This window comes from Dermacentor silvarum, chromosome 5 (genome assembly GCF_013339745.2).
Source record: "Dermacentor silvarum isolate Dsil-2018 chromosome 5, BIME_Dsil_1.4, whole genome shotgun sequence".
Taxonomy (NCBI): Eukaryota; Metazoa; Arthropoda; class Arachnida; order Ixodida; family Ixodidae; genus Dermacentor; species Dermacentor silvarum.
The window spans coordinates 28,385,036-28,449,566 of record NC_051158.1 but is presented as its reverse complement, the minus strand read 5'-3'; the positions used below and the strand labels follow the sequence as shown (position 1 = coordinate 28,449,566).

The 64,531-nt window shown below is 47.3% G+C and overlaps 3 protein-coding genes across 3 annotated transcripts in view; 2 read left to right on the top strand and 1 right to left on the bottom strand.

The window, feature by feature from the left end:
* The first annotated feature begins 4,073 nt into the window (after window positions 1–4,073).
* Window positions 4,074–26,596, top strand: LOC119453189 (DNA polymerase delta subunit 2). The gene is made up of 10 exons (XM_037715207.2): window positions 4,074–4,381; window positions 4,741–4,865; window positions 6,338–6,461; window positions 7,791–7,905; window positions 12,115–12,307; window positions 16,128–16,208; window positions 17,501–17,658; window positions 22,176–22,303; window positions 23,303–23,404; window positions 26,382–26,596. Exons 1-10 carry the CDS (start codon window positions 4,195–4,197, stop codon window positions 26,501–26,503), a joined length of 1,335 nt encoding a protein of 444 aa, XP_037571135.1. The 5' UTR covers window positions 4,074–4,194; the 3' UTR covers window positions 26,504–26,596.
* A 1,695-nt stretch (window positions 26,597–28,291) lies between these two features.
* On the top strand, window positions 28,292–49,795 carry LOC119453190 (casein kinase I). Its single transcript, XM_037715209.2, has 4 exons — window positions 28,292–28,715; window positions 33,597–34,405; window positions 36,790–37,092; window positions 47,063–49,795. The coding sequence occupies exons 1-4, from the start codon at window positions 28,640–28,642 to the stop codon at window positions 47,090–47,092; spliced, it is 1,218 nt and encodes a 405-aa protein (XP_037571137.1). The 5' UTR covers window positions 28,292–28,639; the 3' UTR covers window positions 47,093–49,795.
* Window positions 49,796–58,412: 8,617 nt separating this feature from the next.
* Window positions 58,413–64,531, bottom strand: part of LOC119453191 (uncharacterized) — a 9,136-nt gene continuing 3,017 nt past the window's right edge. Inside the window, exons 3-5 of the mRNA XM_037715210.2 lie at window positions 63,814–64,119; window positions 61,474–61,725; window positions 58,413–58,975 (exon numbers count right to left, since the gene is read on the bottom strand). Of these exons, the coding sequence (XP_037571138.1) occupies window positions 58,520–58,975; window positions 61,474–61,725; window positions 63,814–64,119 (1,014 nt within the window). The 3' untranslated portion in view covers window positions 58,413–58,519. The remainder of the gene's footprint in view (window positions 58,976–61,473; window positions 61,726–63,813; window positions 64,120–64,531) is intronic.

Below are 64,531 nucleotides of genomic sequence, written 5' to 3'. Positions count from 1 at the left end.
AAGCGAATTAAGGGGGATGTGTACGTCATGTGTCCCGTCTTTAATGCGTCGGGCTTTCGCCTTCAAGCCGTCTTAGGGGTAACATAATAGCACCTGTGAATTTTTTTTTCGAAATATATATAGAAAATCAACAGACGCTATTCTGTGAAGTCTGCATGCTGCCCACGTAAGTCCACAGGCCGTCTGCAGACACGAGAAGTCCGCAGACTCTCTCTCCAGGGAGCCTGTGGACCTATGGACATGTGCTTTTTGTGCACTAAAGTGCGGATTAATATGGACTCTTGGGGTTCTAAAATTATATCGTGTACGTAAATACAAGTTTACGAACGTTCTTGCCCAGCAGAATTTCTTGCTTGGAAACCAGCGAAACAGACGCGTCCACAAGGGAAGACGTTGACGGGAAAAGCGCTGGACTAAGCGAACTTCGCCCGCAATCGAACCCTCGACCTCGTGCTCGGCGGTCCGCTCGTAGCTGCACACCGTGGGAAAAGATGGCCTCTGAGATTGGCGCGCGCCGGCAGGTTTTTCTAAATCAACCGGCGCGCGCAAATCTCGGAGGCTACGGGAAACAGACGCGTTGACGACTTTCGTCTACAGACGGCCTAGGGGCTTTATATATACAGCCAGAAGGACAATTCTAACTGGGACCGCAAAGCAGTCTACAAGGAGTCTACAGACGACCCGTATATAAACCGTCTAAATTCATTTTTCTTTACAAGCGCGGGCGATGGTCCTCCTCTCGCGTCTCCTCGCCACCACAGCTCGACGCCGAAGGAGCCTCGCACGTCCTCGTCAGCGCCGGGCGGACGTCCTCGGACTGCCCAGTATCACGGCCGCGCACACGAGCGCGCCCAGGGCCAGCGTCAGTGTGACCGCGGGCAGAGCATCCTCGACGGCCTCGAACGACAAGTCGGGCACCCAGCCTCGGCTCAGCAGGAAGCTCCGCCACGTGCGATACTCCGTCGGCGACCCGATGGGCGACCTGGACCCCGGGCTCGTGCTGATCTTGCCCTCGTCGTCGTCGACGCCCATGGCGGGCAGGTCGCGAACCGAGTGCGTGTGGGCCTGCTTGTGTGGGACCCTGCCCGTAGAGGCGCCACTGCCGGCCACTGCAGTACCCGCGGCGGGACGGTTGTGGCCCGCGGTGACGGCACCGCCTCCGACCCAGTCTTCGGATGGCGTCACGCGGATGACCCGACGGCTGGGGGGCTCGGGGGAGCGGCTGCGACTCCTGGAGGGGCTCCGGTGTTCCATGTGCAAGTTCATCATCACACGACCGGTGCTCGGCGGCCGTTGCTCGGCGGTGCACTCGAACGATAGCGCGCGCACCCGAAAAAAATGTGTACGATGATGATAGTGAAAAGTATGGCGCATACCCACTGATGGGTATCGGCTAGAAATCGGCTGGTATATGGGGCGGTTGGACAGTATGGAGGAGCTAGGCAGCAGCGTCACGTGATTGTGTTGAAGCCTGTAGTCGTAAGAAATGTATAGAAAATTCTCGTGGCATATAGGCCCTCACAGAGTGTAATTTCTAGCAGCCTAGCACGCGGAAATGAGGTATAGTATAGCGGAACGCTGGTGGCGAGGGTAAATCCTGGCGAGGGCGTTACTAAGAGCTGTACTACGAACGAAACAATGCCTTCAAAAGTGCTGGCAAACATGTAGGGCCTATTTCCCAAGAGTCAACGCGCAGGTAGGCGCCGCAAGAAAGCAGGCGTGGCCTCAGAGGAGCTGTTGCCTTGCTGAGGCTAGCTGCAGGATGATGTGCTCGTCCCGTCTCTTTACTTCCTCCATGGGTGACAAGTACACCTGTCGTCATTAGTAACAATGGCACATAGCCACTCCGGGGGATCGGCCAAGAATCGGGCAGCGTACGCAGATATTTCAAAGGTTCTATAACATAATGAAAAAAAAATGTACAGCAAAAAATTCGCCGACGCATACGATGCTCCCTAATGCGAAATTTGAGTGCAACTCTATACACGTGTTTTCATTTCGCGATATATTGGCTGGCGCGGACAATCTGTCTCGTGCGGCACGTTGCAAACGAAGCGAAGTGTGGCGCGACTGCCTCGCTATAACCGGGAGATCGCGAGAGGCAGTGCGTGGGTGACGCGTGGTAGCACACCAGGTGTAGCACGCACGAGCACGCACCACCATAACGAGACCGCCATTGTGCCTCGACGACATGGCCGCTACAGCCAAAGATGTCACGTGACTTCCTCCACACTTTTCTCGTAGCCTGCGGGGTGGGTAGGGGGACCTCCCAATTTTTTTCCTTCCTCCGTGGGAGCCCGGCTGTCGCATGACGCGTTTGTCTGCGATCGCGCGCAACGGCGCGCCAGGCATTTCGGAGGCCACGCGCAGGCTTCGCGGTGGCGGCGCCAGATGGCGCCGAGTGTTCTTAGGGAAGTTCGAAAGAGTAACCCTGCTTTAGAGCACGCCTCATACGTAACTCGTTTCGACGGTGGCAACACGTTGTGTCGCTATATTCATTCAATGCTAAAGGCATCACCGTCGACGGTCATCGGGAGATGAGTTACGCCGCTTTTTTTTCGAGGGGTCTGACTTTGAGGTGGTGATTGGTGATACCATGAGCTTTTTTACGTGCTGGCAGGTTCTCTTCAATAATCATTAACCCTTTCTCGTCTATCCAGAGCAAAAGAGCAGTAACAGCTGGGAAGAAGGACTTCGTGAGTTTGTCACGTGCCGTATGCTGGCTGTTGCGCACAGCAAATTTTATAAGGGGGCGGGGAAGGGGGGGGGGGGGAGTCGTAACTTCCGGACATCCCCCCTGGATCCGCAAACGAGATCGGCCAAGAATCGCGCTGGTATTTAATTATCGTTATCGTGAAATAAACTTCCTGTTAGTGTATGTAGAAAATATACAGGTATCACATCTTTTTGCACATTTCACGTATTGTACAGCAGTTTTGATGAGCACGCAGGATATTTGTACTGCTACAAATAAAGCAACCTTTAGATAGGAGCCGCATGCGCGGCGATACTCCTTCGTAAAAAGTGTCGTGTGCTAGCGGTCGAAAAAATAATAAATTCGAGGAGCCCTAGAGGCCATTTTTACCCAACGTCGACATGTATTATTGTGGACGTTGAGAAGTCCGCGCAATGTGCACGCTCCTTTCGGATTGCCCGTGGGCTATGTCCAGAATATCATGTTTAAAAATACTGATGTACGGTGAAGTATTAGGGGGTCGACCGCCTTCCCTTTCCTTACCCTAGAGCCAACCCTGCTTTGCAGTTGTACATAATCTTTTCTTCCTGCCGTGTGTCGTGTGCTTTCAACACACGTTCTATGACCATGCCCATGAGTCCCTGGAAGAGCCAGGGACAACAACACCCAACAGGCCAGTGTCATTTGGGATTTTAGATCACTTGGTGTGGTATTTGTGACGATTCTTTTCATTTATCATTTTCTTTCGGATTTCATCATTGGCTGGCATGAACTTCGTTATTGCTGATATGCGCCGCTCGCCGCGACGGGTGATACACGATTAATGGAATCGAATGAAGAGAATACTTATATAATGAGCCCTCTGGCATTGTCATGCCTTCTGAGAAATGCGGTTCTGGTATCATTTTGTCGATACCGTCGCAAAAAGCGGGATTTTTTTTTTTTTTTTTTTTTTTGTAGAACCCTGCAGTAAAACGTACGTATGGCGTCCATCTCAGGAAGGCTATCGACAGATGCTGTATCGAGTCACTATCAAAATCGGTACCATGATGTCATGATCTCGGTTGAGGGCACGTAGTTATGGTAGGGTGGCTCTAACTAAGGTGGCCATAAGTAGGGTGGCTTCTAGCCACCCTAGTTATGGTTGAGGGTGTCTGAATGTGATTGGCTGAATGTGACTGACCGCTGTTTGAATGCCGCGCGATTTGTATGCAAAGTGAGATGCAGAGAGAGAGGGGGGCAGAAAGACGACAAATTCTATGGGATTTGAATATAGTGTCAAAATTGATTTGTTTGTCATTTATTTGGCAATTATTTTTTGTTTTGTTGCGATTTAGCATATGGCTTTAGCTTTAGTGTTTGTGAACTGATCCAAGCCAAGCCAAGTAACGAGAGCATGGCGCGCGTAAATGGTTATTGTGCGCGCTCTTAGCTACAGACCGGTCTGATTGCCGAATTATATCGCTATTGGGCTGTAACGACATCTGTTTTAGTGTAAAATGCCCATGGCTGTTGACGGCAAACTTACAGAAGTCAAGTACACGAGGCCTGAATGCGCTTTCTGTGACCTCAGCGACCGATTTACGTTACCCGATCGCACGTTCAACCGGCAGTATGCCGCCTTCTACTGCGCCCGGTACAAGGCGGTGCGTTCCGTTCTAGAAGACCGAGCCAAGGAAAAATGGGGTACGCAGCATGTTTATTGGCCTCCCTTGCTTCTTCTGACGATGCTGGTCTAGACTGTAGAGTACCTGGATAGTGCTGGCGGATGCTGGACTGGTGCGACTCTCTGGCATGCAATAAAGGCTATAAACTAGAATAACATCGCCGCACGCCATTGAAAATAAAGGTAGCGTTCCTGACATGACGGTGAAGTTCCGCACCATAAAATAGACATTATGAATTCCATTACGAAGATTGTAATCGTTGCTTTAACACGGATTCAGTCTGTCGGTAACAGAACGGCGTTGTCACCTGTGTAAAGCGTACCTGTGTTGTTTGCTCAGCCAACGGCTCAGAACATGCCCTCGCTATTATACACGCAGGCAAACTGGACGTTCCGCTCGCAACTTTGTGCGACCTCGACGAGGACAAGCGGTCAATCGTCGTAGGTACACTGTTCAAGATCATGGAACTCCAGCCGAGCATCTTGAAGGAAATCAGCGAAGAGGTGAGCGCGCGATTGTCCTCATCAACTCACGCTGCTTGTCCACCCCTGACCCCACCTAATGTCGATACTGGGCATTCTCTGCCCTCCAGAAGATGCTAGAAGGTGTATAGATAAGGCCGTGGAAGACAGCTTCATTTTCCCATTGGCGGAAATCTGAAATCATGCAAGTGTCACCTGTGTTTCTTCTCAGTAGGGCATTTCAAGTGTTGCAGCAATACAAGGCTTGCCTTATGATTGGGCACGATTAAGAACGTGCAAATGTGCAAGCATGGTGTACAGTATAGTCCACTATTAAAGGGAACATCGAACTGGCAATAAATGCGTTGTAACCGAAACATTTCTTTTACTATGTCGTGAAAAAGTGATTGACATGATGTATGAGTCAGACATTCACACGTAAAAGATTATCTACTGGTCTGCGTCGCATATCCCAGCTGTAATTGGTGGGCTGAATACTAATTAGGTGCTCCCTTCAAGAGTGTACCATACTGAACGAAGGCGAAGAAATTGTTCAAGATAATGTTCATTATGAACATAAGTGGTGTTAACATTCGAGCGGCAACTACGAGGAATGCATTTCTGACATGTTCTTGGTGCGGCGTCGGTGCACCCGTTTCACATCGCATCAGAACTCTGCTGCTGTCATGGTTGAAGTTTATGCGGCAATTTTCTGCATTTACGGACAACAACATCGAACTTATTTTGGCCTGTATTGTAGCGCTGTCATCGGCGCTCCTTTGACACCGTCGGTGTGGCATTGGAGCGCTAAGATTTCCCGCAGGAAATGTGTTGGAAGCATATCCTACCTGCGTTTACAATATTTAGAGATCGTTTACGGCTGTCGTATTGAAACTAATAAATTAACAATATTTCATTTGCGTCAGGTGTAAGGTGGAATTCATTATAAAGAAAAGCAAAACAGAGTCCCCGACCGATTTCTAAGCCTGATTTTTCATGGGAACCAAAATATTGGCCGTGGTTATGTAATGCTTCATGAATAAACATCACTGACATTTTCATCTGTCTGTGGTGCAGATCCTTCTTGCGGTGACTATAGAGCAGAATGTCTGTTAACAGCGTCTCTACAGAACACACTTTCTCAATTTGTTAAATAAATAGTCCACATTTGGTAATAAAACAAGTTTTCATATTTTTCACCAACTTTTAGCATTTTCTGGCTTTGACCCCAGTAGTTTTCAACCACTAAGGTTGGCAGGTCTGTGGAATTTTGTTTCTCATGGTTTAAAAGACTATTGCAGGCGGTCAGTTTTCTTTTTTGATCCCAGTGTAGAATGGTTTCCTCATATATTAAAAAAAAAAAAAGCTTTTCGAAGTTTAGAAGGAGAGTGCGTGCATCCTCACCTGATACCTTTTTAACGACTCGATTCCTAATGCCCTTTGAATTTTTCTCATTGAATTTATTTTGTGAATCACTTTGGTGCTAATCAAGGCCATTTAATTGCCTTTTGTAGCACCACATCGCGCCGCAGCCGCAACGCAGCCACTTCACGGACAATGCGGACTCGCTTGTCCTTGAAGACGACAAACAGCGGCTAGCTCTGTCCGGGGACATCGACGTTCACACTCACGTAACAGGTCGGAACAGTTTTCCTATTCATTGTCGCTTTATAGTGACATGCTCATTGATGCATTTGCTTGGATTAGTTGAACTTTCAGAAATTGACCCAGAACATGCCAAACATGCCAGTTCTCACGAATCCGTTGAAGATAAATCTCATTGGCCTCAGTCAGACGTCGGGAGCTAGACCACCAGGGAAAGAGGAAGGTTCATGACATTTTTGAACTCTGGTGGCCTCATTTCTAAGGGAGTAGAATGCAAAAGCATCTGTGTACTTAAGTTTAGATGCATTTCGAACAACACCAAATGGTCGAAATCAATCTGAATCCCCTCCTCTGTCCCTCCTGCAGTGTCTATGACAGCCCATTTGTTGCTTTGAAATATCGAATGCACGCTAAGAAGACACACTAAATAAGCATTCTTTGAAAACGCTATTTTCATTAATTTTATGGCCGTAGGATAATTACTGAAAATAAAATGAAGGCCAAAGTTGAATTTTCTTTTATTTCATGCCAAAAGCCGGAACTTCAGTGTGATGTCAGGGATTTAAAAGTACATTTTTTTCTTTTTCATTTCTTTTTGTATTTGGGCTGTTGTGACTCGGTAAATGTTCCTGAAACTTCCGAAGTTCACTCTCTGACTTTTTTTAGAATGCAATGTAATCCATCTTTAACCGATAAGAAAGTTAAACTAGGCCCAAGCGCCGTCTTTGGTATTATAGAACGATAATTACTAATGCTAATGTAATTACTAATGTATATATTTACTAATACACTAACTACTAATGGGGATTAGAGAGCAAATGGGGGTAGCCGATATTCTAATCGACATTAAGAAGAAGAAAGGGGGCTGAGCAGGTCACGTAATGCGTAGAACAGATGACCGGTGGCCTAATACAGTTGCAGAATGGGTGCCAAGAGAAGAGACACATAGTCGAGGACGGCCGAGGACTAGGCGGTACGATAAAATTTGGAAATTTGCAGGCACAGGATGGGGTCAGATAGAGCAAGACGGGGCAATTGGAGGTCGCTGGGAGAGGCCTTCATCCTGCAGTGGACATGTACAGGCTGATGAGGATGAATCACTGATACAGCTTAAAATATTTTGTTCTCTTATGTTTCCTTTAAACCTATAATTTTGATTTGACACCGTTTCACTGTTTACCGACGTGCAGCAAGTACTCCAGCACGATAAGCACCTGCCTTAGCGCTGAGCTCTTCTCTGTAGTTGACGGTGTCGGCGCGGCTACTTGCTGCGCCGACATCGTCAGGACACGTTGCGCCATCTGTAGCAGCCCACACCAACTGGGCCATGCACGTCACATCAGTCACGGTACCCTTGTGCAGGTGTTCCCATAGCATTGCTGGGTCGGGTGAGAACGGATGGTCGCTTCGCCGTGGAGGACTTCTGCTACGCCGACCCGCCGGAGCAGATCAAGAGGCCGCTCTTCGAGGCTGACATGTACGTCTGCGTCTTTCGAGGCGTCTTGCATTCTCCAATGAGACGTGTGTTACGCTGCAGTGCCTGTGTCGCGCATGGCTGCATGGATTTATTTGCTGCCCCTTTTGTTCATGTTCTTTAACTAATTTTGCCTTGCCGACAAATCACCCGAATATAAAGAAAATACTCACTGCTTTCTATCACCACTGGTGGTGTGGGCATTGTTGCTCCTAAAGTCCACAGGTCTCTGCTACGCAAGTTGCAGCCAGCAGAGTCATATTCTTATACCCCAGTCGCACGGGGCCCATTCGATCGTGATCGAGTTAGATCGGAATCTAATTTCTCAGCGGCAATTGGCTCCTTTGCACAAGATGTGGAAGAGAGCCTATTGTAAGTGATAAATTCGATCCTGATTGGGTTCAATCGTGATCGAAAGCGCCCTATGGGACTGGGGTATTATTGACTATTTTCATTACAGAAGCCATTTCATTCATTCCAGCTAGCAAATTACTAACTTGGCAGTATGTAAGAAAAACATGGAATTAGGACACCACAGTGCACGCAGTGGTGTCTATCACATTTTTATGTACGGCTGTGTCTGATGCACCGCAATGTTCTTTAAGTATCGCTACCAACAAGCGAGTCAATTGGCTTTGGCACATTGTGTTCTATGTGCAGTACGGTCAACGCTTTTTGCACTCTTGTGTTCTAAATAACAGGGCCTGTATTCACAAATGAGTTTGTAAGAACTCATTGCCATTGTCCAGCCGCCATTGCTAATTAACATGCACAGTCTTTGTCATAAGTATACGAGCTACATTGCCTGCGGCTGCCATGCTGACTACAGGCTGCGTAAAGGAGTTTCTGTGATGTGCCATCATCCAGAAGTCTGGAGTGTCAGAACTGCCACAGTAATCCCAGCACACAGACAAACAACATTATATAGAAGTTTTTCGTGAATATGGGCCCACGCGCATGACTGCTTTAGAAAGAACAGTGGAGTGAGAAGTCCTCCTCATTATAAGCTGACTTTGGCTTGTTGCTTCCACTAAGTCATTTGTAAAATTGCGCAGTAGGTTGTCGTGAATTTTCACCAGAGGGAGGGCGGGTGGAGGTGCTTGCATTCAAGCCTTTAGCCTTTTTCCCCCAAATCTGTTTTTTCATTAATGTATATTATGTTAAGACACTGGAAGAGAGCGGTGTGGATCAGAGACCAAATGGGGATAGCCGATATTCTAGTTGACATTAAGCGGGAAAAAATAGAGCTGGGCAGGCCATGTAATGCGTAGGATGGATAACCGGTGGACCATTAGAGTTACAGAATGGATACCAAGAGAAGGGAAGCACAGTCGAGGACGGCAGGAAGCTAGGTGGGTGATGAAGTTAGGAAATTTGCAGGCACAAGTTGGAATCAGCTAGCGGAACACAGGGGTAACTGGAGATCACAGGGAGAGGCCTTCGTCCGGCAGTGGACATAAATATAGGTTGTTGATGATGATGATCTTATCATACTTTTTAGTCCTTCTGGATGGTCAGATTTCCGCAGACTTCTGTCCTGGAGCATCCACTTTGCACTTGTGCCTCGAATCGTAATTCAGGTGAACGGCACAAATGCCGCTGCACTTATTGCTTAGCATGAAATAGTGTAGTAATTCAGAAATCACAAGTGACTGATGACTGGCTTTTCATCAGTGTTTAAAATTAACTCAACCACCTTTCAAAACATCTGTGTGGTTATACTGAGTGTTCCAGTGTAGTCCTTTAATGAATATAAAACAAACAGTGGGTAATAGACATCAAGAAACAGTTATTTTTTTCACCAGAGCATTTGTGGCATTATAAGAAACGTATTAATCACCAATCGCATATGTATATGCAGTGTACTAGATTTTTAAGCGCCTTACCCCTTTTTCACTGTTGAAAGTCCGGCGGGGGTTGGAATTTTAGAACACTTGTGCTCTTACAATTAGGCGCATATGGAAGAACTACAAGTAGACAGTATTAATCCACAGCCCGCGTCTAATTCAGGGCACTCAAAAAGGGGCGGTTTAAAGTTGTCTGATGTTCACAGCTGGTATGACAGACAACACAAACCCTCATGTGGTTCGCCAGTTACTGTGTCTGAGTTATCTTTCGTAGCTCCCAGTGCATCTATGGGATGCTAAAACCCGTCAGTCATCATCATCGCCATCATAATCGGCCTATCTTTCGTCCCACTGCAGAACAAAGGCCTCTTCACTTACCTTCGCTTGCAGCAGTTGACCCCATCTTATGCCTGAAAACGTTCCAATTCCATCACACCACCCAAGTCTCTTCCGTTCTGGACTGAGCTTCCCTTCTCTTCTCACCCATTCCGTAACTGTGATGGACCACCAGTTACCTGCCTTACACATTAAAGGGCCTGCCCAGCTTGATTTCTACCTCCTAATGTCAACTAGGATATCGGCTCCACCCAGTTTACTCTAGTACCCCTTCTCTGAATTGGCCAACTCCACCCTATGTATCCAGATATCCCTGGAACCTGTCCTGTTAGTGCTCATATTGATTGTCTATTATCTGCTCCACACATTATACGTGGCTTTCCCTCTTACACTTCTTCCTCTTAAAGAGGCACAAAAGAGAACAATAATTTGAGCTGTACCTATTAGTAAAACACCCTTCTGCAATAGCGAAAAAAACCACTGTTGCTTTGAGAAGAGACTTGGTCGGCGAGCTGAGACTTGCCACTGTGCATTTTACGCCATCTTTCTTCTCTTCCTTTAGAACTGTGTTATTGCTGCATCAGTGTGGTTATGGCATAACAATCGCAACCTTGAGCAGTGACGACCGGTGCCCTTGTGCAGGCACGCCAAGCGAGCGGTCCTCGAAGTCGCGTGGCACAAAATTGCGCAAACCGTGAAATTCTTTGCCATGTTCGACTGTGTCGCAGGGATTTCTAAACTGCTGTTTGTCCACTAACCTTGGTGTGGGTGTCACGGAGGATGGCGCCGTTCTTGCCGTCGGGGACAAAGACGTCAGCGCTCACCCCATCATTTTATTTCGCGACGGCAGTTCACAGTAACGATGAGTAGGGCCCCTGCGATCATCTACTTTTATGCATAGTTTCCTGTTTAATTGCACCATCACTTCACCTTATAATCATAATGTTATTGTTTTTTTAATTTTTTCTGAGAGACCGAAAGTACCCTCCGTCACGTTATATTTGTGGTCACATTATTTATGTGCAAGAACAGTATTACTTTTCATTACATCCCTCGTTATGTTGTCCTGTGGCTGGTTAGCACATAGTCACAGGTTCAACTCTCAGCTGGCGCCCCATTCCAATGTGGTCGAAACGGGCAAAAATGCTCCTGTCCTTAGATTTGAGTGTGTCGTAAAAAACCTCACGTGGTCAAAGATAATAGGGGGGCTCCTATTATGGTGCCTATCATAGTCCGTACGCTGCTTTGGGAAAAGTGATAATCTGCGTCTGGTTTCGTATTTACGTGTCCCCCCTGTGTGTGCCAAGCAGTCCCCTTCAAAGCACTTCTGACAATAATTACATTTTAATTTGATTTCACGTAGTTTAATATACTAGCTTCTAAAGTCTGAAAAGGTGTACATTTATGTAGGTCTATTACTCGCAGGGGACCCTGATTGAGAGAAATTTACAGAAGAATAAAATTGGGTTGTAGTGCATACGGCAGGCATTGCCAAATCCTGACTGGGAGCTTACCACTGTCGCTGAAAAGAAAAGTGTACAATAATTGCATTCTACCGGTGCAAAAATATGGGGCAGAAACTTGGAGGTTAACAAAGAATCTCGAGAACAAGTTAAGGATCACACAAAAAGCAGTGGAATGAAAAATGCTAGGCCTAATGTTATAGTGACAGGAAGAGAGTGGTGTGGATCAGAGAGCAAACGGGGATAGCCGATATTCTAGTTGACGTTAAAAGAAGAAATAGAGCTAGGCAGGCCATGCAATGCATAGGATGGATAACCGGTGGACCATTAGTCACAGAATGGATACCAAGAGAAGGGAAGCACAGTTGAGGACGGCAGAAAACTAGAGGGGCTTATGAAGTTAGGAAATTTGCAGGCGTAAGTTGTAATCAGCTAACGTAAGACAGGTGTAATTAGAGATCGCAGGGAGAGGCCTTCGTCCTGCAGTGGACATAAATAGAGGCTGATGATGGTGATGATGAACATAGTAGCCGAATGCACCCGTCATTCGTTAACTTTCCTTGTAGGTTCGTGCTTCTGGTCTCGGGAGTGGGCCTGACCGAGAAAGCAGACAGCCTGCTTCCCTTTCAGCTGCTCATCGATTACGTGTCCGGCTTCCTTGGCTGCGATGACGACCAGGAGAAGGCATCGCGCGTCGTCCGCGTCATCCTGGCTGGCAACAGCCTGCGGCAGAAGGGCTCAAGCAAGGACATGGCTCGGGTATGGAGGCACTGTTTTGTAGATCGTCACCATAATAATCATCATTTACCGAGCCCTTAAAGGTTCCTTTCGGAGTATTACATACGGTGTGTGGGTGTAAAAGAAAGATGGGTCGAAACATGTAGTAGTAGTAAACGTTTATTCAATGAAGGGGATTGAAGGTTGAGTGGGTGGGGCCCTCAGTCCAGGGCTCCACTGGCCTTAGCAGCTCGCTGGGCTTGGTCGAGGAGAGCCAGTTGGCTCTCCCGTTCCGTGCTAGCAAGCCAGGTCTCCCACTGCCTGTTTCTGGGTATTTGCCCTAATTTGGGGGAATTGATATTTAGGAGCCGCGAATTGCACTCCCACGTAATGTGGGTAAGAGTGGGCCGCTCTCCGCACCATGGACAGATGTCCGCGTATTGTGTGGGACTTATATGGTGTTGTCGGTATAGATTTGTGTACGTGTTCGTTTGTAGTCGGCGCCAGTCACGAGCCTGTTCCCCGGTAAGGTCCGGGTGCGGATTACTAAATTTTTGGCGGTCACGTCGCTGGTTTTCCAAGATGTCACGTGAGCTTGTTAGAGGTTCGTCGATAGGACTCGTCGGCGCTCGGATGTGAAATACGCGATCTAGCCGATCCGCCTTTTCGTTTCCCTCCAGTCCCGTGTGTGCTGGGCACCACACAATGGTATGATATTCTTGTAAGCCATGTCCCAAAATGTTTAAAGCCGCCTTGGGGATGTTTCCAGTTAAATAGAGGCGGCAGGCTACTTGGGAGTCTGTGAGTACCAAGGCTGACTCTCCTCTCCGTTCTTTATCCTTGATGGCTAGGGCGATTGCTACCGCCTCTGCCGTACTGGCTGAGTTTGCTTTGGTAGAGGCTGCTACGGTCGATCGTTGGCTTACAGCCGCTAGGCAGTATCTGTTATTTTGTATTTTAGCTACGTCCGTGTAGATCGTTCCGGGATGCGAGCCGAAGCGCTTTTGTAGATTCTTAGCCCTTGCCTGCCTTCTAGGTTGATGATATTTAGGATTCATGTTTTTTGGTATTGGAGAAACTATTATTCGATTCCGTATTTCTCGGGGCATTGGGGTGGTTTCCTCGTTTAGGTACTGGGGTCGTAGGGGATACCCTAAGCGCTCGAGCAGGGCCCTGCCTGTTGCGGTGATATTGAGCCTTTCCCTTTGAGATATTATTACCGCGGATGCGTGCTCTTCGTACGTGTTGTGCAAACCTAGGGCCTCCAGTCTATCTGTGGCGGTATCTTTAGGTAGCCCCAGGGCGGTTTTGTACGCCGTGCGTATCAGAATGTTGATGGCTCGTATTTCAGTGTTTGTAGGGTGCTGGTAAGGTAGGCTGTACGTCACCCTGCTGATTATGAAAGCTTGTATCAATCTGATTGTTTCGTCTTATTTAAAGCCCTTCCTGTGGAAAGTTACCCTGTGTATCATTCGGGCCACCTGTTGTACTGTAGATTTAAGCAAGAGTAGGGTGTGATCTACTCTGCTGTTACTTTGTAACCAGAGGCCCAGAATTCGCACTTTTTGCACTTGCTGTATTGGTTGGCCTTGGAGTGTTAGCCGGATCTCTGGTTCTGTGCGCGTGTATTTTGCTTTAATTCGAATAAATTCCGATTTCTCCGGCGCGCAGCACATGTCCGCCATGTCTGTGAAGGATTCTACTTTGTTTATTGCCTCCTGTAGGGTGTTTTCCTTATGCCCACTTGAGCCTGTCGAGGCCCATAAGGTAATATCGTCCGCGTACAGTGCGTGACCTAGATCTGGTATTGTCTCCAGGGACAGAGCGAGTCTGCACATTCCGATGTTAAATAGCAGTGGTGACAAGATGGAACCCTGCGGTGTGCCTCTGCCTGGTACCTGTATTTCTTCCGATCGGAGTGAGTCTACGCCTATGGTGGCTGTGCGATCTTGCAGAAAAGAGCATATGTAGGCGTATGTTTTCGAGCCACAAGCTAATTCTTTCAGCTCTACCAGTATGAGCTGGTGCGATATGGTATCGAACGCTTTCTTAAGGTCTAGCGCTACCACTATTCTACCGGAGCTGCCGGCTGAAGGGTTTAGGACTTCGTCTTTTAGCATGAGGAAAATGTCTTGGGCGGATAGATGGGGCCGAAATCCAAACATTGAAGTTGGGAAGAGTTGGTTGCTTTCTATGTGAGCGGTTAAGCGCGTTAGCACGACTTTCTCAAATAGTTTTCCTAGGCAGGATGTCAGGGAGATTGGTCGTAGGTTTTGAAAGTTTTTGGCCTTCGCGCGTTTGGGTATGGAGGATTATTTTAGCCTCTTTCCACTCTCTCGGCACCAAGCCGGTGTCGCATCGAAACGTGGTTGCATGAACATGTAAAACAATCAGACATTTCATAATACACAGAATAACATAAGTAGTGTAACATTGAATACGAATTTCTGAAGTAAACTGTCCGTAGCTGCTTGAACTCCAGGGTGTTACGTTATTTAGCCGGGGGATCTGGTAGCTTGTTCTATTCTGCAATCGCCAATGGTAAGATTGCTGGTTGACTCCTTATTGCTCATTGTCACTTGAATTGTTCACATTGCAGCTTGATGTGTTACCTTGACTTTTGTTTTGTTGTCGGTGCCGTCACAGTGTCTGATAATTTTATGTTTTGAAGTGCGGCACTACCTCCACACATTAATGTAACCAGTTTGTTCTCGAAGCTGTACTGTTATCGCCCTATATAAGTGGGTCTTCAACTCTGGGCTTCCAGCTCCATATCAAACATTATCCCAGGAAGTTTTGGCGTCATGTTTTAATAGTGGCTGGTCTGAGTGAGAGCAGCTTCAGTTCTGATTTGCCAACAGCTACCGCACTTGTCCCAATCACCACCGCCGAGTTAGTCCTTTCCTTTGCGGCCGCAAGTTCACCCAGTAAAGTGTTCACTCAATTGGCTTTTTTGTAGCCCTGTTCCTTCACTGTGTGACAACATTGAAGGAAAAAAAGAACGCTGACTATTGTAACGTGGTCAAAGGTTAATTGATTGTAAGTAATTTTATTGAGCCATAGAACCATACAAGGGACCGCAGTCTTCATGTTTTACCCTTTGGCACTGTTGTCGAGGCTAAATGATATCCTAGAGCTGCACTTCTCTGATGAAGTACTAGAAGTTGTCCAGTGTTTTCTTTCACTTCGGCGGCTGTCTTATTGAGTGAATCACGGAAGCCTTGCTCTCAGTCATGTTCGAAAATACTCGAAGACACCTGCTTTACAACTTTGCCTGCACAAAAACATTCCGAATACAAAAAATAAGAAGTGCCAAGAAAAATTGCTCAGAGCCACATTCTACTGCTCAGCAGAAGGTCCTGGGTTCGATTCCCAATCATGGTGGCCACATTCCAATGGGCGCAGAATGCAAGAGCACTCGTGTACTCAGATTTAGAAGCACACTTAAGAAGCCAAAATGGTCTAAGCTAATCTGGAGACCTGCCGATTTGCCAATTTCAAAAAGTTAAGCCTCTTAATTTGAATTTCTTTTCGCCGCTTCATTATAGCATTGGCGCAATGTGCCAAAAAATGCCCTAGTATCTCTTCCTCGAGGCACGTAAAAAAAAAAAAAAACCTTACCCCCGTTTCAAGAGCTTAGTTTCAATATTGAGGAGAGAAATAGGTGGTTTGCTTAACAGATGTGCCTACATGTGATGGTTACTACCGGAGCGTTATTTCCTCGGGCCTTTTCTCGGCAGAGATTTCCTTTGCATTGGGTTCGAGCATGGAATCGGCATTGACTGGTTCAGTTTACCATACTTTTATGCTGCACGCACGTCACCTGAAACCCCATCACTTGTAATTCTCTTCCCGTGTCCAGGCCAAGTTTTCTGTTCGCAAGGAGTCGTCTGCAGATGCCAGTGTGGCAAGGCTCCTCGACAGCCTCCTGGAACAGCTTTCGGTAAGGACTTTACGGTGTTGTACACTGGTGTTGCTTCTCCGTCTCTTAATACATTTCCTGCAGCCATGGGTCACAGTTGGGTCACCACGTTTATTCCCCCTATGCGGCTGTGCGGGCTTTTCTGCAGTGCGCAAGCTATGTCCTTGCTAGAAATCGGTAGAGAGGAAAAGTTATCATTTTTTTTTTTCTGATTTCATGCGTCGTGGCACCATCTCTCATCAGCTTGAAGTTCCCAAGGGGCACAGCTCCCTGGTGACTCACCAGTGGGTCGCAATGCACCAGAGGAATATGACGAGTGACCCACCGGTGGGTCATCCTGCGCAGGAATCAGCAATTCGAAATGTGCAGCCACAGTGAACTTGTTAAGGGCCAACATTAATGAAATTTCACTTCGTCTAAATTCATTGTAGATGAGTAGTACTAATGAAGCAATCTCGTCGAGGCGGCAGGGCTGGCACAATTCTAATCTTATAAGCAGCCTTTAAATAGCAGCGAAGCAGAGAACGCATGCACCGGGTGGTTAGCAGATATGACGTAGCACGTTGCTTCAGAAATTTTTTACCGTCGTGCACATAGCACTTGGTCTCATAAGTCATGCAGAAAAGCGCCGCGAGCCGAATTGTGTCACTTCCAGCAAGTGGTAATGGCGGATTTTTTTTTTTTTTTTCTGTTTCGATATCAAGACTGTCTATCTTTACTAAATTTTCTGATGCATCCACTCGTATTTCAAGCGTAAAATTTTGCACGGGGGCTCCTCTGTGCGTTTTGGCAGTCATGAGCATGGCAATATCTTCCTATCACCTTGCACCGACTGCCGAAGCGCACGGGATTAACAAAAGGTGTGATGCTTGTGCAACTGGAAAAGCGATCACATACTTTAACATTGCATGGTAAAATCAGTGTGCAGAAGGTTGCATGTATTTATTTTTTTGTTGTCCCTTCATTAAGTATTTCTCCTGCTTTATCACCCTGCATGTTCTCGCTACACTTTGCCCTTGCTTTCACATCTTTTGTTGTTATTTTCCTATTTATTTGCTCTCGTAGCAATAACTCATTCACTTCTTAGTCAGTCACTTTGTGGTGCGTGTTTATTCCTTCTGTCTATCTTCGTTTCTCACACTATTTATTTCCTTTTTATTTTTATTTGGCGGGGGGGGGGGGGGGGGGCAAAAGCCACGTTCAACAGAGTAGCCCAGCGTCACACACGTTCGGTCATGGGAATCAAAATTTTAGCCACAAGGACGTTGCCGTAAGCATGCTGTGCACTGTTCCGACGTCTTGCCGCATCGCAGCGTTCCGTGGAAGTGGACGTCATGCCCGGCCTGTCAGATCCTGCTGCCAGCCTACTGCCCCAGCAGCCCATGCACCCCTGCCTCTTTCCCGGCGCTTCGCAGCGAGCCTCGCTGCGATGCGTCACCAACCCTTACCAATTCGAGCTGGATGGCCTGAGGTGAGTGTGTCTGCCACTCCCACTGTTCGCTTGTCGCAAGCAGATTAAAAGAGTATTGGCGCATATTTTAGCAGTTATAAAGAATTTAGCAGGACCGATCAACGATGACTGTACATGTATGCAAATAGCCAAGCAATTTATAGAGCTCTTCGCTGTATTGAAGCAATGATGCGCCAGAAGGCGTTTATTTGTTGCAGTGAGGATGTTTAGGTGGCACTTGTCCTGTTGTTGCGTAATTCTGTAGAGAACAGAGCGGACATTCGGTGCATCTGTAGCAGTACTATACAAACAAGCTCATTGATTACTGATGTTCATGTTGTCTCCAGCAGCGCGAGCACTGGCATGCAACGCAACTGCTGTCATCCTCTCCTGATCCGCTATGGGGGGGAGAGAGTGATGGGAGAGGAAGGGGAGGGTTGTCCTTCCCAGCTGTTCCATCTTAGCATCCAAACCTTTAGACGACCCAGAGCTCTCGCGAAAAAAAAACACGTCTCAAAGACCTATAATAGTTGGCATTCAATGACAAATGCGCCCCATAACTTGGTTACGCTAGGGCATGTGCCCTTTGCATCGACGGCGAAAGCCCGACCATGGGCTGTATTCTGAAACGTTCGCCTAGGCGAAATTTCTTTTTTCGCTTTCAGGCGTGCGCTGATTGGCTGTTTTAGCAAAATTGGATGAGCTGATTGGGTGGTTGAGCCCGACGTCATTCAATTTTGTTCAACCAGCCAATCAGCGCGCATGCTGATTTCGCCTAGGTGAACGTTTCAGAATACGGCCCCATCTCTGACCACTCATCACCACGAAAATGGACGAGAGCCAAAGAAACCCATTTCCGTTAAAACTCTACCAAACGTTTTTCGCGCTTAGAAGGATGACACCTAAATAAAATGAAGGATAGGAAACAGTTATAAAACGTATTAATTTGATACCAAATTTGATACCAAATTTCGCCAGACCTGGCGTGATCGACGGTATCATGGCGTCGTGACACGGAGCAAAGTTCACTCACATCGTGTAGCAGTGAGGCTTGATGTGACGACGTTGCTCGCAAAAAGATAAATAAAAGTACTGCACGCGGTTCTTCCTGTATGCGCTTGCGTATGTCAGCCGCAGCGACCACACAAATGAAGCGAGTCAGTGTGGTGGGACGAGGCAGTGGTATTGTGCCATCATGATGCATCCACCTCGGGTACAGAAACCAAAGCTGATTTGTGAAAATAAGTGCTATAATTAATTATTCACAGCCATGTGATGGCTTCCCAGTATTTTGTGTAGGTTTTAGAAGGCTTGGACATCCGTGTAACATGAAAATAAATTTCAAGTCGGAAATGCTGTCACTACTCCTACTACGAGCTAGCCAGTAACGTAATCGATAAAGAGAAAAGGGTAAATGCAGTCAGGGGCAGCATTCGTAATGGCTTGTTTGCAGGCTAGTTGGTTTTAGGCCACAGTTAACGTCTTGCAGTGCGAAAAGATGTTCACCCCTCTCATCAACTGGAACTCTGATATCTCTTAATATCGGTTAAGTCAAAGTTGGCAGTGGACATGAATAGGATAACGATGATGATTTGGGGGAACAATGTCGCCTTTCTAAGTGAAGGAAAAAGCGTGCCAAGTTTGTCTTAATGTAACATTTTCAGATTTTGTTTTGCAGAAAAATGCTTTGAAGAAACCCGTTATAAGGGAAAAAATGCTTTGCAATCAACAGGAGTGCTGAACACTGGCTGCATCAGCCCTGCTCAGCAGCGCAACGTCTTAGCTAACTGAGCCACCACGGCGGGTAATTTTTCTTAACTTCTCAGTTGTTTTTTCTCATCAAGTAGTGGTCCGATCCTTCAAAACCTGTGAAGATATAGTGGCAAGTATGAGAGGACCATAAGTAATTAACCACATTACCTCTCTCTCTATGAACCAGTTTTGGTATTATAGTACCTGTGTGGTGAATGCGCCATATGTTACGATAGTGACTGGGGCTCCGTTTTTTGCGATCGCTGGGGCTATGACTCGTGAGTGCACTCAGAAGCAACGTTAACAGCACTTTTTTTTGTGAGCAACGTTATCATGTTAAGCAATGTTAGGAAGCTGTGCCATGTGTTATGACATCATGATAATGTCAGTGATGATCAGTCCGGTGTTTTGGGACCCACTTTAGTGCCAGAATAGGATACAGTTTACTTCCGTTAATTCGACCCTGACAGGACTGTCAAAACTGATCGAATCATCCAGCGGGTCGAATTAAACAAGATGCAGAAAAAAAAATGTCACAGTTTTGCCCTAAGGGCGAAGCAATGCATGTGATAGCAACACAGCAATGTCATACGAAGTAAGGTGAGCGGCTTTGGTAGCAATATGAATTGTAGTAAACATGAGCTGATTAAGTAAGCAGGTGTGCTGCGGCGTAAGTAGACCGACATGAAGAGAGACTCGATGACCACGAGAAGGCGCGTGTGAAACGGTGGTGTTGATGAGAAGCGCTTCCCGTGGGCAGTGCGCGTGCGAAGGGACACACCTGTAGCGCTGCACTGCCGATCCGGGCAGCATTACATGTGTAGCGTGCATTGGAAAATGTGGCCCGACTATTACTAACTGAATGAACAAGCGTGGTGTGAGCGCGCACAAACAAACATGAATAGATCACACTGAATGACTGCAGACAACGACTGTCAAAACGCTGGCAGCAAGCCCATACGCTGCAGCGGGCGAAGGTACGTGCGGTCTATCGCTTCAACGGAAACTGCGCGGCGAATGCACAGCGCATAGAAAAGGTCAGAGCCGTGTGGAGATAAGAGACACTGCGGCCGGCGAGCGATGAGTGCGGTTGTTGGCAGAGTAGAAGTGCCCCCCCCCGCTCCCTCCGGCGCTGGCTTCCTTGCTTGCGCGTGGGAGAGATGAGAGACGGTGCGGTCGAGCGACGAGCGCGGTTGTTGGCAGAGTAAAAGTGCCCCCCCGCCCCCCGCTCTCTCCGGCGCTGGCTTCCCGCTTCGTTGCTTGCGCGTGGGAGATTGAGTGCGTTCGCTCTCCATGATAGCGCGCGTCCCCGCACGCTTCCGCTCGGGCATACGGCGCGAAGATTTTATCTATACGGAACCTCACGGCGACGGCGACGCCGACGGCAGAAAGCCGGTTGAAGTGTCCATATAATTGCTATCGCAATAAAAAATCTAAACGCACCATTGATTCATATGGTAGTGCACGCCCGCTTTATATGTTTCCAAAGTAGAAAACCAATGTAGAAATTAAATTAAAACACCTAAACTAAGCTGAAGTGTTAACGCACACCCGATTTCTTGAGCAAGAAAAATGGGCAATAGTCTAATATGTATTGCACAATAGCGGCTGGTTTCCTAAGTTAGCTTTGCTGCATTACAGCTGCGTTATACGGTAAAGCATACAAATGCCATGAAGGCGGGTTTGGTTTCATAATTCAAGTGCACTGCGCAGGAAATTTTCGGCCGAATTTTCTCGGGGGAAAAAAAAAGCACGTTAGAATCGGGTGAATACCATAACCAGACATTGGGAGCTACCATTATTGAAAATCTTCAGCACTAAAGGTCATCTTGGGGCAGGCTGAAAATCAGTGTTTTCGACAGTAGGTGAAGGTTTGTTCACTTTCCCCTAAGTTCTGCTGAGACATGCTGCTTACTAAAGAGGTCGCTATTGGGGCCACCGCAGGCTAAGGCTCAATAGCGTAGGTTCGTGAACACGAGCGTTTATGCTGACTGGTAAAGTTCAATTTATCCGGCGAGCACCAATTTAGGGTCGAAGTAACATAAGTTCTGGCCTATAGAAATGCATGGGTGCCAGCTGGGACCCTCAATTGGGATCGAATGAGTCGAAAAATTAAATTAAGCGGTGTCAAATTAACAGAAGTCTACTGTATTTTATATGTTTCCAAAACTTTGTGTGTATTAAGTGTAATCTTTTTATGTCCGAGAAGCATGTGGTAGAGTTTCTATATCTTTGAAAACATGTGTCAGTACTCCTTTTTAAGGCACACTAAATAGAAAATTACGTCAAGCTGTAGTAGTACATTATCCTTCGACAATTCCAAGAAAGCCGCTCTTACCATAATAGGCTTGATGAGACAGAAAAGACGCGAACAGCTGGCAACATGGCCTTAGTGTTACTGCACCAGCTTGTGTGAGGTCATGTATTTTGGTGGCGTCTGCTCATGCGTAGTTAACTTTTGTCGGTAAAGGTGCGCTACATTTTAGTATCCCAAAAGTGACAAATACTCATCCTAGCCAAGTTTCATGAACATTTAGAGCCACAGGGGCCCAAATACAAAATGATACTGTGAAATCCCCCAAGACCTCACCAACATATCGGCATTGGGGATTTGGCACGAATTAAAAATTTTTTAAATGCAACTTCCCATCTTATAATCAACTTAATACAGCAGAGTTAATGAACATGAAGTTTTGAAACAATACTTTATCACTCTGAACCGATTTAATGCTTCTCCTTTAGTGTCTTTTTTAAGGTAATGACGACTAGATCTCTATTCCTCACAGAATCCTGGGAACGTCGGGACAGAATGTGACGGACGTCCAACGCTATAGCAAACTCACCTGCCCCCTGGAGATCATGGAGAAGACATTGCAGTGGCGCCACCTGGCACCGACATGTCCGGACACATTGTGTATGAAATTTGTCAAGTGTTCCTCCTTGTATTTTATTTTTCTTTTCTTTCTCAACTCTTTTTTGTACTTGAGGGAGTACTTGCCTCATCCACACTTCTCTAACAGTATTTTCTTAATGTTTTCATCTAGTCATTGAGGGATGCAAGTGAGTCGGCCTTACTTAATAGGAAGTTTTACCTCAAGGCCAACTGCGATTTGCCTACTCAAATGCATGCAAAATGTAGGAATCCTCTGATTAGACAACCGCTAGACTGGTTTTAATAAAATTAGTTGCATTTAAGACAGTAAGCAGAATGCTACCGTCGGTGAGATCCAGAATTTCTGTTTAGGGCCATTATAGGCTTAATAAAATTCATAATTTTAGAAATGAACTAAGCAGAGAGCTTACCAATATCGTCTAACGTCGTCTGCTACTCACCGAACATTTGTGCTCCCAGTCTGTACACAAAGTCGTCTTCATGGGAGTGCCTGCTGCAAACACGTGCATATGAGCTCGGTTCCTTACCCATTCGGAGCTTTATCAGCCATGCGTCGGGCACTTTCTTATATTTAAGGTAAAAGTGAAAGCTCACGCCCTGTTCCTTCGCTATACGTAGCGCACTACGGCACGGAGCAGTAAAGTACCATGCCGCCAATAACTTTGAGCTCACTTTCCCAGCTTGCGTAGTCTCTAGGTGTCCGTGCACATGAAGTGAGTGCCAAACTACGCTGTTCCAAATATACCCATTTCATTGCATGTTTCAAGCTGCCTAAGCGTTGATAAATTCTTGCGGTTTATCTGACTGCCAAAACGAACAGAAAAAAATTGCTATGCCTGCAATGTCTTGGACACTGTGTAAAGCTTTTACGGCTTGACTTGGCTTTCTTCGTTAATGTTATGCCTAGTGCTTACATTGCAGAGAGTAAGGGACTCTAGAAGGTAATAACTGATTTCAAGCTGTGTCTCTTTTAAATTACGCATCTCTGTATCTTTATCTTTCCACTTTTTATTTGCACAGCGTGCTACCCATTTACGGATCAAGACCCGTTCATTCTGGATTCGTGCCCGCACGTTTACTTCGTGGGCAACCAAAAGAAGTTTGCAACCAAGCTCTACAAAAGTAAGAAACTCTTTGTTGCGTATGAGGTCAGAGTTCGCTGCAGTTAGGTGACCCGTTTCGTGACTGGCTTGAGAGAAAACAATATATTCAGGGTGCTTCGTTTTCGGGTGAAACTTGATAATGCCTGATTTATGAAAGTTGGGTGAAACCCGATTTCTCCAAGAGGTTTGCCCCCTTTTTTAAATAATAATAATAATAAATTCAGGTGTTAACAAAACTAATGAATGTAACCCTCCTTTTGTGAGCAAGAGGTTAACGTAGAGTAATTATAATACTAATACTAATTCAACAGGGTATAAGCCTTGTTTTCGCTTAACATTCAAGCAATAACCGGCACATACAAAAATATAATATGTTCACTGCCTACTGATGTTGAGTAAACGAAAGCTTGTTGCTTTTTTAGTGCCGCGTTTAAGTCAGTACGACAGTGGCGCATTGCATCACCCTTCCCGCACGTCACATACATACAAATGACATTAATGCACTAGGAAGCGAAATAATGCAGCACTTGCGTTGCTCTGCACTGCGAACGGTAGCTGTGACATTGAGATAGCGTTCACCCAATTACATTACGTTCAAAGAAGGGTGGTTCCATTAATTCTGTCGCAAAAGCATATAGTGGGAACCAGTAAAACGAGACTACAGTAGACAAGAACTAAAGGCCCAACAGGTCTAGGATGGACACAAAAATGCTCCCAAGGTATATGATAATGTGTGTCAACAAAGCTTTGTAATATGGGAAAAAGCATCGCACCTCCTGCAAAGCACGCCCGGAGGCACCGCTTTTCGTACTTTTTTCCTTCGTTTAAAAGAAGTGCAGAGAACAAAGTAAAGAAGGGATTGCCAAACCCGACTCTGTTTGTTGTTTTTGTTAATGTGGTTTCTTTTAAACATATTAATAACGCCTGACCATGAGGATTTGTTTGCCGCATGATTTGCGAGCAGCTCTATTTGCCATTACGTGTTCCTGCAAGTGATTTTGCTTGTTTAAATAGAATGTTTGTGTTCAAAGGGAGACCATCGCTCGTGTTAATCGTTTGTAAATGTTACGGGAAAATCCCGGACTTTTTGGCTGCCACACAGCAAAACCCCCGATTTCTCCCTAGTTTTCCTCTTTAAAAATAACACCTGCGCATGCGGGACTGATAGTACACGTCCGAGCGCGGCGCGAGCCACGGATATCTGTTCCAGACAGGTACCAGGCTCGGGCTGCCTCGCGTTTCTACTCGCCTGGCTCTGCAGCTACGGCGCGGTGCAATCACCACTCGGAGAGGCAGATTTCTGTCGTGCGAGGATGTGCTTTTTTTCTCTACTTCTCGCGCTGATCTAATGGCCCTAAAAATAAAACAGTTGCGTTTATCAGTGTTTCAACATTTTGAAGCACTGTCAGTAGCAAAGTACGAGACGATGTTTGTCACAAAATCTGTCAATTAGCCAAGACTTGAAGAGGGCGCACGCTGCCACGCGTACCTTGTAGATGCAAACCGCCATTCCGAGCGAGGCGCCGCTAACGCAAGTCACATGTCGGGAAGCCTATGTGTGGTCTGGGCTTAATGCAACGGCGTGCCAGATAACTGAATGCAGTTATTTGTCGTTAAAATGATGTAAATTAGGCATTTCTTTATCAAAGAAACTCTACAAATACTCAATATTTCACCTTTTTTGGAAAGGAAAAAAACATATTTGCTATTTGTAGGTCATTTTTGGCAAATATTTGTATTAGATTCAAAAATCTTACTTCTACAATACCCCTACTTAGTATCTTTTAACAATGACTCTATGGGCTTCTTCTAATTGCAACACTGAAGTGATTCTTACAACAGTAAGTTGGGCAAGTTGGTATGGCTGCATTGTAAACAATTAGCACACAAGCACTTGGTCTGTGTGTTTGTGCACTGTTTTTTTTACGATGAAGTCATGCAGTACTCAAAGCAGTCATGCAGTACTTTTGCTATAAACACTGTCCCTTGCACAGTTTGCAAAAGTACTAAGAATCTGCTATGAAGTGCACTGCTTTTTCACGTGATATGTTTCCGCTCTGTGGAATAATGTTAACCGGAACAGCAATGCACTTCATGGCACATTTTCAAGTTTGTATGTCTCGAAACTTGTGCAGGGTGTCTAGCAAATTGCTTCGCTTTCGAGTACTGGCCAACTTTAAATGTAGAATTACAGCATGCCCACCAATGTAATTAATTAGTGAAATCTTGTTAATAATAGCATTGGCGATTGCCATGCACTGCCATGAAGCTCGGTCAGCAAATATTATGAATTTGTTTTCAAATCTTCTTTCCTTAACAATCTGACACTGTCACCGAAGAAACACACAGTATTACGAGCACAATTCAGTATTTGAAGCTTATTTGTCAGTGAATGTTGTCATTCTTAACTACCTCTATTATTTTTAATTTAACTTTTTCATTTTCTAAAAGCACAACTTTTACGATTTTATCACAATATGCCAAATTTTAAGTTTGTTTATGATTGTTACAATGTGACCAATATCGTTGTCTAGCAATTTTTTATTTGCATTCATTTTGCAGTGAAACTGATTTCAGAAGAATGCAGATACGGTCCACAAATATTTCAGACCCTGATTTTTCAACCTGCTTAACTATTCAAGGCTTACCCGTACCACCACTACTCGCTCCATAGAACCAGTGTATTATGGCGACCAAAGTTTCGGTCGTCATTAGATGAATATTTCGAGAATAAAATTTATGAATGTGCGTCACAGATCATTCTGTAGCTGTGACTACAGAGCACAGTGCCTGTTCACACTGTTCCTTCGAAACAGTCTGCGAATTGCTTAATGAGCAGTCAGCATCTTCTTCTCAGTATTTTTTCTCCAAGTTTTAATATTTTCTTGCTTAGACTGCTATTTTTTTTTTCTAATATTGAGGTTGGTAAGTATGAAATTGTCATTCCATTCTCTTTTTGTTGCATTTATTTATTGTCCTTTTTTGCTTTCTTTCAGGTGAGCAGGGGCAAACAGTTCGTCTGGTAGCCGTACCATCTTTCTGCAAGACGTTCACCTGCGCCTGGCTAAATATGAGGACCCTTGAGTGTGAACCAATGAGCTTTGAAGTTAATCCATAACGCAAAATATGTGCCCACGTTTTTTTATTTACGTAATAAATTCTAATGTTTCACATTATATCTTTATAAAGAAATAAACCATCTACACTTGAACCTTTTTCTTGAAATATATGACTTATTTGTGTCTGCCTGTTTGTTGTTTAGTGTATGTAAAACGATGCTGCTTGCAAGTACTTTTGGTACCTCATAAACTGTCCAGAAACTGCTCCTAAATTCTGCATTGGCAAGCAGCGTAAATTAATTTTCTGCTTAATTTCTTGCACACACATATCTACTTATGTAATGGCGTACTGCTTCTGCTTGCCCAGTCCTTTTTAGTAAAGCCAAAAGCAATATTTTATAGTTTGGCTTGCTTTGTGAGGGCGCAGACTATTTAAATAAAATGCATCTACTTTGAGGAACCTTGAATTCTGGGGTTTTACGCGCCAGAACCACGATTTAATTATGAAGCACGCCGTAGTGGGGAGAGTGCGGATTAATTTTCACCACCAGGGGATATTTGACGTGCTACCAATGCGCAGGACACAGGCGTTTTTGCATTTCGCCCCCATCGAAATGCGGCCGACGCGGCCGGGATTTGATCCTGCGACCTTGTGTTTAGCAGCGCGCGACCATAACCGTTAAGCCACCGCGGCAGGTCCAAACAACCTTTATTATTGCGATAGCAATTATATGGACACTCAAAAGCAGATTTCTGCCGTCGGCGTCGCCGTCGCCGTGAGGTTCCGTATGACGTCATTTGGAGAAGAAGTCGTCGCCGCGCGCCGAACGCTGTATGTGCGAGTGAAAGGGCGCGAGGGGCGCGTCTTTCACGGGGAGTGAACGCACGGCGGAGAACAAACGCGCGTTCTGCGCCGTGCTCGCTTAAGGGCTGAAGAAGTAGGCGTCTCTGTTCTCCTTCACAATCACCATGTATGTAGAGCAAACGCGCCTTCTTCCGACGAGCGAGAGGCCGTGGGGGAGGGGGAGGGAAGGGAGGCGACGTTTAGCTGCGGCACGCAGTGCCTATTTATATCAGAGGCTCCGGCAACAGTCACCAACGCCGCACGCATTTTGAGCGAACGCGGGCAAAACGCCGATGGCGTCGACAACATATCTGCGTGTTGCGATGCTGCTGCATTTCCAAGTTTATACAGCTGATAAAGCTAATATCATTACTCCGTATAGCTCTCTACAAGTTTGCTATCGCAATTGATGCTTCGCCTTTCAGGTGAAACTGCGACAACTTTTTGATACCGTTACCGTGCCTGAAACAAGTAAAAATGTTGCAGATCAAGTTTTATATCTGGAAAGTTAACACAAATTGTTAGCACGTTTGCCATAATCGTTTACCGTGCTAATCAGCCGAAATCACGCTAGCGAGGGCCCAAGTAAAGTTTAGTTGAACTGGGTTAACCGCGGCTCGTTTTTTGGATTACTTTCGCTCGCCCACGAAGAACTGCAGTACATGGCAGGTTTACATTTACAACTGCATAATTTCAATCACTTCGTAAAGTTGCGACGCCTTCGTAATACCCTTTTGTTTCATTCAGCATCATCGCTCGTTCCGCTGACTCACTGCCCGCTCTGCGTCTCGAGTCACAAAAGAGCAAAAGCGCGTACGGCACGAAGCTGGACTCGTTTTTATGTTGCTCCCCGCCGACTCGTGCATTGCTTGCGCAGCGCGTACGCCTCGATTTAAACGCGCAATTACGGTCCCAACTTGCGCAACTTTTTTGTTCTCGCCACGACTGCCGCCTCGGAACGCGCAACTGGTCTGGCAACGTTCATCCGGGAGCTCGCTGTGCGGAGTTTCTGGCGCATGCGCAGAGAGGTCGCTACAAGATTTGTTGGGAAAAGAGTGGTGCGATGTTTCCGAAAAATCCAAAGAATCCTCGTTACGAATTGACTCCAGCAGCATGAAAACTAACAAGAACGGTGCTTCGATAGTGGCCTAGCACCGTGACGCAGGTCCCGAGCCGGCGAAGGTCCCCGTCGACGAGGTGAACCGCTGCGAAGAGTACGGTATTGTCAGAATCGCCCAGTATCCTTCCAAGATGGCGGCGTATTTTCGTTGAAAAAAATTGACAGGGTATCCCCCCACCGTCACCAGTTCGTTCTCTCTGAGCGGGCTCCTGCCGATTCCAGCCTCACGAAATGGAGCTTCGAGTCGGCAACAAGTACCGGCTCGGACGGAAAATTGGCAGCGGATCCTTCGGGGATATTTATTTGGGTAAGTTTCGTTCCGTTTCCCTTGCACGGCAGTAGTCGCAGTGTTCAGCTGATGGTGACCCAGACCCATTTTGGACGGCGCCGTGTTGTCCTTCCGGGCTGGGATTTTTATTTGGGATTGCCAGCAGCTTCATCCGTCGAGCCTCTGTACGAATCGGGCCCCCAGCGTGACCGTTTAACGGATCCTCGCTCGTATTCCGAACGCCTACCCCACCTAGCCCGTACCGCGTTTGCGAGCGTCGGCCCCATCAGACCCGAGAGTTCTTTGTACCCTGACTGGGCGTCTCGGGACAAAAACGTTCGCGAGGGGAACTACCCGAACGCTCGGTCACGTAGTACCCCGCGTATCGTTACCGTTGTCGAGACCTGCCGTCCGCGCAACCGAGGATGATTCGAAATAATTTGTGCGTCGTAGCAGCCTCATCATTGTGTCGCGAGAAAGCCCAGCCTTTGTAGTGTTTGTTTAGTTGCGTCGGCGACGGGCACCCAAATAAGTCTCAGGGTGTGGACCGTCCGTCGAGAAGGGATCTGCGCCTCGGTTGTCAGCGAGAAGGGGTTAGTCGCGATGCGCGTTTTAATTCGCCCCAGTCGGTGCGCTGCCGAAGGGAGAGGTACCATCGTCTTTCGCAAAGACGAACGGTGCAGTGGCGGACGGGCGGGGGGGTTGGCAATAACAAAAGAAGGAACGGGGGGGAGGCCCCCCGGTAATCGATAGGACTCGCGAGAAAATAAACGCTTTTCTGTGTGCCCGAACGGCGCTGCGGGGACAGGACCCCCTGTCGAGTTTTTCAAGCGGTGCTGCCGCGGTCAGCTGTGTGACGGCGGTCGCCGAATTTGGACCCGGGGCGACGCCGTGCGGCTTGTCGCGATCGAGCTCGGTGCCTCGCCGGGCCGTCGCCCGCCCTCGCAGTCGCTCAGCTGTGCGCGCCGCGCAGGCTTCGCTGGTCCGGTGTCTGTACGTGCGTGCCGCTGATCGAAGATGGTCGCGGCTGCGCCGTAGGCGTGCGTTTGTGTTGCACGGGCTTTTGCGCTTGCCTCGCTGAAGCAGGCAGCTTCGTGGCCTTTTGGCCGGCGGAGCATTTCGTGGTCAACGTTTTCTTTACTTTCTTTTGTTTGTTTGTTTCTGAGCTGCGCTAGTAGTCGGGCACCGCCGTGCTGTGCGCTTGTCTTTTGTGGGCGGTCCGTCAAAGGCAGCAACCGCGGTGGAATAAAGAGAAACGGGAGAGCCGCCTTCGACCGACGCTCTGCTGGTTGAGGAGGGGATCGTTGGTGGGCCTGCCCGAAGTTGCTGCTTCGGAACGAACGAACGTCGTACTCTTATTATTTTTTTTTTCCAACGCGCGCCCGCGATCCGTGCAAATGAGTCGAGACGCGTAGCAACGCGTCTTCCCTCCCAAGTGCGCAGTAGTAATAGGCTGGGTGGGGGTCGGGCGCGCGAATCAAGTCCGGGCCGATGCATCGCCTCCGCTGCTGACTTTCAATAAAAGCCGAGGAGGGCATTCTCACGGCGGAAACCGTAAACACCCTCATCTTCCGTTCCTCGAGGTAAAGGTCTAGGCCAGTGAGCCGTAGTTAGCGAAGCAACGAATTGCTCTTCTGATAAAAAAAAGGGCGCGCGCGAGGTGGAGGTCTCTACCCCGAGCTGTTTTGGTGTTGACAGGTTAATTTGCGTACGTCGCAGCAGCGAGGTTCTTTGTTCTTATCTGAGATCTCTAACGCTCCCCCCCCCCCCTTCCCCTAACCTTATCAGCTGGTGCACCAAGCTCAAGTTCTTTCTCTCTCACACACATTTTTTTTTTCTTTATGTTGAACTGGCGCCGTGCAATGGATCGGATTTCTTTTCCTTCGCGCCGTCTGATGCGCTGCTGTCTGCAGTGACTCATCCCTGTGAATTCCCAAGCAGGGTTTCTTGCCCGTGGCGCAAGTGTGCAGGCTTGGTTCTGTACACAGCATTGTAGAGTGCGATGTCTTCCAGTTAGTCTTCATTACGAGTTCGAACTTGCAGCAGCATGCAGCTGTTTGTGTGCCCGCTTCTTTACTTATTTTCAGACCTTACCCTGTTACCAAGAAATGGTAAAAGTCGCACCGCTTCGATCGTGACCAATAAAGGTGCAGAAAGCAGACACACTGTATTCTTCGAGGCAAAAACAACTCTTCGAATAACTGGAGCGAAAGTCACGTCCCTGGTTGGGGGACCTGCATGTCTTGGCCTGACAAGAATGCTTGCCCTAAGTATGAAATGGGTTGTAGACACTGGCAGATCCCTGCCCCCCCTGAGAATGCCAGCACTTCAGCACTCACAATACTAACCATGCAGCAAGCCCCCTCCCCCACACACACGCACACTTTTTTTCCCCCTAAATGTTTCGATGAGCTTCCCCCCCCCCCCCCCCCCATAGAGGTGATTTGAATTCACCTCGGGTTGTAGTTTGGTCTACAGATGTTCGTGAAGAACTTGCCTTGGCAGGCACTCTTTGTGAATAAATTAAGCAAAGTTTTGCTAGTCTCTGGCTGGAAATGTACAACTTGACCCAACAAGTCAGCACTTGACCAGACTACTAAATGGGCTGTGGTTATGTAGCTAATTGACAGCTTAGGAGAGCCGAGTGAGAACTTGCCTGCAATCAAGTGCGAATTGCTTGAGGACAATTCTGCCAGTCAGTGGCTGGATCTGTACAACTTGGCCTGATGAGGAGCCCTTGTTCCAACGTACAAGGGATGGGTTGCGCATATGTACTGCCAGTTTACATCTCATCTTAGCAAAGGTGTGTGAGAATTCCAAGTCATTGCTGTCTTGCAGGCATTATCTGGTGGTAGAAATTCAGGAATCGTAGCGGTACATTTCGCTGGCATCATGCATTTCCTAAATGTGTGCCGTCATCTGTCATGCAATCTGCCTTAGTCATGCACAGCTGTTCACTTTCAGCAGGCTTGCATTAGGTCACAGCTGTTTCGTACTGGACAGTGCACACCTGTAGCAGGCTGTGTGACATTTACTCTGAAGTAAGTTCCAGTCCTATAGCCTAGTGTGTGTGTGTGTGTGTGTGTGTGTGTGTGTGTGTGTGTGTGTGTGTGTGTGTGTGTGTGTGTGTGTGTTTTCAACATTGCCAGAAAGCAGGGGAGCAGCTGGCACCAGAAACATGGACCAGATAGGGTTAGTCACTACTTGGGCTCTTCATTGAACTGACAGCACATTCGCAGAAAGAATAGACTAATCATGCACTGTTGTCTGGCGCAGTTCAATTCGTAGCACACTGCCAGCAGCATCATAGCCTCAAGTGTTGTGAAACACCATACTTCAGAGGGATGCTAAATTAGGCTAGACTAGTACTAATCAGACTAGGCTAGTTTACAGAACAGTTGCTAACCTGAGCGAGTCTCTGTAGCGGACGACAGTGGGCGTTTCGTGTCCTTTACTAGGCTTTGGCCTGCAGTTTGTACTCACTTCATTTAGAATTTTGCAAGGTGGTCTCTAGTTCAGTGAGTTCTGCACTCTTTAGCTGATGACCGTTACTTAGTTCTTTGTACCTGGCTACCTGCAAGCTATTATAGTTAATGCTAACAGATATATTTAATCTTTTGGAACTATTCAGCAAGAAAAGATAGTCAGCAAGGAAAGCACAGACCCAACTGCTCTTCAATTGTGTCCCCAAACTTTATAAAATCTAAATAAAAATCTAAACACAATAAAAGTTAGTGTTCCTCTGTGTGCTGGTCACTGCAATCTAGCTTGTCATCGTGTTTTCGGGTCCACTTAGTCCGGATAAGGGCCGTTGCTATAGTGAATTAGACTGTAGCCATTATTTTCTTTTTCCTTGTATGTTTATGTATGTAATGTGCAATCTAGTGCTCAGGTTTATTCTGTGCTGCACTTGTTTTGATCCTTTCATCAGGTTCACTGAGTCATGCATGCGCATGTTTGTCATCCGGTCTGCAGCTAACTGTGTCGCTGAAGGCGCCCGAAGATACCTGGTCGGGGATTTGGCAACGTACACGGCTTCGTTATCCAGACTGCTAAGTGGTTAACTTGATAGGAGAAAATGAAAGGTCGCACTGCCAGATTATGATTAGATTGTAGCCAGGTTTGTGCTAGAGCTGTGGGCATCTGCTGTGTGCGTTTGTAAATAGCTACTTGTATGGCTGTCATTAGCTGAGTATAACTGGTTTTTACCTACCCACAATACCTTCCTTGCTGACTAACAGGTCCATCATGCTTACAAGGAATAAGGCACTGTGCAAGTGCACAAGGACAAAAGAGCAGCAGCTAACAGTCAGCACGGGCTGATGACCTTACCACTAGACAATACACACTGATGAAGTCCGTTCAACTGTTGCCTGTTGTTCGTGCAGTCGCTTACTGTTATCAAGTAACTGTTTTTGTACGTGCCCACAATACCTTCCTTGCTGACTAACAGGTCCATCATGCTTACAAGGACTAGGGCACTGTGCAAGTGCACAAGGACAAAACGACAGCAGCTAACAGTCAGCATGGGACAATGACCTTACCACTAGACAATACACACTGACGAAGTCCGTTCAACTGTTGCCTGCTGTTCGTACAGCCCGTTACTGTAATCAAGGACATCCTTCGATGATCAGGTCTTCTGATCATCTTTTCTATCTCTATCTTGCAAGCCTGCTTTACATTTGTGTATTTTAGTGCGCAGTTGTCGGAGCTGACAAGAGCTTTCTGTTCTCTGAAGTTTTATTCTCTCACACCTGCGGTCTGCGGTTTGTTTGAGCTGTTTAGTGTGTGTGCTGTGCGTTGCATCATCAAAAACTGATTGGCTATGCATTTGGCCCCATCTTGAGTAGAGATTCGCTGTTTCACGAAGACAGTGACACTTGGTTGACTCCCCCCTTTTCCTTTCTTTTCGCACAGGGACAAACATAACCACAGGGGAAGAGGTGGCCATCAAGCTCGAGTGCATCAAGACGAAGCACCCGCAGCTGCACATAGAGTCCAAGTTCTACAAGATGATGCAGGGAGGTGTCGGCATCCCCCTCATCAAGTGGTGCGGCTCGGAGGGCGACTACAACGTCATGGTGATGGAGCTGCTGGGCCCCTCGCTCGAGGACCTGTTCAACTTCTGCAACCGCAAGTTCTCGCTCAAGACGGTGCTGCTGCTGGCGGACCAGCTGGTGTCGCGTGTCGAGTACATCCACTCGAAGAACTTCATTCACCGCGACATCAAGCCCGACAACTTCCTCATGGGGCTGGGTAAGAAGGGCAACCTGGTGTACATCATCGACTTCGGGCTGGCCAAGAAGTACCGGGACTCGCGGACGCACAACCACATCCCGTACCGGGAGAACAAGAACCTGACGGGCACGGCGCGCTACGCCTCGATCAACACACACCTGGGCATCGAGCAGAGTCGCCGGGACGACCTGGAGAGCCTCGGCTACGTGCTGATGTACTTCAACCGGGGCAGCCTGCCCTGGCAGGGACTGCGGGCGGCCACCAAGCGGCAGAAGTACGAGCGCATCAGCGAGAAGAAGATGTCGACGCCCATCGAGGAACTCTGTCGCAGCTTTCCCTCGGAGTTTGCCACCTACCTGAACTACTGCCGGTCGTTGCGCTTTGACGAGAAGCCCGACTACTCGTACCTGCGGCAGCTCCTACGCAACCTCTTCCATAGGCAGGGCTTCACCTATGACTACGTGTTTGACTGGAACATGCTCAAGTTTGTGAGTACGCATCCAGGCTCTTGGCCCTCCTCACTTCCTTTTTCTGGGCACCTGCCATGTTTTCCAATGGGTTTCCGTTTTCATTGCAGCAAATCTCTGCCACTTTTGGGGGCAGATCTTGTTGGGGGCACTTCCCATTCGTGTTATCACAAAACTGCGCAAACACTAACATGATATACTTGCATTACGTCTTGCTTCGTTTGCCTATGCTGATGCATGTACAGAAGTGTCGGAGATCTTTTCTGTGTGTGTGTTATTACCATTCTTGATTATTTCGGCAATTCATGTTTTATTCATTTGATGTGTGTGGTACTCGGAACACTCAGCAGGCTTGCAGTTCTACGTCCTAACAGTAGAGTGTTTTGTGACACTAACTTGTGTTCATTTATTACATAATGTCCTAGGGCAGGGCCTCCTAAACCCGTGAATGTTACAGTTCCACACACCAGACTGTTCAGTGTTAGCTTCGACAAGAGTCTTACTCCTTGGTAACTGCAAGAATGGTAGTTTGAAATGCGGTCGTGGTGGGGACTGAACTGTTCACCTCACTCTTATGCAATGGTCTTCACAACTTGACAAGGTGGCTTACTGTAGTTTGCCTATAGTAAACTGATGTGTTCATGGCAGTGCCATCTACACAGCTTTTGCGCCGCCTACATATTGTCTGTAATACCTTTCATTGGGAGGACTTCACGTAGCTTGAATGTGGTCATGTGGGTGAGTGATTTGCACACGTGATTTATTCTGTGTGGCCTTCACAGCTCAGTAAGTTAGGCCTAAGAAGTTGACTTGTAGCTCACCGATGTGTTCATGCGATGCCATCTGTACGGTTCTCCAAATTGGCTGTAACAATTCGCATGCAAACTTCACGTAAATTAAATGTGCTCACATGAATTGTGTACAAGGTGCTGTTGACAGGAGTGTGGCATCTTGGCATGAAATGTGCGACTCAAACCATTTAGTAGTGGCTTAGCAAAGTACGGTCTTAAAGGCCACCAGCTGTTTTAGGGTACCTATGTAAAAGGCCCTGTTCGTCATGGGAGGTTTAAGTTGTGGAAGAATTGTTTAGTGTCTTGGTAGTGGTGTGAATCGGACATTCCCGATATGAAGGATAACAACACTTATTGGTGTCTCGAGGGGAGAAAGCCAGGTTCACATGAGTAATGACTGTCCAATTCTGCTGCTGATGGGTGCCACTTTGAGTGAATGGATGGTTTAGCTAACTTCTCAATAATTTTAATTCAGTAAGGGTGAATCACTGATTTGTTTTTAGATTTAGACGAAACAATTTATTTCGTACTTGAACAGTCTTAATACGTTTGCACGCCTTGAAAGGTATGTCTGGGGCTTCACCATCTGGCGACATGATGATAAACTGCAGTGATGTGATAAGGTGCTTTCTGTTAGTGTTGTTGTCATGGTTTGCTTGACACGATCACCATTCAGTTGCTTATTTACAAACTTCTCAATTGACAGGATTAAGTTCAGTTGGGAATGGTATTGCATGTATCAGATATTGTCAATACACCTTTGCCTCTTTTCTTAAGAGACTCCATGCACTATATAGAAATGAGCAAATATTTCATATTTCGAAGCTCGTTTTTTCTCTAATGCTCGTACTTGATTAGGAAATTTCACTGTTCAGACACCCCTTTAGAAGGGTAACCCAGCTTGAGTGAAAAAGAAGCTGACATGTAGAACCAGCACTGAAGGGGGGGAAAGGCATTGGACGTGTATGTCATGTATTCGATGCAATATTAAGTCTCTTACTTTTATGTCACAAAATAGGAAGGCAGTTGTTCAAGGCGTCACAGACCTGGAGCTATTGAGCAAGCAGAGCGACGCATTTGTGCATAAAGTTATTCCCTGGAAAGTGTTGCCGATCGAAAACAATTGCACTGTAAAGTGTGCAGCGAGATTTCCATGATCGCACTGCTTGCGTAGTTTCCACGGTGTTGCCAGCTAAGTATGAAATGGAGTGTAGATGTGGTTAAGAGGAGGTGTAGTTAAGGCAGGCCACTGGGGGTGTGTTCTTTATCGAAAAGGGAAATGCAGACTATGGTGTCAGAGCGTTCGGTGTTGTGGAGACGATAGGAAACAACGGCTAGAGGATGGTGTTGACCGACATGAAACGAGGGTTAGATAGATATGATGAGGAGAAATGCATTTGGTCTCGCAGTTGACATTAAAAAGAAGAAAAATATGGCTGATGAGTATTATAACGGTGAGTCTATCAATCTAAACTATCATTCTACAATGATTCTTTCTCCATGTTTTCAATTAGCATTTTCTTTCATGAAGATTCTACGAAAATGAGATTATCACCTGTGCGGCACATGCCTTGATCCGTGCCACCCGCGGCCGTGTGGGGTCGACCTGTGCAGGGCGGCAATCGGAGCCAGGCTGGCGGTGCCGAGGCGGGGGCCACGGGAGTGGTCGGGGCCGAGGGGGGACCCGAGGTGGGTCACCGGGCCCAGGGGGGCGCCCAGCAGGCGCACCACGCGTCGACGGCGGCCTCGCGGGGCCTTCCCCCAACGACGGCGTCGGGCTCGCAGCGGCCCCCGTACCGAGGGACCTTCCTGACCGGCATGAACGGCGAGCAGCACGGCATGCCCGCATCTCCCCCCTACCCCCCCTGGAGGAAGGGCGCCGACCATCACAACGCCGCCTCCGGAGCGCTCACAAAGGTGAGCGTTCGCAGTTGGCCTACTGCTGCCCTCCTCCATACACTGTGTACCAGGTATTCCTCCTTTGAGCCAAGATGACATTTGGAAGTACAAAGAGCCGGAGGTCTATTGTGGCACGCAAGTCGGCAGTGCTGTTAGAATCTTCTATACAACTCATTGGCGTTAGCAATGAAGCAGTGCAGTATTAATGTTGCTGCATGGTACATTACCGTATTTACTTGATTTGAATGTGTCCTCAATTGTGATGTGCTTTATGCCCATAAGTGAGAGAAAGAAAAAGAAGGCTTCAGTTGTGATGCGAACCACAATATTCATATCTAAAAAATGCATAAAGCAGTGGCCTTAATTCTTCATTCTGCTAATTTGTGTGGTTTAAGAGTAATGTCAGTTTGCCGTCACTTGGAAAAAGAAAATTTAGTGCATCTGATTCGCAGGGGACGAGAAATCAGTCATTTTGAAAAGCCTTAGTTATCAGCAGCTTAGCTTGGCTGCTAACCTTGGCATTTAAGGTCTCTGATTGGCCGATATGATTACCTTTCACCTTGCTGTAGTGAAAACAGTCATACCTCAGGGCCAAATATTCATATAATAGCACGCTGTATGGGTTCAATCGTAGACATCTTAAGATAGTCCCATTGTAGAAGTTGTTCTTCATTCCGAATTTATATTTCATTTGTTGTTCGGCTGTCTTGGGGGTCTCAAGAAGAGTAACGCAACCAGCGATTCCTAAGGGACGATTCTCGGTGCAGCTAAGGTGCAAAAAATACGATACTGCCTCACCTGCCAGTAAGTTGCTACAATTTGCACTGCTGTCTAAAATGCAGATGGTCGGAAGTGCAGTGCTGTTGCCGCCACATTGAAAGAGCGACTGAATCTGTTGGCCTCGCATATAACGCGGGGGAGTGAATTTGAGACTAAGGATTCTGGGAAGGGAAAAGCTTGCCTTGTATTCAAATAAATACAGTAGTTTCGGTACTACACAATCTGCTACAACCAGATACAGGAAGGTGAGAAATCTCCCTCACTAGTTGCTTTACGTTTCATTTGTCCACTGTAGCAGAGAGCAGTCGCTTCTCGCTGCATGTGGTTACCAAGTTAGTTGGAACCTTTCCGGCTGTAAATTCAAAGCTACAAGACTGAAGCACAGATGTCGCCAATTTACCCAACACTTTAACTTGGCCCACGTTTCCCAACGTGAGAAATAGTAAATATAGTAAGGGATAGACGGAGCACTGGAAGTAGGCTTTCTGAAGTAAGTTGCCTTGCACAAATTGATCGATCTTGCTCTCGCATCACCATTGACTTCTCGGAAGGCTTGCAAACAGTGAAGATGTGGTGAGGGGAAGGAGATAGTGGGCTAGGGTAGCAGCTCCAGCTTGTACGCCCATCGTGTGCGGGTCAACCGGTGATGTTTATTTGTGGAGTGTAATGTCCCAAACCAACACCGGGGCTACAGGTAAATTTTGACCCCCTGGTGTTCTTTGGTGTGCACTGGGACCTAAATACACGAGCGATCTTGCATTTAGCTTCCATAGAAATGCCGCGACCCAGTACTCGGCAGCAGAAACACCACAGCCACTGGGGCAGATGAGGCAATCGAGACTTGTTGGGAAGTGCACTTGCAGAATCTTGCGTATTATTTGCTTGTGCATTATTTGGTCTTATTTGCTAAAGCATGCAAGGAAGAGGAAGATGTAATGCAGTATTTATTTATGTAATAAACTGTTTCTTCCCTAAAAGGTTGACGTCAGTTTGGGGGAAGGTTCATTACGCGTTAAAAATTGTTTCGACTGATCTCTTTTTGTATGAGTCAGAATTTCAAATCGCTATATTGGTAACAAGAAACTCGCGATCCCAACCTTACCTTTAAAGTAAATGCAGCTACGCGATTTAAATAAAAAATTCACTTTTATTCACTACATGCCGCTGGCCACTCACTCGGTTCGTTTATCCGAATCGCTACTGTTAGTGATGTCGCTGGCCACTGCTGGGTCGTTGGCAGCCCACGGCGCACCGTCTTATTGCCGTCTAGGCAGTTTGAGATGCCCATCTAAAACTGCTGAATACCATGTTGCATGGAATTGCACTCCTTGTCTTCGGAATCCAGTGGCGAAGCACGTCGACGATAGGGTTCTTCATCTTGCCTGCCGGAGTCAGGTTGTAGTTTCCCCCCGGCCATCCAGTCTGTGTAGAACTGTCGCACATTGTCCTCAAAGGGCTTGTTGATCGACACGTCAAGGGGCTGAGATCACGCCACTCGCGATTACGGCAAGGTCCATGCACATTGCCTTAATTTGACAGCGGATGTCCTCCTCGAGATGGTTGTAGAAACTGTCCACAGTGCGCAGCATTGGCAGAAGAGTCCCTGGTCTCCTTCCCCAGACTGTTTTGAGCCAGTCGACCATCATTTCCGCTGACATACTCCCTTTCTTTTGGGTGCAATGTGTATAACAGCAGGAAGAGTGTCCTTTAGAAGAGTCTTCCTTTTGGATATCGCCAACATCACGGTGCAGCAGTGTTTCTCGGTGCCCATCGTTTTCATGTTCACACTTCGGGCACTTTCCTCTTCAGTGCGACTTGGCATGTCAGAGCTGTTTGGTCTGTTTTGACAATTTGCGAGAGCAGGAACTTCTCTCATCCAAAGGACAAAGCGATGAAAGTCGCAGCCATTAGCATAATGTTGTGCACCTTCTGAGGCACTGCCAGATCTGGCGCATGAAACGCATTGTTCAGCCGCTCTTGGCCTTAAAACCACTTGCAGGAATGGTGCGACTTCTTGCAGTGGCCCGTGCATGGTTCTGGGTCGGCTTGTGGGACACTGCAGCCTTCACTACATAACCTCTTCATGTAGCCGACAAATTCTTCCTCCACACAAGAAAACTTGCCTTGGTTCATCCCTCGAAATGTGCAGCAATCCTTCTTCGTAGCTCTAAGCTCGTCCTCTTGCTTCCTCCGGTAGCACACACACACGGAGTCAGCACTGAAATGCCATCCAGCGGCACAATTGCCATGCTCTTAAGGCATGCGTTAAGGCCTTCAGTTTTAAACTGTCATAAAAGCCCATTGTATGACGAGCATCAGATGTGCATTACCACAGAAATAAAGAAAATGTCGCACCGTGTAGTGCCCAGTCAACAAAGTAGAAGTGATGAAATGGCAGGCGGTTGAGTGATGGCCTGGACCGGTATTTTGTAGCGATACCTTTTCGCGCTTTGTCAGTGGTCAGAGTGACAGTCTGCTCGCGTTATCAACGGGATCAGTCGGCCCTGAGCGGTGGATGATAAGACTAGTATAGAATAAGGCATCGCTAGAAAATACCAGCTCTAGTGTGTTTTGTACTGCTGCCGCAGCACTTGCATGGCGCTATAAACAAGAACGTTAGGGATGATAAAGCAGCGTGCATCATCATCATGAATGAAAGTGCACTATCGACTAGTTGCTTCCCTGCCTGAGTGATTAACACCACTGATTCGTATCAGTGGTGTTAAACATCGTTTGATTCAAAAGGTGTTCGCTTTGCCACGGCACAATCCAACGATGTTGTGATAGTCGATGGCGCCGGCCAGTCGCACTGATAAAGCGAATGTGGCACCTGACGGTCAGGTGCACATTTTTTGCAGGAGAAAAGTCCATTCTCATGGACAAAAGTTGGTGGTGGGTTCATTATGTGAATGAATACGGTGTTCATGAGTCGGTATGGAAATCCTTACCTCTTAGTTTGTTTTGAATTTGATGTACGTGGAATGGTTGCGACGCCTACGAACCATTGGTCGGCCAGTTGTTGTGAGATTGGCCATTGAGCAAAAACAGTGCATTCACTACACGAGTGCCACAGTAACTACACCTGTATATACAGTCCACGGCAGATTTTTCGGACACCCAATTTTTCGCACATGCCCAATAATTCAGACGTTTTTGCGGCACCACCTCATAGTACCTCGCGTACCTCATATAGTCAATGTACAAAAACATCTGAAATTTCTTACGCAAAAAATCTTTGCTGCGTATTTTCTGGGCTTTTTGCCATGATTGCTGGCCCGAAATGGCATTATCAAAGCCACTGCCATTTTGACTATCTCGCCACTTCGAGCCGGAACTCTCACACACAGATCAGCTGGTAGCCGTCGCCACCACGGCAACGCTAGGCCTAGCTACTTCGATGTTCGCTACCAAGCTTCTTGATGTTCAGTGCCATGTTTTTCATTGAAACAATTCACCACTGTCAGCAATGGCGCCGACTCCGCCTTTGTAATCCTCGCCAATGGCTTCGAAGCTCTGAATGCACGGCACATTGCATAATGCCATGGTAAAATTTGTAGTGTGCACAATAGACAAGGACACAGTGAAGGTGGACAGACAAGTGCTCGTCAGTCCACCTCCACTGTGTCCTTGTCTGTTGTGCGTGCTACAAATTTCACCCTAAATACGTGCCAACTCGCCCAACTATCGGTTTTGCTGCATAATGCTAGTTCCCGAAAGTCAGCTTCGCCTCAATACAGTCAAACCTCGTTAATACATAGTCGCGAAGATTCCCCTACCCAGCCCCCATTGAACCCCATGTATTGGCTGACTGCTTAAGCCGTAGTCGCCCATTTGCCACCAAATGGTCAGTACGTACTGTTTTCTGTCTAGTTCTACCCGCACAGGCACAAAATCGGCAAAATCTCGATGTGCGCACACGTTCGATTCTCGAGATGCGGCGCCCGGACGACAGTCACCAGTGATAGTGACCTTAAAACATGGCCACCATGACGTATTTCCTGCTCATACAGCTGTTGCTGAATGCAGTGCACAAGAGCATGGCCTTCGATATTGGCTCCGGTAACACGAAGAAGCTGCCAGTAGGAGGTGCGAATTCGCGAATCCTATTCAAGTAGGAACCGCTCAGAAGCACGTTTCATAACGATAGCAATCTTATGGACACTCCAAGCGCATTTCTGCCGTCGCCATGGTCATTGCTTTGAGGTTCCACATACAGTCCAACCACAGTAACTAAAAAAAAACATGGAAAAAGGGCGCGTCCGCGCGGGCGTTGTCTTCAAGGCGATCTGCAATGTGAACAAAGTGCAACTAATGATGGTAGCTTCGTGTACGCTGTGCTTCCGACGGTTCATTCACGTAGAAGCTAGAGACGGCGCGAAGGTCGTCATTCGCTGCTCTTGCCACGCCTGCCTCATCACTCCAGCGTTTTCACATCGAGTTTCCGCGGTCATCGATCGAGATGTGTTCATGTTTACCTGTGTGCGCATGACACCGTGCTTGTTAATTTAGTTAGTAAGTGAATATTTACAAGTTTACACGTTATACAAGTTCTTTTCCGGCTGATAAGTAGCCACTAAACTGGCATTGGCGGTTAATTCGTACATCGTTTAGTGCGTACCTAAACGTTGTTCCCGACCGACTACGTACTAACAAGGTTTGACTGTACAGCAGTATTACTCGGTGAAGCATACAAAGAGTGGGAAGGGGCACTTGTCACTGGACACGGCATGTTTCCCTTAATTACACGCGTGCACTTGCCATCTCCTATCACAGTACCAGCATGGATATGCCTAATAAGTGTACTGGCAAGCCTTTAGAGTTATTTCGAACATGCCTGTGGTGATTTGAGCTCTTAGGGGCAGTAAAAGGCGTGGAATTTTTTTTTTTTTTTTTTTTTCCGACGTTTTCGCGGCCCCTAGGCAGGTCGAAAAATTGGACGTTGACTGTATATACTTATTCGCGTGCAAAGTGAGACGAAACGCACTTGCAACGTTTGAAAACAAAAACGGATCATTGATAGCTTTTGCGGCAGTCTGCATTGCAGGCAATAGAATGAACTGGGCTAGTTTGTGAGGATTCTTTATGAGGACGGCAGCACAATACATGACTAAAACGAGGAAGTGAACGGGACAGGCACTCGTCACATTTACTCCCTCGTATCGTTTTGTGTGGCCGTTCTCATAACATCCACATCGACTTTTAATCGGTAGCAATCTCGTTCAGCGAAGCTTAGGCGTAGCACAGCCGAGGAGCACACCCACTATGGGCAGGCCTGAATGGAGGATAAGGAATTAGGATGAAGGAAATTGCTTTTACAGTTCGGTTCTGTCCTTGGCAATCTGAAATGTTCACTTTGCACAGTGGGCACACAACAAATTGGAATCGGCGAAGCTCGGCCACTCATATTAGCTCGTCTCAGTGTGATGCGGTGCTGCTCATATGCGCTCACCTGTACGTTTTGCAGCATTTGGTCATTGTTTCATGTGAGCACTGCACAGTTTGCCATCTTGGAGCAAACAAATGGTGCTAGTGTAAACAAGTGCACCACTTTGTTAAATCGGTATTCAGAAGCAGAAAGTTGCGCTCTGAGATTACTTGCAGCGAATACAGTCAGTTTTTGTTAAGTCGACCCTGATGGAGCCGACAGAATGTATTGAATCATGCAGAGTGTTGAATTAAACAAGATGCAGTAAAAAGTGTTAGTACGCACGCCTGCTTTCTATTTGTCCAAAGCAAAAAAAACTAACAAAAATAACATTATAGCTCCCAAACAAAGTAGAAATCTGATGCGCACCCGATCTTTAGCAAGAATAATGGGCCAGGGTGTGATACGTGTTGCACAGTGGCAGCCAGTTTCCTAAAGTTGGCTTTGCTGCAATAGAGCCATGTTACGCGGCAGAGCATAGGAATGCCATGAACGTCCAGCTCGAATTTTCTTGGGGGACAAAAAAGGGTGCTTTAGAATTAGATAAATGCTGTATTCGGCCATGACAAGCAACAGTCGATGACCTATAACTCGGACTTCACTGGGAACGTAAATAAGTCGGAACTATCGAATGTCCGAAAAAATGAATGCGCCCAAAAAACATCATTTTATTTATGTTTTAATGCCCCTGTGCAAGGAAGAAGTCGTCGATTCGTTGCTGCACACACTTACATGCAACCAAGTACGCCTATATTTCTGCGCATTTTCTATTACTGTACGCTGATGCAGGGACTGCAAGGAACTAAAACAAACAAAATGGTGAGAGTGGGCGTGCCCTGGGATGCCGGAATAGGATGTGCTAATCGCGATGTTGATGAGACCTCACAATTCAGGCAAAGCCTCCAAGATCAGCATTTGTAATTTCATCTGGGGCGTAGTGCTGCGACCGAGACAGGCCTCAGGGATTACCATTTTACGTGTAATCTCCGAGGCCATACTTCATGTTTTATCGAGGTTGCCAGATGAGATGATGGCAACAGGAACTGCGTACGCTACATTCATGGATGGAGTCCGGATAATCGAATGTAGAGCTGGCAGCTGTCCAAAATATCTGTCGTTTTTACACAATAAGTCTACGGAGCCATTGGCGGTGCCGCGAAGCTGTCCGGATTATCGGTGTCCGACATATCGGTAGGCGACTACTGTTATTGCTCGAAAGTCTACCTAGGGCAGGCCGAAAATAGTTTTCGACGAGAGATGACGTGTGTTTAATGCATTCATTTCTCCTAAGCTCTGCTGAGACAGACGCTGCCAGTAAAGAGTCGCATTGGGGTCAGGTACATTTTTATGGACTGTTCGAGTTAGAATGTTCACCGAAGGCCAATTTTTATGGTCGAAATAAAGTTAGAACCCATAGAAATGAATGGGCACTAGTCTGGACCTTCAGTCAGGATCAAATTAACCTTACCCAATTCTAACGCGTACATAATTTATGTGGGCCTAAAGTAAGAAAATAAAAGGGCACCTGAATGTAACATGCCCCCGATGTATAAAATAAAAATATAAACATGGCTCCACGTCCGCAATTCGAAAAAAAACGAGACGTGCAGAATTAACCTTCACAGAAGTGAAATAATTTTTAATCTGCTTTCATAATGAAAGTGCTGTGTTGTCGTCGCCATTTGGGCTTCATTGGCCTCAGAGATCAAGCATACAGGGATGGTATTCTCGAGTGATTCCATTTAAAGATACTGCAATCACTTATGCGAGACTCTGCATCGGACTTCTCGAAGTATGCATCCGACAAGTGTTCCTGGCACTGTGCCAGAAATTCTGGAGCATGCATACTTGGGAAGCCCGACGCAGTCTCGCATAAGGGATAGAAACTCTGGGGGCGAAGTCAAGTGAAATCTCGCGAGAGTGATAGTATCTCCGAGAGTTATTAGCCGAAAATACCACTCAAGATCATCGTCGAGCGAATGGGACCGACAGCAAGTCACAAAATTGTGCTCTATCGTCACCATTTTGTGATCGTGATGACACTGTGTCTGACGGCTCTGACAGTAGGCTGTTGCCAAGATTGCAAACGCAGCTTTTGTTTCGTATCTGATTGTAACGCGCGCACATTGTCTGGACCCATTTTCTCTCAGAAAAATGTGCACATTAGGTTCGGGTAAATGTGGTACAGTCGAACCCGGGTATATCGAACTCGCCAAAAAATGTTTTAGTTCGATATATGGCATAATTCGATATAGGCCCGCTATAGGATTTGATGATGCAAAGGCACATACCAATAAGAAAAGTACTTTATTAGTATGGTGGCTTACTTGCGTGCCCTACTTTGGAACAAAATAGTCCTGGATTTTCTTCTGTTTCAACGACTTCGCTGCCTGCGACAGCACGCACGCCTCCATGTTGTCTAACGAGTCGGAGCAGCTGAGGCCGCAACCTTCTATATTCACGCAATAGCGCCAGACCAACACAAGTGCACTAATCACTTCGGAGGATGTAGGCAACGGGCCATCGTCAATTTCCTTATTGCTGTCGCTTTGGCTCGTGGTCGGCACGACGTCTGCAACGTAGTCCTCATCTTGTAGCTGGCCCATCCATGATGGCGACATCATTGTCCGCACTGACGAACTCGTCGAATGTCGATCCGTCGATAGCACCCGGGAACTCTGCCAGCTCGCTCCAAACTTCAGGGAAACACCTCCGCGCCTTAGAGAAATCACGACGGCCTCTGATTGGCTGTAAGCACTGGGAGCAGGCCAGGATCATTTTTTGCAGGGGGGTGTTCGCCCGTGCACAGCCGGGTTTAAACCACTTTTTCTAGGGTGGCGCCGGCAGTTTTCCCCGCCACCGCAAGGGAAAGCCAGCTTGCTGGGGCACTTTTGAGGCACATGGAGTTTGATATATCGGTTGTCGTTGCTGTTTTCGTTCGATGTAACAGTAACTTTGGCTATATATTCTCAATGTAAATTTACCGTGTTTAGAAATTGTTCGATATACGGGATAATTTGATATAAACGGGTTCGATATAGTCGGGCTCGACTGTAACCGACATCTCTATGCGAATTATTTTCTGAGAATGGTTAAAACAGATGAATAATCTAGCAGCATGTGTAAAAATCTGCAGGAAAAACCCTACGGGGCTCTCTTGTCATTTCAGAGTGACAACAAAATTGTTAGAGGGTCTGCCGATGACTCCGCTCTCGCCAATAGCCATCTCTGAATTGTTGGCATGGGCGCAGTTTGACAGGGGTGCGGACATTACGGAGACGGCTGTCGCAGGAAGTCTGCAGATCAAAATTGGTGTGCCACGTCGGCTTAGCACGATCGAACTTGGCGTGTTCAGACTAGCGGGAAAAAGTGCGCATGTTGTGCGCAGGCGTGGTAGACCCGTGTCACGAAGATCACACAAACCTGTGCTTTGAGGGACACAGCAGTCACGTGACTTCTCGAGTTCCCCCTGTTCCATTCTAGGCTTGTGGCACACACTTTTACCACACTTACTCTTTTACAGTGTCTCAATTGATGTGCACTGGACTTAAAGTGTTCTTTCTACAACAAATAAGCCATAGAATAATGACATAGAATTGAGCGGAAGGCATTGCTACAAAATCGCGGCGAAGTTTTAACTCCTAACTTGCATAATTTAGCGGGCAGTTTCAACGTAAGAGGTCAGAAAGCATCAAAAGGGTCGGCGCAATGACGTGCTGCGACGTTATTTCCAGAGCATTGTTTCTGAAATGTATTTGTCCTCTTTTGCTTCTCTCTTTACAGAGCGGTGTAGCAAAAGCGTCGGACAGGTAGAGCAACGGCACCGCAAGCACTGATGGGTCCCCGCCACTATTATTTTTTTTCTCTCTCTCCCTCCTACTTCTCCCCTCTGCAGTGGGGTTGAAGGTGAGGGGGCAAAGGGGGGTTGCTGTTACTGCTGCTGCCGAGCTGCTCCCCCGAGCGGGACCGTTAACCATTTGACACCGCCAGGAGGAGTTTGAGGAGGCTTTGTTGTCCAGTCAAGAAAACTCGGAAAGAAGAGAGGAGGGGGTCACACATGGCGGTCTGACTTGCCATCTCTGTCCGGTCCATCACGCATCACTCTGCAAGGGAACAAGTTGTGGCGCCTTCGGTGGCAGGACTGCGTGCTCTTCCCTCCTTTCTGGGTCAAGCTGCTGCATGTCCCGCACCGTGGTGTGCCAGCGACAGCACTGTTCTGCTTTTGTGTGGAGTTGCGGCGGCGACTCTGCAGACGACGGGACTGCGACGTTTTGGGAAAGTTTTGTGTTGGACAAGGCCCTCCGCAGCCATCCCTCTCTGCGTTTCTACACGACGGATCGTGTTTCCCCTCTGCGTGTGCGCGTGTTCCCCCCTCCCTACTTTCACTCCTTGGCAGGGACAGCTGAAAGAAAAAGGAGAAAAAAAAAAAAGAAACTTGCAAATTGTGGCCCTTTCACCGTGCTCTTGGGCGCGTAATTGTTCAACATTAAAGGAAATAAGCAGCGTACCTCTAAGCAAGCGCAAAAAAGCTGGCCAGTTGCTCTTCCTTTTTCTTTGTGTTGCAATTCTTGTGTCCTTGTGCGGATTTTGCCATGAGTGGATCTTGAAATGTGGAGAGGCGCGCATCGGCTTCACTTCCCAAGATGTGTTCTTTCTGAACTTCTTTTTTTTTTTTTCCCCGCCTCCTTTAGTGACTTCCCTAAGAGAAACCGAGTGACCCCGCTCCGTTGGAGTTGATGAACGCTACCGTATATCTGCTTCAACGAGCACACTTTTTCGTGTAGTGTTGTTCGTGCTTCCACCTTGCTTGTCCCGTCCCTATTCCCTCCGAATCCCCATACCCTCTCCTTCTGTGCACTTTGTTCAGTTTTACTTGCTATCCAGGCTCAGAGGATAGTGTGCAGTTTTTTTTTTTTTTTTTTTTTTATTATTGTTTGTTTGGGGTTGGCATCAGTCACTTACGTAGAGCCATCCCGACGTCAGTGCATAGAAACGAAATCTCAAGGAAAGAAGTCTTGTTGGTCAGTGCTTTAGCAGACTTTGTGCAGGCATTGTCACGAACGAATCGTTATCCTGGGTGGGGGCGTACGGCAACTCAGGGGAATAGGAAAGAGACGTTTACCGCTACTCAGCTCTCATCACAGGTGGGGAGCCGTCTGTAAATTTACGCCATGTGCATATATATAACATAGGTGCGAGAGCTCTGGGCACAAAACGAGCACCAAAGTGAAGGAAGTGTTCACAGCTAAACGGGGAGGGTAGAAGGGTTGCAGAGGGCAGGGTGTTGTTTAAAAGAAGGCCGCGCATTGTTGGGTGCGATGTAAAGCCCCACTTCCTTTGTTCTGTTTGTCTCATGTATGTGCGCAGTTCTTTATTTTAGTTTCTGTACGTGCATAGAGAGCTGCATTGTGTTCTTGTCTCTGTGATGACAGCGGAGATCCCCTCTCCTTGCACACCCTCTTCCCTCCCCCCTCGTACAAAGTGCAACTTGTTGGAAACTTAGGAAAAGCACAGGCTGCCAAGATCTCCGTCTGGCTAGTAACCGTGTCCGATACACTTGTAATACACTTGTACATTTTTTATTTTTATTTCTTGTTTGCCTGTTGAATGTACCTCCAGCGCTTGGGTGCGACACCAGACAACATGCTCTTGCTTTCCTCTTCACAGTGTTAGAGGGTGCAGCTTTGTGTCGCTTGTTTACAAAGTATGGTTAAACCGCTGCTGATAAACCGCGAGGGGAGGACAGGAGTGGAAGTTTTGTCGGGCATGACGCTTGTAGGTCGCACATCCCCCCTCCCCCACTATTAAGTGTCCTGTTCATCGTACTTGGATGTTCAGGCACCCGTCGACCCACGTTTGTCGCAGCTGCTGACGTAACTCGAATAGTCCGGTGTTTAGGGGTCCGAACTGCTTTTCATCACGAGTGTAGCGCCATTGGTGCGTGCTCCCTTTCCACCCCAGCCCGTCGACTGGCTGGTCCTCCCACAAATCCTCTCCCCCTCCCCCTGTTGTTCATAACATGCGGCATAGGCTCGGTGAAGAGCAGAAAAGTTGTACTGTGCAGCGCGGAACATGGGGACAGCGGAAAAGCTGTCTGTCGTCTCGTGGTATGGCGGTATGGTTGCCAGAATGTCTTGCGGAGGAGGAGGTCGCCAAGACGTGGACTGAATCTAGGCTTTTTCATTATTTTTTGTAGGAATGGAAATGACTTTGTAAAGCACTAAGAAGAAACAAGGAAAAAAAGTGATTACTCGTGGTGCGTGTGTGAGAATGCTTGTGCGAGTGGTGGAGTGTGTGTGTTACGAAAAAAAATTGACTGGTTCAGAGTGTGTGGATGTGTGCATGTTTACGGTGTTAAGCTTGTGGAATTTGAAGTCAGGTTTCTGTTTTAACATTTTTATATACATAGTATGCCGAGGAAAAAAAAAAGGACTCGAACGAAGAAACAAAGAAAATGACGCTTTGTTTGACTCTGTCTAAACTGAGTAAATAAATATATTGAATGTATTAAAACTTCGACAGGTGACTCTGTGTTCCTGCATGTTACAAAACAAAGGGCTGCGTGTTGAAGACTTGTTAAAGTGCAAAATGACAATGTAGGCATTTTGTGCTGCATTGTGTTGAATACTTCAAACTTTTCGTGAATGTTGCATGCTACGATCAAACGTGTGGCGGGTGTAGATAATTCACTTTTCTTTATAGGTATGTCTAGCCAAAGATTGCCTTTGTATTCTACCGGTTAAGAAATGTGCAGCAATGTTTAAAAATGCATCTTCGGTTAGGAGCGCAACGACCATTGTAGGAAGTGAGAGAAGATACTGGAAAGGAGTGCAGACTTGCGACAATTTTATTGCACGCACAGACGAGGCCTCCTGCCATGGCACCATCTTCAAGAGAGAGGTTGACACGAGTACCAATCTTTGCTTCCAACATTATAACGGACAGATTGTGTATCTACATGTTGTAATTTATTACATAGAGGGGGACAGACACGGCACACTCTGGACTTGTTTATTGAATGCATCTCAATTATCTCGCGTTTTGTTTGCTTTTGTGGGGTGATGATTTGTTTACCTTCGAAGATCGGTCTGCAGTGATGGTCGCAGGAATGAACGCAGAGATCGCCAGACAGGTTATGGTTATTTAATCGTCTCTTCTGTTGTGCCATGGCATGGTATATGAGCCTGTTATGCATGTCGGGCTCTTTCCTGTCCCTTTTCGAGCTTCCTATGTCAGTCGCAGTACTGCTAACCAAAAATGAAATGTTTCCAATAAGCCCCTTCTTTCGCGCTTGCAAGTTTAAAAATCGTTGCCTTCCGTAGTTAACATAAGGCTGCAGCTACCGAAAACGTTAGCGAAAATGGGAACACAAAATATTTCTGCAAGCTAAGGAGTCTGCCAGGCGACGTGAGGGCTTCACGTTGATTGGAACAATACCCAACTTGGCATGGTTTATGACGAGAAAATGACCGTTTTGTTTTTGCAAAAGTTCGCACACTTTGGGGCTTGACCCACAACGACAATGGTCCTCTATCTTGCCCGCATATCCTTTCTTTAACGCTGCACGTCCGGTACTTCCAGATGACAAACGGCATACGTGTTGTTAGCGTGACAGGAGCATTCTCAACGGGAAAGTAGCGAGCGCAGAGTTTTACAAGGAAATGCAAGCAAGGCCCACAGCGACTATCGCTGTAGGACCAGGTAAGCCCCGAAAGGTGCAAAATTTTTTAACGAGAGTACGTTTGCCCAGGTGCTGTTTCTTACTTTTTACTCGTTTGAAACAGGGTTAGTTGTAGCTAAATGGTCCAGCAGGGCGTTCTGAAACCGGAAGCACCCCGCTTGTTTCCACGCACAAAGACATACCATGGCCTCCAAGCGTCGGTAAATCTCGGAGGCCATGCTTCATTGCCTGTTGCCATGGAGGAAGGAAAAAATGTTTTTTTTCTTCCTCCATGCCTGTTGCATTCGTTCATAGAGCTTCTAACATAATATAGTGAAAAACTCTTTGAATTGGTTCTCTGCAGGTATGGTATGTTTTATTTAACTCTGAAAGAGTTAGGCAATTGTGACAGGCTTTACGCCCATACCAAGGTAAATACACGTGGATCGACCTTGCCCATACTACAGTTCACGAGCCACTGTACCCATACCGTGAAGCTCACAATGTAAAGAAATTACCGTACATCATTAGGCACTGTAAAGCTTCAAAACTACGATAAAATTTGTGCATGGGATTTTCCGTGGCATACGAGACTCATTCCGCGGTTAGCATGTCGTGCCACAATCTCTAAGGACATGCTTTAGGTGTTTATATTTGACCTAACGACCCGCATCATCTCAGAAGGGCATTTTCAGGCAAGAATGCTAACAAAATAAAACGCGTTGACATCAGCTCGCAAAGGCATTTTTATGCAAGACAGTGGGCACTAGCAAGAACGGTAACCAAATATTACGTTTTTTTTTTTTTTTTTCTTCAAAGGAACGCAAATGCTGTAACCACGCAAAGAGAGATGCCGAAAGCGCCCGCTGGGTTAGTGCCGCCATCTTGTGGCTTTCAAGTGATCCTGTGGCGTTTGACAAACGCCTGCCCTGCGTCAAAAGGGATCAGGACCACACACTTACTTACTTACTTACTTACTTACTTACTTACTTACTTACTTACTTACTTACTTACTTACTTACTTACTTACTTACTTACTTACTTACTTACTTACTATCTGCACCTCTAAATATTGGAGGCTGTAGATTTACCGGGTGGACCTGAGGACGCATGTTTCAAGTCGCTTTTATTCTCGGAGATAATGCGTGCACCCGCGAAATCACTCGTTTCTTTATTAATGTGTTATTTCACTCGTAAAAAACGTTTGGTGGCCTTGATGTCGCTTCAGGGTCATGCTTCTGGCGCCTGCAATTGCTTTCAGCACATGCATTCAAATGTCACATCTCCTCTTTTGCAGCAGACGAATACGTGGCCTTTGAGACCCTTCGCCAGTTTAGGGTTTGTTGCTGCAACTGTCTGGAATTCATTACGCTGCGGAAAGTAGCAGCGTCAGCCTTTTGCATGTCTGGAACCGGTTGTAGAATCCTTGGATGACCAGGGCTTCAAGTCTCGATCGCGTGAATCGTCTCATTCGATCTCATTCGTGTATAAACTACCTCGAGTCGTTTGAATATGTATGCCTCTGTAGTAGATGCCTTCCCAGTTGTAGAGGAATTTCGAAGGCGTTTTCCGGAACACCTATTAATTATATAGTCACCAGGAGCGTGTGGCACATTTTGTTTTTTATATTGGAAAGTTGCAGGTAATCGTTATAAAATTCTAGTTTCGTGTTGCTGCACTTTAAGATAGCCATGTAAACCTAAATAAATGTGAAATTATTTTCTCAACTTACCTGATTGCTCGGCTCGCAGTGAAACCCCCTGTGACGTAGAAGTGCACAGCAAATCAATTAAATAGGGTGTAAAACGGTCTTTAATTCGCACCCTTACTTAATGGTGTAAGGTTGTGAGTTATAGACCAATTTACACCCTTATTCATTTTAAGGGTTAAATTATTTTGCTGTGCGTTACACCCAAAAAGTGTGTGAGTTATAGACCGATTGACATCCTTATTCATTTTAAGGGTTAAATTATATTGCTGTGCGTTACACCCAAAGAGGGTGTGAGTTATAGACCGGTTTACATATATATAGAGTTATAGATCGGTTTACGGCGTCAGCCTTGCAGGTTTCCACGTTGTCGCCGACGCTAGCCTATAGTCGCGTATGCCCATAGAAACACCATAGCAGAGTCACCTACCGAAAGTGTTCCGATACGGCCATCTCACCGAGCCACGGTGTAGCGGGGTTCAGTGGCGGCTGCCTGTGATCGGCTTATCCGAATTATTAGCAGCGGAGCTGTTTATGCCGAGCGTAATCTGTCTGTTGTCAACAGAAAATGTGGGCCGATCCTGGCGACAGTGCAGAAAGGGTCCAAGCGCCACGGCGCACACCGCTGTGAACTAGCGAAGCTGAGCCTGGCTAAGTCTACCTAAGCATGGTTGGGACTACTTAAGCTTAGTCAGTCATCGATAGCCAATCGATAGTCAATCAATAGCTAATCGATAATTGATCAATAATCAATAAATTCCGGAAAATGCTGTGGATGACTTGGTAGTGCTTAGCCTAGCCCAAAGCCAGGACTAGCTAGGTGCCTATCAGCTCCACTGTCTCTAGCATTGCGCCTCCAGTGCAAGCTACTGTAATTTTGGGGGGAGTTCGTGTTGAGAAAACTTTATTCTTACTAACAGTTAAACCTCGATATAACGAAGTCGGTAGAATCGGCAATTTGCTCCGTTATATCGAAATTTCGTTGTATTGAAATCCGACCTCTTGCGCTTGTACAGTCGCCGATCGATTTCTTCTTGCACGGAAAGGGGCAGTAAAATTTTCGGAATTATCCGGCAATGGAAAAAAAAGCTAATTTGAATGAGAAAAACAATTCATTTTGTTGAACTTGGGAGTCGGCGACGAATGATACGGTTTCGTACCACGTAGACTACAACTTCACATCGGCAGTACACGAATTAAGCGAAGCCAGCATCGCTTTCGCGTCCACTCCGCCCCCGCGGCTGAAAGCGTCGCCCGCACTGCGACGACGCCATCATGAAAAACGCTGGCAGCGGCGAGCGATTGCTTCTGTTTCTCGCTTCAAGGGGTCTCCGAAACTAGAGATTACGCAACCTCCAATACTAAACGCGCGGGAAGACAGCTTACATGATGCCAAGTCGTATCGGCACGGCCACGATTTGTACACGCGGCTGATTACCTCAAAACAGTGCTGCGTATGCTCTCAGCGACGCTTACAGCCATGCACGGCCGAGACGCGTGCCACTTCGTTATATCAAGAATTTCGTTATATTGAAGTTCGTTATATTGAGGTTTAACTGTGTATTATTTTTCACTAAGTCTATATGGGAATCCCAACCATATACGCTCACACATTGTCCCTCATATCCGAAAATTCGGCTTAGCCGTATTCATCCCTACGTTTTTTTTTTTTTCTTTCGGTCACCTCTCTCCATTATCTGTACGACCGTTAACTAGCCATGCACGACATTGAGTGGCGCACCTAGATCTTCGAAAGTCACGAATAGCCGTGACGAAGAATGGGTGCCTGAACTTGCCGTAACAGACGCTGGTTGCGTGCGTGAATAATAAAAAACAAAAACAAGTAGCGATGTGTCATTCGGACGTGAGAGTTTAATTCTACGTTATTTGTTAGACATGTTAGCATACGCTGTTAGCATTTATTTATTTATTTTTGCCAGTTGCTGGACATGTTCAGATAGTCGATGATCGGTTCGCTTGGCTTGGGCTTGGCAGAGGCAATTGGCCGGATTCCAGATGGGAAGGTCACGTGCGGTCACAGAAGTTCAATCCGAGTAGTATAAGCAGCTCTTCAAAAATACAAGCAATAACACTATTTACAGAGGTATGAAGGTGCGCACCGTCACAAATTCGTGCAGTGCGCGAAGTCGTTATCTCCCTGTTGCTTGAACCTAGCAGACGACTCCTTGCTCGCACGGTTAAAAAGCAGACGATGACAATGCGATACACGTCACGATAAACCGTGACAATGTCTTCCCAGCAGTGCGAACAGTCGTTCGAATATAAGCAATGCGCGTACGTTAGTATATATGGCATGACTACAATGTACTGTATAGTCATGACGGGTGTAATGATATCGATGACACTGGAGCACTACTCTGGGCACTGTCAAATCGCGCCATATTTGCGTTTTGAGCTAATCAGAGAAGGCGCGCGTAACTGCTGCCCTGTGAGCCAGTCTGAGCTGACAAGACGGCGAAGTTGACAATATGGCGGAATCTGACAGTTTCCAGAACTACAGCGCCAACCTCCGGTTTTATTTCCATAACAAAAAAAAAAAAAAAACAATGACGACAATACCCGTTTACAAGGTAAGACTGAGGGAGCTTTCAGCTCACATACACACACTCGCACTCGTGCTACGGCTCGGATTCGTTTGGCTACCTCTTGAATAGATGCTGTCGACGCCGGTGAATGTTTCACTGCAAAGCGCATGTGCTCATTCACCGCTACGTCCTCCCGTTATAAAATGCGGATGATTATGAAAAGTAGCCTTGAATATACGCAACACATCCACAGTGGTTTGTCACCTATACGAACGAAGGTGTCGCTTATTGGCAACTATAGCCTCCTCAAAGCCAAGGCGGGCGCTAAATGGAGTAGGCGCGGATCCGGAATCAGGCAGGAGCTTTCCACTAACTTCCGTCAGCTCCCGACTTCATTGAGGATTATGATTCATACAGGAATGGGGTTGAACAATCGAAATGCTTCCTTCGAGAATTCAAATATCTTATTTCTCCGAATTATCGATTATGATCGCATATACAGGAGTACAACAATTCTTGGACCATGGCCTACCATAGCACAAAAAGAAAAAAGACCAGTAGTAATCCAAACATAAAATTGGAATGATCTTGCACATTTTTGCTCGTTTACCAGCTGCTAACTTCACCGAAGATTCGTATTCTATTCTCATCAGCCCAGAAAACCACTCGAGCGCTTCTGCAGTACCTGAAGGCGACAGACTTGAGTGCCCGACGTTAGATATGCTGCACCTGGCTTAGTGCATGTGAAAGTGCGATCTAGACTCGTGTCTTCTCTCTCTCCTTTCTTTCACTCCCCCATCCCCCTCGCCACGTGTAGGGTAGCAAACTGGACAAAGTCTCATTAACTTCCCTGTCTTTCCTTCCTGCCTTCTCTCTCGCATACTATTCGAAAGTTTCGCTGTTAAAGTACCCCTAATCCTGAAACGTCGCGGCTATATCCTCCCTTGGTAATGATTGGAATTATTGTTTAAAATCGATGTGACACGCTCTGCGTGACTGTCATCGAAGCAGCGCCGTAGGCTGAAGTGGTGTCGTGGGAACTTGTAAGAAGCGCAGTCGAACAAGAGCTACGCTCCAGGGACAACCATGTCAATGGTACAGTCTTCCGCATCGTGTCTCCATCATGGTAACATCATGGAGACACGATGTTATCAGTCTTCTCCATCATGGTAACATTGCGAGCGAACGGAAACGTTCTGAACCGGGGACGACCTCCTCACGAAACTTTACGAAACTGCGTGGCGGATGCTAAAAGGAGCCACCTATAACTGCAATACCCTCGATCTGAGTTTTGCTGGACTGGCTATTCCAGTGCAAAGACAAGCTCCTCGAGGACCTTGTAGGCGAAGTTTACATCGCAACCTCTAGGGTTTCACTGAGCAAAGCGAGCATAATTGTCCCGGTAACTACCTTAAGAATTACCATTTACCACTCACGTATTGCCATTTACGGAAGACAGGAGACGTAAACGTAAGAATCAGCGCTGGTGGCACCTCCTTGAGACGTTGAGTAACATTCATCATCATCATCATCATCATCATCATCATCATCATCATCAGCCTATATTTATGTCCACTGCAGGACGAAGGCCTCTCCCTGCGATCTCCAATTACCCCTGTCTTGCGCTAGCGTATTCCAACTTGCGCCTGCGAATTTCCTAACCTCATCATCCCACCTGACTTTCTGCCGTCCTCGACTGCGCTTCCCTTCTCTTGCTATCCATTCTGTAACCCTAATGGTCCACCGGTTATCCATCCTACGCATTACATGGCCTGCCCAGCTCCATTTCTTCCGCTTAATGTCAACTAGAATATCGTCTACCCCCGTTTGTTCTCTGATCCACACCGCTCTCTTCCTGTCTCTTAACGTTACTCCTAAGATTTTTCGTTCCATTGCTCTTTGTGCGGTCCTTAACTTGTTCTCGAGCTTCTTTGTTAACCTCCAAGTTTCTGCCCCGTATGTTAGCACCGGTAGAATGCAATGATTGTACACTTTTCTTTTCAACGACAGTGGTAAGCTCCCAGTCAGGACTTGGCAATGCCTGCCGTATGCACTCCAGCCTAATTTTATTCTTCTGTAAATTTCTCTCTCATGATCAGGGTCCCCTGTGAGTAATTGACCTAGATAAACTAGTAACATTAGAGCTCGCAAAACCATTACTACAATGACAAGGCCTTGTGTTGCTTGTCTGCTGGCGCATAGGAGTCAACAGCAATACACGTATAATCATCTACGTAGACAGCTATTCTCCTTGAACGAGAGCAACATGAAGCACAGAAATGTTTCCGACACTTTGTGGTTTTGCAAAAGGCCACAAGATGCCGTTATCAGCACTACTTTATGTCACGGCTAGGTGGCGTGAGCCGCCTCCCGATTTAAAAGATTCCATAGGGGCCTTAAAGGGTTCAATAAAGGGCCTTATTCATCCATCCATCCTATGCATATACGTGTGGAATGAAACACCCGAATACGGTCGCACGTGAGTCCAAACGCTTCTTCCGTAAACACATGTTCCGGATTAAGGACGCCTGATTTGGTCAGCGCAACGCCAGGTGCTGCTTCAACGTAGACGGCAATAGGTTCGCGAGAATCCTAACACTCTTAAAGGACAAGGGCCCCACGGGTTTGGCACACATAAACAGGCAGCTGACGCGCTGCGTCGATCTGGAAAGAAGGACATCTGGCTTTTGCTAGAAATACCAACAAGGTCTTACACCACGACGTCTGTGCCAGTGGCAGAAACGTGCGCCCACATCTCGAATTCACTTACGTGAGACGCCATTCCGACAGCAGGCACAGACTCTCATTGGCGACGTACACATCGTAAGCACTCGCTATAACCGGGGCATACTAGCAGCTGCTTCTCGCACACGCGCCGAAAATGGCTGCCTTTAGTGAAACAATATAGTCATATGCAGTCCAATAATTCCATACGGCCCCTCTCAGAATTCTCATACAAAAAAAAAATGGCTGGAAATTTTACGAATCCATTCCGTTATTTTCTTATGGAAACACGTGTAAGATATAAAACATTTCCATCATGGATTGATAACACCTTCTTTTTGGACTGTTGTGCGTGCGTACAAAGGGCACACGCTACCATTGTCCATAGTGCCTTTTGAGCAGTTGATCAAGGGGGCTCACAAAAGTCCAGAGGACATTACGGCAACTCCCAGGAAACAACTCGTTGGGGAAGTCTGTATAGAGTTATTGGACACATTAACGGAAGTGTTTCGACGAGGGTTACGTCCATATACATCGATGCGAACGGGCCACCCGGCCGGCGTCCGGAAGTCGAGGCGATCGAGAAACAGACGGTGGCACCCTCAGACGAGCGAGAATATGGGCACGGTAATGTTCGCCAGCATCTCCCTGCCGAACGTTATGGCCTGCGCTTCGGCCACAGGTATCACGTTCCACGGGTCGTGGTTCAGTATGCTCGTGAGTAACATGGATATGGCCGACGTGAGGTTGCCGAGTCCTTTGAGCAGCACCTGGGCCCTGCCCATCCTCCATATTCGAACCACGTCGAGCCGGTTGTTGCCGTTGGCGAGCTGCGAGATCTGGATCCACACGACGGTGCCCGTGAGCTTGATGTCGGCGTCGCCGTTGTACAGCAGGTGCCGGTGGTCGGTGAGCACGCGGTACTTGGCCGTCGCAAAGATGCTGTCCAGGTGGATGACCAGGCCCACGGTGACGTCACCGTTCTTGCAGATGACGTAGGCAGGCTTGCGGCGAGACAGTGTGTGCACGTTTCGCGCCTGGACGTCGTACAGGAAGACCTGCGCGGACGACAAACCAGAAGACCGAGTTGACATTGAAGTGAAGGAAAATACGCGGATGACAAAAGAAAAACTTGGGAGACGCGTAAGCTTCGCCTTCAAGAGTAGAACGCGATAGTATTAAAGGGTCTCTGACTGCTTCTCACGATTCCCGGCAACTGCAGCTTATGCAACCGTAATCTTTATCGGGAAGCGCTTGCGGCGAACGCTATGCACGAAGGCGAGCTTTCTAGTTATTTTGTTTCTTTCCCCCGCACGGCCGGCGCCGCCGCTGCAGCGGATGCGCGGAGGCGAACGCCATCTGGTCGTGCTGTAAGGCGCAGGCGGCGTGCGCGCCGCTCTGTGATTGTTAGACAATTTTCGCTCACGGTCAACGCCGGTGACCCACGTAACGGGGCCCTTAAAGCTATCGCTTTAATACACTCATCACCTGGACGCCTCTTCGGCTTGGACCGCATCGCGCAATCTTGTGTTATATGTGCTCAGAACTCATTATACACGCGTGCGTGTTGCAGATGACACGGTACACTGTTTCTGGCACGCGTCACAACAGTCACAGTTGGGAGAGTCGGCACTTCGAAGTAGAAGCATATACAACATTTAATGCCACGTAGTCCGTGAACAATGCACGCATAACTTCGCTGGGCGCCGTATATGGTATTCGAAGAGAGAACGAAACAGAAGGGGAAAGGCAGGGAGGTTAACCAGAGGGGAAGATCCGGTTTGCTACCCTACGCTGGGGAGAGAGGGCAGGGGAGGTAAAGTGACAGGAAAGTAGAGATATAGAAAGAAAGGGAGCAAAGGTACACAATCACAGTCGGTCACTGTCACCGAGTACTATCACCGCACAGCACAATAACACTTGTAGCACTGTAAGCACCAGTTCAGGCTACAGCCGCTTGTCCAAGACTGTTGCCGTTAAAAACTGTAACAGTGCCCTCGCCGCCCTCTGCTACGATTACTTGTGCTGTCGGCATTGTAAAACAATTTCATCTGTTAAAGGTATTTGGTGAAAGCGAACTGCGCGATTGCGAGCGATTGTCTCTGTAAATTGTAGCGAGGACAGCAGTCACAGACAAGGTGTTGAAGAGTCTCCTCGCTACCACTGTCATCACACGAGGCATTCGAATTCATGACGTATAGTATGGTCAATGACAGAGAAGACTGAAAGGATCCGAAGGGGCCCGATTTTTGTGTTGGTTAAACTGATACGAATAAACGGACAGTGAATCCCGAGAAAGCATAGGGAAAATCATTGTTATGCTTAATTGAAAGGTAGAAATAATACGATAAAGGGAAATGAAAGTGGGCAAAAAGGTGTCTTGCCTTAGGTGGGAATCGAACACGCATCTTTCACCTTACGCGTGCGGTGCATTATCAATAGGTGGTGTCCGAATTCACGCCCCAGCGACGGTTGCGTATGACATAACGGATCTCGAAGGCAAAGTTCTTTTGCAAACTAATGCCCCGGAAGTGATTGCGGAGCCGGAAAAGTCGTTATGGCTGTCACGTTTTAGACACCACTTATAAAGTTCCCACGGCGCCATCCTTCCGCCTACCTTCTTGGGTATTTGTGTGTGTGCTTGCAAATTTACCCCAGAGAGTGTTTGTCAGCGCCGCTTAGGACCAAGGCTCCGGATGTGGGACATAATTTTTAACAGCAGGTGTCACGTTGTACGTGAGCTTAAGAGCAGGCAACTGGGTTCAAGGGCCAAGTCTGTGAAGGCAGCGGGAATGCCTGGTTGTGCATGGCCAGTGTCGTCTGCTTGCAATCTCCATCCTAGTAGTCTGCTAGTCGTCTGCTCTTGCTGGCCGCAGTGCATTACGTAACCACGACCGTTCGTTTACAACCACGCAGTAAGGTTGAGCGTTTCTTGGGCTAGTTGGCGCTGCATTGTCGATGCTTTCCCAGCGCATCCGACACGGACAACGGAATGGACACAGACAGAGCTGAACTAAACAAAGTAAGTTCAGCGCTGTGTGTCCATTCTGTTGTCCCTGTCTAATGCGCCGGGGAAAAGATCACCGATTATTACGATGCTCCCGAATGCGAAATGTGAGCGTAGCTCTATACGTGCTTTCATTTCGCGATATATTGGCTGGCGCGGACGATCTGTCTCGTGTGGCACGCTGCAAACGGAACGAAGTGTGGTGCGACTGCCTCGCCAATCTGGAGATCGTGAGAGCCAGCGCGTGAGAGGCGCGTGGGCGCGATTCACAGCAGCCGCCGCAGACCTCCCAGACGACACGCCCTGCTCTGGCGCCATCTCGTAGCCATCGTCGCCGCACCACGCTTTACTTCTCACGCATTCGCCATACCCTCCTGCTCCGCTTTCTGCCTCATGGTTCCGCTGCACCATCCTCCTCCGCTTTCCTCCTCGCGTCTTCCATCCCCCGCTGCGCTCCGTGTTCGCTCTTTCATCTTTCGCTCGCAGCAAGAACCGGCGGCTTTTTTTAGAGAAAACACGGATTATACAACCATGCAGATTATCTCTTACCTGAAGATGCTCCTCGATGTAGATGGTGAAGTTGGGTCCCTGAATGGGCTCCATGGCGCGGATGAGACGCGTGGCGAATCGAAACAGGTAGTCGACGTAGTCGTCCAGCTCGGTGCCATTGTTGCAGGGAACCTGGCGCTTGCTGATGCGGTGCCCGTGGGGCGAGAAGGTGCGCGGCACCTCCGAGTGCGGCGTCGGCACGACCATCGACTCGAGCAGGTCCTGCACCTCGGCGGGCTTCGTGGACACCGCCTGGGAACGGAGTGGCCCCGAACTTAGTCCCGTGTATCTATGCCGTTCATAAGTGGCGCTACATTGTAGTACGTTAGCCACTTATAATAGGTGGTGTCCAAATCCACGCCCCATAGGGTGGCGCCCTCTGGATTTAAAACGCGGATCTTAAAGGGCATGTTTTTGCTGGTTTAATGTGGCGGAAGCGTTTTCGGGAGCTGGAAACGCGTCATATACCAGTGTCACACGGCGCACTTCTGATCGCGATCAAGCCCAATCCGGATCGAAATTCTCGACTGCGATTTGCTCCCTCGCGCAGCTAGCGTAAAGGAGCCAATTAAGACCGAGAAATTCGATCCGCATCGGGCTTGATCGCAATCAGCAGTGCGCAGTGTGACACCCGTAATAGACGTCGAGTTTTGGACAAAAAAAAAAAAAAAAAAACACTGCAAGGTGGCGCTGTAGCAGCAGGTGGCGTATGCCACCGCCCGGTTTAAAGGGTTCAGCCTCATTCATCCATCCATCCATGTTCAGCGCAGTATAGATAGACTAGCGTCCTTGCGCTTACCGCGATGCTCTCTTCTCGTCCAAGTTTCGTAGCAATATCGCATTTTACGGTCCGGATCACTTAATGTAACACTTTACCCTGTTACTTTCCTGGTTTGTCAAGAAAAAAAAATCGATTTTGCCTCAATCTGCGCTTCTCGCAGTAACTGATGGCCGAAACATGGCGGCTGTGACGTCGTTACAAGCCTTGTCACTTCTGGTGCCTGCAGTATGCGGCAAAGCATGACATTGCAGATGTTAGTTTCTATTAATCACTGGGAGGTGTGATGTGAGCACTATAGAGAGGCGCAGACGAAGGGGAATTCGCATTCTTTTCTGGGCAAACCAGTAACAGCGCCATGTGGTATATACCGAACCGAAAAATGCCGCAGCGCACCGCTTGCGTTCGCGACCGAAACACGTCGCATACTGGAAGCGCAACGTTTCACAGCTAGTACGCGATTTCAAGTAGCATTCCGTCCACAAGTGTTTAGTTACAACATGTATGAAGCAGTTATTAGGCTGAAAACTTCGCCCACAAAAAAAAAAAGAAAAAGAAATACCTAGGCCTAAGCTCAGCACCGTTAACTCTGTTTCTATAGGCACCGTGCATTGCAGTTTGCGCGCGATCTATGCGCCACTACAAGTGAAGCTTTGGGACGGCCAGTGTCAAAACCAGCAAAACTGGAGAGACGCTGTATACATTCGCCGTGATACTTTCGATCGCTTATCACGAAAGAAGACTGTCCGAGTTGTGAAAATATCAAAGCGCGCATGCTCTGCATATGATAGCACGCGTTCGCAATCGATATGAGCAGCGGGAACAATTGTGAGCTTGATATCGTCAAAGCGCAGGGCATATACCTATCAAACGAGCGACGATAAGGAAGCCGTTGTCGTTCGGAATGGCGTATCATTTTCATCGCCTCTCTAGCGGCCGGCATCGGCAATACTGGGGCGAAACATGAAATGTCGTAGTGCCATCTGAACAGTGAACGGTGTCCATACCTCATGTATCTCTTATAATCTTGCGATTTCGTGCTCACTGTGACGCCGCTCGCGTACGCTCAACACACATCTAGTTTTCTGTTACGTAGCTCCAAAGTGGGGGAATTAGTCAGCCTATAATGCTACAAAGAAATGCGAGCACCAATGGTGGGATCGAACCTCTGTCTGCCAGCACAGCTACCCAACGATCTTTAAAAGTAAGCAAGTGCTACACGTTTGTAAGAGTGAGTGAGTACGAACTTTATTGAGGTCCTGAGGAGAAAGAATGAAAGTTTGTAAAACGCGAAGGCGAAAGCCTGCAAGCTGTGGAAGACGACGACGAACACGCGAGCAGTGGCACGAGCGCGAGGGGCAGTATGGGAACGCTGACATGATCAACGGCATCGAAGCCAGCTGTGTACCGCGCATTGGGTGTACGTTAAAGAACCTCCGGATGGCCAAAATTAATCTGGAGACCCTCACCACGGCGTGCCTCATAATGAAATCGAGGTTTTGGCACTCAAAACCATGGCATTTTTTTAAAAATAATATGAATCTCGCGGCGCTTGCCATCACCTTGGTGATGATCCTGTTGAGCTTGTCCTCGACCATCTGGCGCACGTGGTCCACGATGCTGTCGCCGACCACCTCCATGACGTCCTGGTCCCCGGACTGGGTCCTGGCCTTGGCCGTCTGCAGGAACCGCTTGGTCACCTCGTCCACGTGCGTCCTCAGGCCCGTCTGGGCCACCAGCAGGTCGTCCTTGTCGACGTGCAGAACCCGGGCGAACCAGGACATGGCGGCGCGACCCAGCACCGCCTCAAACTGGCCGCTCTCGTCGATCACGCGAGACTCCTTCTCGCCTTCGCCGCTGATGTAGCCCTGGGAGAGAGGGACGATGGACGACATGGACGCTGTGTCTGAGTCAATTAAGCTCTTCATATTAGAGAATGCAGAGCTTTAGCTTCTTGGTGTAATAACAATAATATTACGGAACATCACGGCGACGCCGACGGCGGAAATGCGCCTGGAGTGTCCATAATATTGCTATCGCATTAAAATCAGTTTTGTTGACCAGGAAAAACCAGGTGGTCTTGGTCCATGGCGCACGTGAGAATTGGTATTATAATATCAATCAATCAATAATTTATTAAAGGGTCGTCAGATATAAAATGCCTTCTTTCATGACGTAAACCGGAAGCTTAATACACGCCAGAGCGACTGGACGTGTGATTGATCATTTATTCGCGAGACGTAGACAATATTCCAAAAAGACTGAACTTTTTGTCAAATT

Coding starts and splice junctions, on each gene's coding strand:
- LOC119453189 (XM_037715207.2), top strand. CDS start 4,195: ATGCCCATGGCTGTTGACGGCAAACTTACAGAAGTCAAGTACACGAGG. Junction 7,906..12,114: donor CCGCTCTTCGAGGCTGACAT/GTACGTCTGCGT, acceptor CTTTCCTTGTAG/GTTCGTGCTTCTGGTCTCGG. Junction 17,659..22,175: donor TTCGAGCTGGATGGCCTGAG/GTGAGTGTGTCT, acceptor TATTCCTCACAG/AATCCTGGGAACGTCGGGAC.
- LOC119453190 (XM_037715209.2), top strand. CDS start 28,640: ATGGAGCTTCGAGTCGGCAACAAGTACCGGCTCGGACGGAAAATTGGC. Junction 28,716..33,596: donor CTTCGGGGATATTTATTTGG/GTAAGTTTCGTT, acceptor CTTTTCGCACAG/GGACAAACATAACCACAGGG. Junction 34,406..36,789: donor ACTGGAACATGCTCAAGTTT/GTGAGTACGCAT, acceptor CGACCTGTGCAG/GGCGGCAATCGGAGCCAGGC.